This window comes from Rosa chinensis, chromosome 1 (assembly GCF_002994745.2).
Source record: "Rosa chinensis cultivar Old Blush chromosome 1, RchiOBHm-V2, whole genome shotgun sequence".
NCBI lineage: Eukaryota > Viridiplantae > Streptophyta > Magnoliopsida > Rosales > Rosaceae > Rosa > Rosa chinensis.
In genome coordinates, this window is record NC_037088.1 from 21,592,926 (window position 1) to 21,665,014 (window position 72,089).

The window sequence follows — 72,089 nt, forward strand, 5'->3', positions numbered from 1 at the left end:
ATTTAGACCTTGTTGAGCTATCCGGACAAACTTTAGCTCCCCCAAATTAACTCTGCACTTGTTTCTTGCGGCCTTAAATCTATCTAAGAATCTTGGGCTGATTCATGTGCTTCCTGATACATCTTTGCCAAATCGGCAATTATGACTTCTGGTTCAGCTAGCTCGATAGAACTGCTTATGGAAAGCTCTTTCCATGTCGACCCAGTTTTGAATAGAATTAGGAGCCAAGTTAACATACCACGCATGTGCATGGCTGGTCAATGAGTTCTCAAACCACTTCAACTTCAAGTCTTCATCTTTGGAGTGTTTGGCACATCGTGCTGTGAACCGAGAAATATGTGCTATAGTTGATTTGGTAATCATCTCCACTGAAGAGAGGAAAGTCAAGAAATTTGAATCCCCTCAGATAATCTTTGTTTTCAACCCTTTCCGGATACAGTTTGGTGTATCTTGGCTTGGCCGTTCTTCTAGGAGCTGGCCCTACAGTTTCTTCACAGATTCTTCTAATTTCTTCTATTGTCAACCCATTCCTAAGTGGATTTTGTCCTCCTATACCGTTGTTGTTATTCATCAGCTGTTGCACATAATTGTTGACCATACCAAACGGAGGTTGAGCTTGAAACAACTGTCCACCAATTGGAAACTGATACGCTAAAAACAAGCGCGCAATTTAACCCTGCAAAATGTAGTTGTTAGTATAGAATAAGTAGGGATCGTTCAAGCCGGGGATTGAGGGTACACCTGTAATTGTAAAAACAAATAAAGAATTAAAATAAGTATAAAGTATTATTTACAAAAATAAAACAAAGAATAGAAATATATACAAGCAAATATAAAGAAGGGGGTTTAGGATTAATAAATTGAAAATTAAAATAAATAAAATAAAAGAAAGGTAAAAACATATATACAAGGGTGGAACGCAGGGAACAAAGATCAAAACCACAATCATATGCAAGAAATCCAATCACAATTCCTATAGTTGATCTTCTATGTCATGAGAAAGAAGTTGACCATGTGAAACGTTAGAAAGCAAACGATTTCCCATTTTTTACTTTCCTTGAATAATTAATCTAAGTGAAAGCACCTAAATCAATCCTATTGAACATGCAATCATAGTCTAGAAAGCTAGCTACTCAAGAACACATTCAATGCATGAAGAACAAAGAAAGGATGTCAACCAAAGTGCACAACCTAGTTATGAATAAGTTCACCTATTTGCAATCCTCCTTAATTGATCTCGACTTTTGTCCAAAGCCTTCACTACTTAAATTAGCTCCAATTACATGCATATATCCTAAATTGGCCACCAAAGAACATAAACATGCAAAAGTTTTTATAATCCAAAATCAATCAAGCAATCTCACATAAGCAACATTTAAATCAACATATAAAAATCACAACTTTATTTCAAAACATAAAAATGGGCTTAAACTTTGCCATAAACGTTATGTCAACTAGAAATCAAGTTCATACGAAATCAAAACAAAGAAAACCAAAAAGGTTACAAGGAATAAGATAGAATTACACCATGAAGGATGAATGGTGGAAAGCTTGAGACATTGGTCTTGGATCTTGAAAGCAAGGCTCCAAAGCTTCACGACACAAGGTGGATGATGGCGGCTAGGAGGCTTCATGGCTTCTTCTTCTCTTCTTCTCTTTGCTTGAAGACGCAGAGACTTGAAACTAGAGGATGGACAGAAAGCTTGACGTTATGGAGAGAATTTTCTGAATGAAGAGGTGTGTGTTGTTGTGGTGGTGTAGGGGGGTTTATATAGGGGAAGGCAAGGCTTCATGAATTTAATTTCTGAGGAATTTTCTGGTTGCACCACACAGCTCCAACCAATGAATTAATGCCACGTCAGCTCTGCCATGTCACTCAACCAATCAAAAAGCTCCAAAATAAATCCATAATCTTTCCAAATATATTATTGCTAATTTTCCCAAGATTTAATCTGATTTTATTCACCATTTTCGGCCAAATATCTAGGCATGAACCTAGACAATGTATCCGGACGCATTTTGGACCTTTTCTCCCTTAAATCTCTCCATGGCTTTATCCTTAATGTCCTCCCCTTGATTTTCTCTTGATTTTCACATTAAAATTGTAGATTTTATTCTTTAATTTCAGCCAACATATCTTGAGGGAATTTAGGAACGAATCTGGACTTGTTTTGAGCCTTTTCTTCCTTGAAATTCTCCCTAGATATTCTCCACGTAATCTCCTTGATTTTCCGTACAAAAATCAGATTTAATCTCCCAAAATATCTCCCATGTCGTCATGTGGTCTCCTAATGCCTTCAGGTTTCCTAGCCTCATCAAGATTCCTGCGTTGACTGGGATTCCTAGTCGGACCAGGAAATCTCCATTTCTTCATTTCAGCTCATTTCAGCTCCATTTATTCCAAGGTACCTAGAAAATAGAAACTTTTATTAAAATTACTAAAAATAGAAACTTTCTAAAGATGGAAACTTTCCTAAACAAGAAGGATTTATTTAAGGAAATAACTAAGTAAATATGAGGAAATAACAATTAAAACGTCGCATTAAAATGCTCCTATCAGAAACTGAGCCTGTGGCTATGGAATATAAGCATGAGCTTGCTGCCACGGAAGTTGAAGTGCTTGGTTGAGTTGGCCTTGTTGATTTTGTACAAGCAAGGTTTGCAAAGTGTTTTGACCATTCACCATAGCAGCCATTGTTTGGTTCAGTTGTTCAAGAGATGTTTGCAATCCTCCAATTGATCGGTTAGTATTTTCTCCCAAAACATTTGCTAACTGATCTACCAAAGTTCTATTGTTGATTTCTCCCCGGGTGATGATTTCATTCGTTTGGAATTTAACGACCTCATTCAATACTTTATACATATATTCAGCTGACACTCTGGCCGGTTTTAAATAATCAACTTCCACAGTATCTCTTACTCTCCCATCTCGTGCTGCATATACGATAGCGTCGGGAGTGGTTGCGCTATTTGAGGCACTCTGAAAAGCATTAAGTGGTGAGCCTCTAGACGAACTTTCAGTAGATTGTCTAGCTAAGGCTACTTCAGCGGCCACTCGTCTCATGTCTTCTTGCCTTGCAGCGGTAGTACTGCCGCTGCTGCTTATGTAGCCTCCTGCCTTGCGGCTAGTTCGGCTGCTGCAGTCTTTGCTGCTTCTTGAGCTCTACGCTCATCGGCTGATTACTTTGTTGATGAAGAGTCTGAAGTTCCATTCCCACTTAATTCAAGTGACATTCTGATATAAGGAAAATTAAGCTTTGGCCATGATGGACAAAAAGTTGAATTGTGTCCTGATTCTCCACACCGAAGACATTTCTTTCCCCTGTTTACACTGTATGGGTTGTCTTGTTTTTGTTGACTAAATTCTTTCCCTTGCATTCAACCTTACTAAGAAAATAGTAATCTTGCGTCTCATTGGGCATGCCAAAAGATGTTGCCTCTGAAAATTACCTCGGCCTAGATAGCCGAGAGATCAAGGAACAAATGTCCTTCTCAATGAATTGATTGCGGGGCGTGCCAACACGCGACCAGATTGCCAAGTGTGCAATTGGAGATGTAGTGCGCGTGATTCTGACTTATCAAGCAATTGTTAGCCGAGTAAGGAACTTATTCTCGGCCGTTAGTTCACTGCCTTTGGATCAAGGACTTAATGGCTGAAGATCGGGCGAATTGGGTGTGGTAGTGAGAGTATGAGTGAATACAAATTGTCTTGTCACATGGCTTAGGTCAATTGGATCCAAGTAATAACACGTAGCAGTAAAAGTGAACTCGTAATGAATGAAATTCTCAATATTAATAACTACTATGCGACTACGAACAGTAAATAACATGATCAAATAAACAAAGCATAAAGAAAATAGGGAGCAAATAAAAGATAATACCAACGAAACTGAAATCTGGAATGGCTGAAAATTATTAACTATTGTTTGAAAGAAAACAAAGAAAACAATTCAAAATCGATACTAGGCTACAAGGAAAGTAAAGTAACTGAAATTGTAACTAGCAGAGCAAACTAACTAAGGAAATAGGTGGAAATTCTACCTAAGAAAAAGGTAAGACGAAAACAAGAAAAACTTGATGGCTTGAGTTTCTAGAGTTGTGTGTGTGATGTCTTCTGTCAATGCTTCTATTTATATTGGCTGCTTTGTGACTTGAACTGCTCTCTTGACTCTTTGAAGTTAAGTGGAATTCGGCCTCCTCTTGGCTTAATGACTCTATCTTGATTTGGCTCCAATACTTATCGTCGGCTGACTTGATGCTAGACTCCATCTTGATCGGATCTGATGGTCATTGTCAACGGCTGGAACTAATCTTGAAGCAAACTAACTTGGATTGAACTCTCCTTATCTGCTGACGTGAACTTCAAGTCAACTGAAATACTAACTTGATCAAATTTCATCTTTATCACTTATCGACCTTCTCTGTCTATCGGCTATTATCTTCCCAAGTTGCTGAGTCCAAGTTGGAAACTGACTAGAGCGATTTGAACAACTAGCCAATGGGCTTTTTTTAGACAATAAATCTCTTTTTGAACTAATGACTACAAGCCGGCTGATAACCAACGGCCTAACTTTTATCTGTCTCATCTTGGACCAAATGAACTGTCCAATTATTCATTAGCCAACATTTCTGGCTATCGGCCCCCACTTACTTGTTGAGCAGCTCATTGTAATTCGAAAATCAATCAATAACTATATGCACATTAGCTATACCTGAGTAGACATACAAATGTGGGTACAAACAGGAACTAGACCCCCACATATGCAGCAATTATGTTTTTTCGATATCACATTCATAGGAATTGTAGGTGCGATTCCACCCAGATTCATGGCATAAGGCCAAGAGATGTTTTATTTATTCAAACAATCATTTTCTCAATATCCCTCGTAGCCAAGAGATACAACAGATAAACATAATATAACATGCATTCAGTAAAAATCATCATGATATATATGCATGGTTGCAGCAAAACTCGATCAACTGATGCATTGTTAAAAACATGCATTACACATGTCAATATCTAGTTTAGATTGATAGAAGAAATGTAAGTAACTAACTTGTAAAAGCTATGACTTATATACGAACCATAACACTACTGGACATGTGTCTCTCTCTTAAATATATTTAGCAGAGAGATTTTCACCCTTTGAAAGTCAAACAAACATAATAACCGTACACTTCAAAGATGCATCAGTCAAGTTCTCATACACAATCACATTTCATACATTCAAAGAGGCATGACAGACCAAAGATAACTATATGAGAGTCTGTATTACTATAATCTATGCCATAAACATAAAACATATGTATGCTTCTCTCTATCATCTTCCTCAGAACAAGATGTGTTCCCTAATCCTTCTTGTTGTTCTGTATACTTAATGTACATCGAACAACATATCTTTTGCCCCATTTATGTTGTAGTTTCTATTAGACATGAAATTAGAATGATTTAGTGAATCAATTCTAATAATGGTGAAAACGTACATCTTGTTCTGTCAAAAGTGCTTATCCCTTTGAATTGGGGTAGGTTCAATGTTGCATGAAACGTACAACATATGTTCTGTCTCTCTTCAGAGTGTGAAGAGTGATCGTATATGGCTGTTCCATATCAGAAATCCGTCTTTAGATTGTTGGGGAACAATCATATATATGATGTTTAATCATAACAGAACCTTCAATAAGGATTGAAAGTAATGCTTCAATCCTAATATACGAGTGCAGTAATATTTGAATCCTACTATACGAGTGCAGTTTGTAGACAAATGAATGTTACGACAAGAATTGCAAGTAAGAGTGCAATCCTGAAAAAATAAAAGCAGTATAATAAAGGAAATGACTGACTTGATCTTTCGATTGGGGCATGCAAATACACTGGACTAATGACAGATTTCACCCCTGCCCTTGTGCTTGTTGTTCTAGAATACAACAATTGATGATCCAAAATTAAAGCACTATAATTTTAAACTCTAGCAAACCATAAATTATATTTTGTACTCTCTTGACATGAAGAAAACTTGTAGAAGAAATGAGAAATAAATCATTGAGTTGATTCTGTTGATTTTTCTTATCTCTTTTATCTATAATCTGTCTAGCAAAAGATGATCTATCTAACAGAAGATTAACCCCAAGTGAACCAATATGTCTGTTCACTTATCCCCTTGAGAGACATAGTAATTCCTAAATACACCTATTGAAAATAAGACATGTATCCTTTCAATTTGAAAGGTAATGATTAATTATATTTTCATTTATATTTAATTAGATATTATGCTCCGCCACCATCAAAGCAACACAAGCCACCACCAATCCACCACCAAGGATCACCCACACCAAGTAAAGAGGCTTCAGAGATTTGAAACAGACATGCATAGATAACCCAAAGCAGTACTATGGCAAAGAACGGTATGAAAAGATACCTTCCTCGTTATATGTTAGCGTGATGGAAGTAAAAACCAAATCTCTACTACTATAGATAGAGGCGCTCTTTTGATGTTAAAGGGCTTCACCAAATTTTGAAATACCCATAATACGGTTACATAACATAATTATTAAATTAAGCTAATAAAATATAAAAAAGACAAGTGTAAAATTGAAAAAAGTAACCAAACCACAACTATTCTATATCAACAACAATAAAAAGCAACTAATCTTTTTAGTCAACTCATTTTTCATTAACCTCACAATATCACCGCGAGAAACGCGGGCACATTGCTAGTACATCACAGCCATATATATACAGCCTACTCAATTTCTTTTCTACCAGTCTTTCAGAACCCTGAACCTTTCGAGAGTTGGAATACTCATCTCCGTCTCCTGATATCCCCCACTATATTACCACCCACCCCCCCCCCCCCCCCCCCCCCAACACCCCAAAAAAAAAAAAAAAAAAATTATGAAAGCAGCACTGAATGTTCACTTCTATTGGAGGCTTGCCCTATGCAATTGCTGCTTAGGTAACTACAAAATATGGAAAGTTCTTTTTGTTACAGTATCAAGTATCTCTAGTTAGAACCTAGCCTTTTTCCCGAATCAATTTGTTCCTCCCTTCATTTCATACACAATAATACTTGCAATACATAATCAACTCAAACGTCAATTCTCACAATCCGTGATTGAATCACGAGCTGTTCGTCTCCTTCAAAGAAACTGCAGATACGTGTCGATCTGCATCTGTCTTCACAGAGTTTAGCAATTGGAGCCTCTTCTCTTGGTATGCTATTCTCCTATTGGCTTCAAGGATAATGAGGAGAGCAGTAATATCAGCAGGATTCACCCCACCAACTCTGCTTGCCTGACCAATGGTTTGTGGTCTCACCTGAAAGCATGCTATGTTGATTACAACTGGATGAAATAATGATTTTGCAGAATTAACTCAACTGATAAACAAAGTTGGTTAGTCAGACAGAAACAATATCTACTTGATCAAAGACTATGGTAATGCTGTAGGGAAGTAGGAACAACTTGGTAAAAATCCTTATGCCCTTGAAACACAAACACCGCCCACCTGACAAAATTAGGGGCTATTATCTTTCTTCTAAGTAGGGAAGGGAGCTGCTTGAAAACGGGCTGAGAGACTTGAGTTTCCTTCATCCAATTGCAGACCATTAAGGGTTAAGAACATAGATTGCAAACTTGTGTGGTTAATATTAGAGCAGTAATGTTGCCAGCTGATATATGGTCTCACTAAGTGATGGGACTTTTCATCCTAGGCTGATTTTGAGCGTGGAAGGCATAACTGACGGTTGTTCTTTGCAACCAGTAAGCAACAAAGCAAACTTGCAATCAAATCACTCAGATTCTCTTGATTCTGATGTGTTCTGCATGACCCAACTTGCATTTTGCAAACAAATCAGTGACAGACCCAAATTCAAGCCACATTGTCAAATTATGAGTAATAGAATGAAGGCGCACAACCATTTATTGTTTCACGTCCGTGTCACCTTATGGGACGGACAATGCCTGAGGAACTTGAAAGCTAGTATTTGACAAGTAGACAAAAATTGTGATTCTACAATAGCAACAAGACAATCAACCAATTAATAATCAGTCTGGCAAACACAAACTCCTGAAGTGACAGAATAGAAATGTGGTATGAAAGCACACTAGTGCTCTTACATTTAAGTGACAGAATAGAAGTGTGGTATGAAAACACACTAGTGCTCTTACATTTAAACCCTGAAGGCTGAGCACGGTGGGCTGTTTGAGTAGGAAATTCCAAGAAGGTTGGTGCTGGGAGATTGAGATTGCAAATTTTGCAAATTTTCATTTCCAATCTGCTGCAGAACCAAACCCTCACACCACTACCTCACAATCCCATTGAAAGAAGGAAATCTATTTCTAGTGGTACTTTCGTACCCCAGTTTCACTGAGCAGCCCCAAATCCAACTGAAGGATCCTATAAGACTTGTAGACATTAAGGACCTGTCCGGAAACGTTTATCAAAATGATTTTTTTTTAAATATTCTTAAAAACAAAAACGAGAAAACGAGATTATATTTTCCAAATTTGAAAATGAATATAGTAGTTTAGTGCGAAAAAACATACTCTACATTTTCTAAACTAAAAGAAGGAAAAAGTGAAAATGTCAAATTTTTATTCAGTATCTCCGAGTAAAACTTGGAAATATTTTCTATTTTTATTTTCCACGTTTTGGGAAATAGCAAGACAAACACATTCTCACCCTACTTTCATTTTCTAAAATGGAATACAGGCATGCAAATGCTACCAAATGCCAACTAATATATCCCTAAAGAAGTTGCCACAAATGCAAACAGGAGGAGAATTGACAAAATTGATGGAATGCGGCACTTTAAAAAACAAGATGGAGTTTAGAGAGCAAAGGGAGGAAAAGTTGGGAGGCAAAGTGAGACATGGGTGTTTCATTTGGCCTTGTACTCTTCTAACTTTGTCCCTCCTAATTGTTATCGGGCAACACAGCTTATTGATTTCAAGTTGGTGCTTTGAATCCCGACTTTCATGTGTGGGTTATTTTATCAACTATCAGATGTACTTCCTTTGAGGTTCATCCTCTCTACAATTTTGAAGGGCATTCGTCAAAGTTGAATTACAAGTCAAGAGCTAGCAAGACTCGTAGTTTCCCCTTTCAATTTTGAAGATATTTCAGTGTTAATTCATGACTCTTCTAAGGAAACTTAAATTTTGAGGATACTAAGTGTTACAGTCTTGAATCTTCATCTATACTTTTTTGTCTTCTATTTTATATTTTTCTAGCCCTGAATCCTTGATTAATGTACAAATATCGCAAAGCAAAGATCCTTTTCTTATCACTAAAATTCATGCCATCTAAATCTGGCCCATATTCAGATCTAGCACCTATCTTGTTCTGTCCCACATCGATGCATTTTCTTAACCTCAACTAACTTATTTTCTCCAGGGATGACTAAGAGGTTTAATAAGAGTTTAAAATCCTATCTTACAGCATCATGCTTCCAACTATTCATCTAGCAGTCATGGGAGTCTTTAATGAAGAATTTCAAATCAACGGTTAGCAATCATGGGAGAGTCTTTAATGAAGAATTTCAAATCAATGGTTGAATTTGTGTTTTACATTTTTTTATTAAAATATCATTCTTCAATATACAAGTCATCCATCTGTTGGTTTAAAAGTCCTCTTTTAGTCCTCATTTTAAAAGTCCTCATTGGAGGGAGCCCCTAGCAGTCATTACATTTTGGAAGTACAATCCTACTCTCAAAATACCATAACGAAAATCCATTTCAGGCACATACTTCCCGAGTTCTGGAAACTTGTGTACAGAGATCATGCCAAAACCAAAACTAATATACAATACACACCTTTGAGAGTTTTTCGCGTGCTTCAAGGGACAATGTTGTTATCGCATTGTAATCCAAGTCCTCTGGAAGTCGTTTATGTTGTTGATGGACCATCTATGTAGAACATGAGTTGGACAATATGAGATGTACAGCCTTATATCCCCAAAGTTTAGTTGAGATAATTAATAATAAAATATTAATGAAACCAATAAGTTGCAGGATTATACTAATTATGAATTGGATAGGCACCAAAATATATCTTTCACCTGTTGGAGTTGGTTCTGCTGGCGCACAATGAAGCCCTCATACTTGATGTCAATCTCCACGCATTCTTTTTCAACTCTAGACAACATTTCATTCCCATAACCATGCTTGTCAAGAACTTTATATTCTACATGTGGTTTCTTAAGAAGACTCTCCAGAGTTGAAAAGTCTTTCACTGGCTGACTTGAAAGGCTAGTAACATTAGCAGACAGATCTCCCCCTGACAGAAATACAAAAGAATAACTTAAAGTTTCAGTTATGTATCCCAAAAAGCCCAAATTATATTATCATACTTAAGAATACTTCACCCTACTAAAAGGAATGAGCCATAATGACCAGGACTACTTTTTCAGAAGCATTTCTGCAAAGCAATTTTGAGGTCGCAATATTATCTATATCTCCTACATGATGATCATGTCGACAAAATCCTTTGCCATGAGGAGCATTTGCTAGTGACTCAAGGACAAAATCACAGGGTTCTGATAAGAAACAATCAAAGACCTAAAGTTCTGCTCCCTCTGCTCTATGTAGATTGTTTTGTAATTTCCCTTTTGATGAAAAGTTTCAGAAGAGTATAAGCGATATTCAAAAAGTTCAGATTATAGGGTGGGTTATAGACCACAGGATTGTCACAAAAAAGGGGGGAGCTAATGTTATGCGAAAGCACAACTACTTGGATTTCAGATCCCACTTAATTGCACTAGACGTTTATCGGGTTCACTCTAGTTAACAAAACTAAAAGGGAAGAAAAATAGAAATTACTGACACAAGTTGTAAACTGTAAGATTGGTAGAGTAACAAACCCAAGAGAGAAAATCAGCACAAAGTAAAAACTGCAAGGTATACAGTTAGAAATTGACACTAGGCCAAATTGAAACTTTTAGTAAACTAGAGTGGCATACATTTTTTTTCTTCAATAATTTTATTAAATGGAGAAGTCAAAGTACACGTGTATGCGGAGATGTGAGAGGTGTAATTGATCATTAAAAGTTTATCTGCTTCAATATGAAATATAAAATATAAACCTGAAATTCGAACACTTTTTAATCGCTTCTTCTCTTCTGAAATTCGAGCTTGCTTGTCTTGGTAGAGTTTCCAACGTCTATCATCTATTAACCCAATTTCACGGCCCAACGGGGTCAGACGACTATCTGCGTTGTCGGATCGAAGAAGTAGCCGGTGTTCAGAGCGGCTGGAAAAGTAAAGGAAGCAATGATATGAATGTAAGAGTGGTGAAACTCAACAATCAACATATAAATCATATACTTATTTTCTGTTCTGAGAATTTGGTTATGCTGATTAGCACCTTGTTTTTTTTTTTTTTTTTTTTTTCTTGAGAAAGTGCTGATTAGCACCTTGTTCAAACCATCATTTCTACCGCAACGTCAACAATTATATGAAACAATGTTGTAACAAGTTTTTAATTTTTATTAGGCATCGTGATTCACAGAGGAAAAAAAATGTCACCCTATAAGAAGCATGCCCCATTAGCCTCCCTTTCACTCACATAGTTTAGCATTATTTGCACATCCGATTAAACAAATGTCACCAATATACATGTTTGCTTGTGTTTTGCAGAAAACACTCTCACTTTGCAGCCATTTATTTAGTTGTTGTCCCACATAAAAAATTATGGATGAACAGAAAACTGATCTTAAAAACTTTTGGATAACATCATATTGTGTAAGCCCCCTTTAGGATCTTTGTATTTTACTTAAGCAAAATCAGAAAATAGATGAACTGAAAACAGAAACAACACAGCAGATTTTAGAGTGGTTCAGCCAAAACTTTAGCCTACGTCCACTTCGTGATCTCTCTTGAGAGATTCACTAGCACTATGAAGAATTTAGGTGTTTACAAGTACTTATTGCAGATCCCTCAAACCCCTCTGACTAGTTCTTATCTCTCTATCACCTTGACTCTCAGTTTTCTGCACTTTCTGTCTTCTTTTTTAATTCCAGAAAACTGACTGCAGCTCCTATTTATAGGGCATAGAGGCTGCTGATACAATATACAATTAGGATTCCTAATCCTAATAGACTAAACCTTTAATACAAATCCTAATAGAACTTGAAAGACTAACTTTCCTAGAACTTATAGAAAAGCTGCGCGCACCTCTTTCCTTTCTAGACTTGGATTTGAATTCTGAACCCTAATTTTCAGATTGTATCAATGAGCCAAAAACACAACAATCTCCACCTTGGTGAGTTGATACCAAAACGATTGCTGCAACCTTCAGGATGTCTTGTACTTCTTGAAGTAATCCCGAACAAACCTTCAAGAACCTTCACCTTGGCAAGACTCTTCTTGCCTCAACGCACCTCAAGTGAGGAGGTGCTCCACCACAACTCAACATGTTGTGACACTGAGCAAGTTCAAGCAATGCTTGAACTTCTCTACAGCAACGGGCTTGGTAAGACAATCTGCAGCATTGTCATTTGTGTGAACCTTTTCCACAAAGATATTTCCAGATTCTACCCAATCTCTGATCCTGTGATAGCGAACATCAATGTGTTTCGTCCTTGCATGAAACACTTGATTCTTTGCCAAGTGAATGGCACTTTGACTGTCACACTTCACTACCACGCCTTGGTGAATTCCAAATTCACTTGCTAGCCCATTCAACCAAATAGCTTCCTTTGAAGCTTCTGTTAACGCCATATATTCTGCCTCAGTAGTAGATAGAGCTGTGACTGCTTGAAGAGTTGATTTCCAGCTCACAGGTCCTCCTCCACAAGTAAAAACATAACCTGTTGTGGACCTCCTTTTATCTAAGTCTCCTGCATAAACTGCATCCACAAAACCAGCCACGCATGCTACTTCTTGTTTCCTCTCAAACATGATTCCAAGCTGCCTAGTCCCTTTTAAATACCTCAAAATCCACTTCACTGCTTCCCAGTGGGGCTTACCCGGATTTGACATGTACTTAGAGACAACACTCAATGCTTGAGCTAAATCTGGTCTTGTGCAAATCATCGCATACATGAGACACCCTACTGCACTTGCATATGGAACATCCTTCATCGCATCAATCTCTTCTTGACTTGATGGCCTTTGCTTTGCACTTAACTGATAATGTGCAGCTAATGGGATAGAAACAACCTTAGCTCCATCCATGTTGAAGCGTTCAAGTACCCTCAGAATGTACTTTTCTTGTGACAGCCAAATTTTACCAGCTTTTCTATCCCGTTTATTTCAATTCCAAGGATCTTTTGTGCAGCTCCTAGATCCTTCATGTCGAATTCAGCTCCCAATTTCTTCTTAAGCTTTTGAATTTTCAACATATCCTTGCATGCAATTAGCATGTCATCTACATACAAAAGTAGTAGAATAATTTCCCCATCTTCGAATACATGGTAGTAAACGCAGCAGTCATATAGACACCTTGTGTAGCCTATTTTCAGCATGTATGTGTCGAAACGCTTATACCCACTGTCTCGGTGATTGCTTAAGTCCATATAGAGACTTCTTTAACCGACAAACCAGATCCTCTTTTCCTGTTTCGACAAAACCCTCCGGCTGCGACATATAAATGTCTTCTTCGAGGTCCCCATGAAGAAACGCAGTTTTCACATCCATCTGCTCAATCTCCATGTCATACTGAGCTGCTATAGACAACAATAACCGAATTGAAGTGTGTTTGACGACCGGAGAGAAAATCTCGTCATAATCCACTCCCTCTTTCTGCGAATACCCTTTTGCCACCAAACGTGCTTTATACTTTATGGCATCAGCATCATGTATTCCTTCTTTCTTCCTAAACACCCACTTGCAGCCAACAAGTTTTCTTTCTTTGGGTTTAGGAACCAACTCCCACACGGAATTCTTATGCAAAGATTCCATCTCTTCTATCATAGCACCAATCCAACCTGCCCGTTCTTCGCTTTCTATGGCATCTTGATAAGTAGTTGGATCTCCTTGACTTATACTCAGAGCATGACTCGCATCTTCTTCCGGTTCGAACCCAAACCTTTGTATCTTTCTTGGATTCCTCTTAGGTTTGTCAAGTGCTATGCTTCTTTTAAATGACTCAGGTGCTTGTGGGATAGGGGAATTTCGACCCCTCTGTGGGGATTGCTCCACCTGAGCCCTAACTGGTGACTGTTGTTGCTGCTCTGTTTCTTCAATAGCTCCTTGATCATTCCCTACTTGCTCAATTTGCTCCACCTGAACTTGGGAATCTTCATCTGATGGTTTAGCTAATGAAATCTTGATTGCTTCTTCTTCAACAACAGCGATCTTCTCCCTCTTGCTATTAACCTCCTCATTCAATGGCATAGTCTTCTCATCAAAGATTACATCCCTGCTGATCACCTTTTTGTCGTTGACTATATCCCACAACTTATAACCTTTCACCCCTTTTTCAAAGCCGATGAACAAGCACTCATGGGACTTCGGTTTCAGTTTGGTTCTTTCATCGCTGGGAATATGTGCATAAGCACTGCAACCAAACACTCTCAAGTTGGAATAATCAACTGGCTTTCCAGACCATACCTCCTCTGCACACTTGAAGTTAATAGCCCTAGAAGGTGATCGATTAATCAAATAACATGCATGATTAACCGCTTCTGCCCAAAAAGTTTCAGGCAACCCCGCATGAAGTCTCATGCTTCTTTCTCTCTCCATGAGAGTTCTGTTCATCCTTTCTGCAACACCGTTTTGTTGAGGAGTCTTCTTAACAGTAAAGTGTCTTGCAATGCCTGCATCCTTGCACAGCTGTAAGAACTGATTATCTCTATATTCACCTCCATTGTCGCTTCTCAAACACTTGATTTTTCTGCCTGTTTGGTTTTCAACCTCAGCTTTCCACTCCTTGAACTTAGTGAAAACCTGGTCTTTAGTTTTCATAAAGTATACCCAAACCTTCCTTGAAAAATCATCTATGAAAGAGACAAAGTATCTGGCTCCACCCTTTGATTTTGTTGGTGTAGGCCCCCAAACATCTGTGTGAATATAGTCCAATACTCCTTTGGATTTGTTCTCACTGCTGCCCACATTGAACGTCACCTTGGTCTGCTTTCCGAGTGTGCAATACTTGCAAAATTCAAGTTTGCAGCTCATTACACCTTCCAGCTGATCCCTTTTGTGTAATTCCTGCAACCCTCTCTGACTCATGTGCCCTAGGCGTTTATGCCAAAGCTCAGTCTTGTCTTCCTCTGTACAAACTGCAGCTCCACCAACCACCGTAGAACCCGTAAGTTTATACATATTATCTGGTTGCATCACACTCCTCATGTAGACCATTTGTCCCTTTCCTACCTTGAGCTGTCCTTTTTCAGATTTATACCAAAATCCAGCCCTATCCAAAGTGCTCAATGAAATCAGATTTCTGCTCAATTTTGGGACATGTCGGACGTTTCCCAGCGTTCTGACAATTCCATCATGCATCTTGATCTTTACTGTTCCAATTCCCATGATTCTACAAGGTGAATCATCTCCCATCAACACTTCCCCGGTGTTCCTCTCTTCATATGTATCGTACCAATCTCTGTGTGCACACATATGAAATGTGCAGGCTGTATCCAAGGTCCAATATTTAAGCGCGCTGGAGCTCGTTGTTACTGCGAGAAGTTCTCCATCGTCACTATAATTTCCAGCAACGACATTGGCTGACTTGGAGCTTTCTCCTAACATCTGCGCCTTTTTCTCCTTCCATTGTTTGCAATTCCTTTTCCAGTGGTCGAGTGAACCACATTCGAAGCAACCATTCTTCTTTTCTTTGCCTTTCCCCTTGGATTTAGACCTGCCTCTTTCTTCAAATCCACCACCTCTATTCCTGGACCTTCCTCTCTCCTTGCCTCGGACATGAAGTCCCCGTGCTTGAGAACTTTCTTCTTCTTTGTCCATTTTGACATATGATTCCAGGTTCTCACACACTTTAGAAAGTGTGATAGTATCTTTGAATATCATGGTGGTTTTGAAGTGCTTGAATGAAGGTGGAAGCGAATGAAGTAACATGACAGCCGTGTCTTCGTCATCCATCTTTGCTCCAACCTTCTCCAAGTTTGATATGCAATTCTGAAAATTACATATGTGATCGTTAAGATCATCCCCTTCCTCCATCTTGAGGCCAAAGAGCTGTTCCTTCAAGAGCAACTTGCTGCTAATAGTTTTACCCCTGTAGACGCTTTCAAGCTTCTCCCATGCTTCCTTTGCAGTCATATTCTCACCAATATGAAGCAAGACATTATCAGCAAGATGCAGCTCAATGGAGCTCTTTGCTTTCTTATTCTTCTTCGTATAATCTGCTTCAGTCATTGTTGCAGGCTTATCTCCAATTGCCTCATCAACCTCTTGCTGAACCAGAACGTTCTTCATCTTCCTTTGCCAAAGCGTGAAGTTGTCCTTGCCATTAAAGGGCTTAATGGACGGTTTCACATCTCCTGCTTCGACAATGACTTTGCCGTTCACCATCGCAAAACACCTTGAGCCTAAGCTCTGATACCACTTATTGTGTAAGCCCCCTTTAGGATCTTTGTATTTTACTTAAGCAAAATCAGAAAATAGATGAACTGAAAACAGAAACAACACAGCAGATTTTAGAGTGGTTCAGCCAAAACTTTAGCCTACGTCCACTTCGTGATCTCTCTTGAGAGATTCACTAGCACTATGAAGAATTTAGGTGTTTACAAGTACTTATTGCAGATCCCTCAAACCCCTCTGACTAGTTCTTATCTCTCTATCACCTTGACTCTCAGTTTTCTGCACTTTCTGTCTTCTTTTTTAATTCCAGAAAACTGACTGCAGCTCCTATTTATAGGGCATAGAGGCTGCTGATACAATATACAATTAGGATTCCTAATCCTAATAGACTAAACCTTTAATACAAATCCTAATAGAACTTGAAAGACTAACTTTCCTAGAACTTATAGAAAAGCTGCGCGCACCTCTTTCCTTTCTAGACTTGGATTTGAATTCTGAACCCTAATTTTCAGATTGTATCAATGAGCCAAAAACACAACACATCATGAGATCATTACCTTGTTAACATGCGGTAAGGCTCTCGAAGGTCCTTTGTGACCAGATCATCAATTAGTGTGCCTATATAGCTGCTTTCTCTCTCAAAAACAATGAGGGACTTACCATCTGCGTGCCTCGCAGCATTAATACCAGAAACAATGCCCTGCAGCAAAGAACAAATACGAGACACCTGTTAGAAAAGAGAGCTGTAACGATACCAAAATGCACATATTTCATTTTACAGATTAAAAACTATGATACACAAAGTCATGACCTTTACACTGGCAACTAAAGATAGATTGTATATACAATATATCAACTGAATAAAAGGATAATCTAACAACTGAATAAAAGGATAATCTAAATGATTACCTGAGCTGCAGCCTCTTCATAGCCCGTAGTTCCATTTATTTGACCAGAAAAGAAAAGCCCACCAATTTTCTTTGTCATAAGAGAGCGAGAACATTGATGAGCAGGCAAGTAATCATACTCTACAGCATAAGCAGGCCTCAGCATTGAACAGTTTTCAAGTCCAGGTAATGTCCTCAAGAGTGGTAATTGTAGTCTCTCTGGTAAGCCAGTTGAGAAACCCTGTTTGACAAGGAAACAAAAAATAGACGGAAGTGTTTAATGGAAGCACCATTTTGACACATAGATTATAAGTCCAGAATAATTAACATCTGCTTTTAGCTGATCCAACACTATAAGCAGATCTGACTAGAACTTTGGCAAAGTTAGGATGTAATTATTTGTATTTTGTGGGGTCAAAGACCAAGCCATTTTGCACAAAGAGAGCTACTTTCACAGTATAAAATGCTGATATAATAAGAGAAAAGGCTGAGGAGAACTATTCATGTCACTATTCATTTTTTATCTTCTCCTAATTTGAGAAGTATTGAAGGACTGATAAAAAATAACTAAAGAACAAGGGATTAAAGGAGAAATGAGAATGCTAGCATACCTGCACATAAAGCTCAGGCACATTTCGACCCTCTGGTTCAAGAAAAATTTGATGCGATTCTTTATCCTTAAACCGGACAATCTAAAGCCAAAAAATAAGGCCACAATATATAAGGAAATTTCTCGTGATGGAAAACTAGAAATCAGTACATTCTGCTCTTTGGAAAATGACCAAATAGAATAGTATTCAAGATTGCAGAAACAATGCTCAGTGCTAAATCCTTTGTAAAAAAGAAAAAGAAAAAGAATTAAGGTAAAAGATTACTTTGCCAACTATTATTTGCATTACTGATGCATCAACTTTTAAAAACAATATAGCTGCTATTATAGATACTATTTCCTAAATTGATTATTCCATAAGGGTGAATCGAGAAATATTCATATAGAGAGCATAACAAATAGTTGAGAGATACTGCAAACTTTCATATAAAATCATTTACATGACAAATTCACATTTGCAAGAAGAAATATGGCCCTTATTTTTATACATGTCATTAGATGATTGAGATTGTTGAGAATCGGTCAATACGTGAAGTCGAAAACACAAATAAGCACAGCACACCAAGAGAAACAACCATAAAGATACGAGCACAAGAACACAGATTTAAGGTGGTTCAGCAAAACTTTTGCCTACGTCCACCGGGCAGAAAAACAACCTTCCACTACATTTATAATGGATACAACCAGAAAGTATAAGAAAACAAGGACTTTCTCTTCTCTTCCTATCTCTCTCTTCTTTGCCCTCTCTCACTCTCTAACTCCGAGAATGGAATACACTTTGCTCTCTATCTCTGTGATGCAAAACCAAGAGCAGAACCCCTCCTTATATAGCCATAAGGATATCAGCTTTCTTCCCCGATTAGGAAACCTATTCCTATTGGTGGTAGGCAATTATGCCTTCTCCAAGGATTACAGGTAATCCTACATCAATAAGGATTTTCCTTCCTTATTGGAACTCCATTCATCAACAGGAATCCAAAACCTACTGGGTAAACAATTCTCATACTCTAAGACAATTGTCTTTGGAAATAATCATGGCCTGGAAACCCAATAGAGATAAGTAGTCATACCAGTAAAAATCACTAAAAGGTTCAGTCCTGATAGTGGATTATCATCTTTCAAAGTACTACAGGCACTCTGTGCTTGCGAGTTCGTCTTTTATCTTTTATTTTTAATTTTTAAATTGAATATATAATAGGGAAAGTACGATGAGTGGGTAAGGGGGTGAATCTAAGCCCCTTTTTTTTATATCTTTTTAACATAACCATGCTATTCACTTTTTACCCTTAATGTATCATATTTTTCTTCGAATTATTAAGGTGCGGCATTTCTCAGGTTTTTGGATGTTTACTACCCAAGCTTTCACATCATATATATAGATAACATAAAAGTGTCAAAACTATGTAGTTTTACCATACTTGGAGAAGAAATAAGTCACTTGGATGTGCAGTTATAGCTTAAAGAGGCCATTTCACGTATCTTAATAAATGATTAATTCATTGGCAGCATATAGTGCAGCCAAAACAAGGTCTTTCTGAAACTACTTGACTTTCAGCTTACCTTATCTTCAATTGAAGGACAATACCTAGGCCCCTTCGCCTCAACCCATCCTCCATAAGTGGGAGTTTCATGCAAGTTCTCTCTGATTAGTTGGTGAGTGCTCTTTGTGGTACGAGTTAGATAGCAGCACATTTGTTCCCTTTCAACATGGAAATCAAGATCAAAACTAAACCAGCCAACCTGTTAATCAACAATTCAGATTTAAAACAAAATTTTCAAAGCAACAGCCCTGTCAATTTTAAATATTAACCCCAAAATAAAAAGTAAACATATAAAAACATATGTAATTTTGAGGAACAAAGTACAAAAGTGAAATAGCACAGACAATAGCAGCAAATACAAAAAAGAAAAATATACAGAACCCAAATCTTACACTAAAGTGGGCCACCTCACGGATATGCTTTCCATTCTAAAGTAATGCTGAAATAAAAACTAATTCGCAAAAGAGCAAACCAAAAGTTCAACAACACCAGCCCCCAACCTGCAACTTCCCCACCCCAGCAAAATAATTTTCCTTCTTGCTTGCCTTTTCCCAAACCCTTAAACTGCATGCTGAGCTTAAAACACCCTCATAGAATCGCCCAGCTTGCATAAGCTTCCTACAACAGTTTACAGTAATGTGACAGGGTAAGACTACATGATCAACAGTGAAGCTCCCATAAACACCATTGAGGACAATGATTAGAGTACAGCTTTCTTTTCTTTTTTAATTCTTTTTTTTCTTTTGAATTTGATCACAAGTATTGCTCAAACCACCTTAGGAGGAACCCGTTTTAACTACACAAGTATAAGAGATTAGAAATGCTATGCATAAGACTTGCAGGGATAGGTTGCAAAACTTCCCCACTTTCAAAATGTATCCCCTTGAAAGATACAAACAATTTCCAATTTTAATGACAATGTACCAAATTCTTGCAACCTTCACATTATCTTTCCCAACAAACCCTAATCTGCGAAACAAAAATTTCAAAGCATCTACCTCCAACCACTTAACCCCGCAAAATCCAAGTTTTTCCCCCACTGCCCACCACCACCTTACAGCATCCCAATAATGATGAAAAGCATGAGAAATATCTTTTGATGGGATTCTATTTGATCTCCTCAACAGAAGGGTAGTGTCCCAACCACTATCCGCACCTCCATACTTGCTCCCTGTGTCACATAAAATGCTGATTTCCTCTCTTTTTTCTTTAAGACAAAGAATAGCCATTTCTTTACACCTCAAACTACAGACCAATCAGTGCCCAAAAACTTTGTCATCCTCTATCTAGGTCCTAGATTCCTAAAAGACAATGTGAGTTAAATTGCCTCGACAATTAAATAAATAAAAAACCTGAAACATGAACCTGAGTTCCAGACAGAAAACAGTGATAAATGGAACCTGCTACTGCCTATCTTGAACTCAAATCCTTAGTCTTACAATGCTTTATTGATAAAGACCCAAACTTCAAAAACCTCCCAAGGTTTAAAACTACAAGTATTCCCCAAATTTTGCCACTAAATTACCCCGGCAAACACCCTTCTCCCATACATACAGTTACCTTTTAACTGTCCTATCTCAAGTTAGTAACGGAGCACATTGTCCGATGGTATAGCTCTGCTCATAAGTTGAGCAAAAGTACCTATGCCTAACTAAGTTAAAAAAGCCAATTAACAAGTTAAATATTTGAACTTTCCATCCTCTAAGTAGTGCAAGTAGGTGATCCACATATGCAATATAAATCTACCTGGGACAACATTAAAAGGTGAATGCATAGCTATATCACATGAATAGATACCAAAATGACATATTAAGCAGGTGCTTGTATTATGAAGCATGATCACAAGTATTGCAAAATCATAACTGAACCTACATAGGGAATTAAATAGAAGGACCTCTTCGTCACCATGTTGTGGTTCCAATCCAGAATAATCAACAGTGCGGCGGTCAACACGTGCTGGAGTTCCAGTCTTTAATCGGTCAGTTTCGAATCCAAGTCTCTGTAAGTTCTCAGTGAGTCCAAGTGAAGCTGATTCCCCAGCTCTTCCTGCAGGCATAGAAGTTCTACCAACCCAAATTTTACCACTCATAAATGTGCCTGTCGTGAGGATGACAGAAGGAGCATAGAAGTTCATCCCAAAAAATGTTCGTACACCTTCTATGTCGTCATTCTTTCCTAATAAGATATCTGTTACCATTGCCTCCCTAATTGAAAGGTTTGGAGCACTGTAAAAGAACAAACTAGTTAACAGATTGAAAAGAACAGCCGCCCAAACAAAGATAAGAAACATGAGAATAAGTGTGACAATTAAAAACCAATATTAAATTGCTATGCATAGACTAATAAATCAACTAAACAATTAAAACTATGAAATTCAAAAATGATCCCCAACTAAAAATGCTTTTGTGTTGAGAAAAGGATAGCCCAAGAGTTGGACTAATGAAATCAGTCTTCAGTTTTTTGCTCATTTAAAAGCTGATATGCTGATGATAGCACCACTAGAATCTCTTTCATTTCTAGTGTTTAATTTTTGAGATCTTCTAGAGTTATCTTGGGTTGCAATGTTTCTAGAATTTTCTTGAGTCATGTTTACTTTCCTATGTCATTAGCTGTCAGTCATTAATAATCAGACTCGTAGGGTTCCTAGAAGTCTTCTCTAGTCTAATGTAATGTATGGTCTAATGTATGGTATGTTCTAATGTCTTCTCTCGGCCTGTATAACGGTGTCCATGTATTGCTCTAGATCAATGAATGACATTGCTTAAGTTTTGTTTCAAACAGTGTTTCTCTCAAGTGATTCGTGAGAATTCTTGGTGTGATTCCAGAGTTTCTCTTCCTTTTCCTTCAATCCCAGACCTGTAACTACAATACCCTTCATCTCACCCATTATAACCCTAAAATCCACGAGAGAGAGAGAGAGACAGAGACAGAGACAGAGACAGAGAGAGAGAGAGAGCAGCAGAACATAAACCAAAACACGAAGTAATTAATCAACCACAAGTAGAAGATTGGAAATGAATAAGACAGATATAGGTTTCCATGAACTAGATGCTTTATATGAAAAAAAGGGAAAAAAAAAATAAAAATTTAGAAGCTCTACTACTACCAGTAAAATGGACACTAGAAAGAATCAAGCAGAAACATTTAATTGACACTTGCCTCTCTACAATTTCTCTCATTTGCATAGCGTATTCCCGTTTATCAGTTTGTGCACGCAATGCTCGAACAGCAGGGCCCCTTGAGGTATTTAGAATACGCTTTTGTAAATAGCACCTAAGCATAAAAGTTCAAGGTCAGGACAAGTTGCAATAATAGAAATTTCAAGGGAAAATGGGAGAATCTAAAGCCAAAATGGTAAGAACCAAAAAGTGAATTACTAAAGTAAAAAATAGCAACAAGCACAAACCATATGAACATGCAGAAAATTTTTAGTATACAAAATATTAAAGCCATTTCTCTTAAAGGACAAAAAGTTATCCACCGATCATGAAGTCCAAGTATCCCAACCACCTGAGACGAGTTCTCCTGTTTCGAATTTTCATTTTAGCAGTCCATTTCTTCACTTCTTGAAGTTTGTTTTTTCAGTTCTTCAAAATTGGGTTAATCATGATGCAGGTATGATTTTGGTCCAAGTATCCCAATCACCCTAGGCTGCTCAGTTGTTTTTAACTTTCTTTTTAGCAGTCCAATTCTTTACTTTAAAAATTGTAACATACTGTTAGTTTTAAGGGACCCTACACCCAAAAACACTACTAAACCTGCCCATAATAAACCGAACGCTACCCAAATAAACCCCTATCCCTACTTAATCTATAATAAAGAACCTCGTTAGCTTCCACAGGATAAGATGAAAATTACATACTAGAGGATAAGATGTCCACTGATGTATCTAGAGACTGATCTAAAGCTTATGATAGTAACAACACAAGAAATATTAGTATAACACTAGATGCCAAACACACCCTATTGGTGTGGATAACTACGTGGGCAGTTATTTCACAGAATGTGGAGAAAACTGCTCCACTTTTTTGTTCTTTTATTTGTATTTTTTTTGATAAATTTCTTTCCTTTTTCTTTAAATTTGTCAATTGGCCTTTTTGTCCTTCTCGAATATTTCAGTTCAAAGGTATTTTTTAATATTTGAGGGATATTTTGGTAGAAAATTTCTGTTTTGGTTGACAAACTCTCCTCTTAATAATAGTGTATAGATGGTAAAATTCAATAAGCTAAAGCACAACTCTCCAATCATAAAAAATAATAATAAAATAAATTACTCGAGAAAGATCCATCCCTAAACTTTTAAACTACCAACACCAAAAGGGGTGCCCAAACCCGGACACTAGCCCGCAGTAGATCCACCTCCTTTTTTCTTGCCCCCTCAAAAATCGTATTCCTCTTCATCCACCCCAACCAAAAAACTGTTCATCATGGCACATCTCCAAACATCATGCCCTTCTTAACACTAAAAAACTATACCTCTCACACAATAACGCATCACACAACGACTTTAAATTATCCTACCTCACTCAAGTCTCCCTAAACAATCTTTGCTACAGTGCAGTCAAATGGTGAAGCAGCAGATATTTGACAAGCACCAATAACTCAATAAGGTAAAAGGCACCAAGAAGATCGTCTCTTTTGAATAATATTATCCCATACATTCATCCTCCGATAAGCATTATTCCATGCTACCATCCGAACCTAATCATTTGGGGTTTACCCTTAAAGCATACCAAACAATTCTTTCATTAAAAAGAAGCAAGGAAAATAAAGAAAAAAGTACAATGCATGAAATTGGTAAATGATGCCTGGTGACTGTACACCATATTAGGGTTGTATGGGATAACTATCCCAACATTTAACTTTGCATTTCACCAAAATCCATGTCTTCACATTGACAAGAAAATTCCTACAAATTCATAGGCCACATTTTACCAAAACCAAAATCAAAATCAATTTTGTCAAGTTAACAACCCTAATTAGAGGTATGTCAAAACAGTCATGTGCAGTTGGAACTTTCCGACAAATGTAACATCAGAAGAGTTTTCTTCCAAAACAGTTGGCAAACTACTCAAATCACCCAACAGCTACTGATAATCTGTAATTTCTGACGACACTCCCCAGCTCAATGTCTTATGTTTATTTATGCAGTTTCCCTATCGATAATGAAATTTGTTTTCATCTCAAGGATCTAATCAATTTTTCTTTTTTTTTATTAAGAAACAAATTTTATTGATCATCCTTAAAAAATTTCATCTCTAGGATCAACTGAAGCTTCCAATGACAGTTATCTACTCCAAGAAACGACTTCTATACTCACATTTAATGATATCCTGGTTTCCTGACATCCTCCTTTACAAATTTTTCATATGATGTGGATATCCTAAATCGAAACAAGCAAATGTTTAAAGCATTCAATATTATGATTCCAAAACTAACCAAGTTCAGGTTTCATGACATCCTCCTTTACAAATTTTTTATATGATGTGAATATCCTAAATCGAAACAAGCAAATGTTTAAAGCATTCAATATTATGATTACAAAACTAACCAAGTTCAATTATACATTTTTTTTTTAATCCAGTTGATCAATCAAAGTCAAAATTTCTTCGAAACTAAAACACATGAAATAAGGAATGAGGAAAAAGATTACTCCTAAAGCTTCTCAGCGAAGAACTTACACGCAAATATAAAAGCTTTTACTTTACCTATCAGCAATCTTCCCAATTTCCCCACCAAGAGCATCGACTTCATGCACAAGTTGTGATTTTGCTGGTCCGCCTACTGCTGGGTTGCAAGGCTGTTTTAAATATTTTACATCCATAAGCTATATAAATCAACTGCATACGACTCTGCACAAACTAATGTGATCATAAATCTGTGTGCGGTTTTGAGAGGGAGAGAGGGGGAAGAGAGGAGGGCGGGAGAGAGAGAGAATACTGCAAAAAAGAAGCTCAGGTTCCTGCCTCGCAGTTGGTCTGATTTGCAATAAGCCTACCAGATATTATATCCCACTAGCTGAAGTTTCTAAATGTATATGATTAAATTTTAATAATCCTCCTTCTAATGGAATTACAGGAGTTCAAAATTGAAAATGACACATACATAATCATGCGAGTACAATATAATCATGCAAGTGTACGAGGTATCAAGAAAAGCCAAGATTCAAACCTGCCATGCAATTCTATCAATATTCAGTGTGAGGAGAAGAGTTCTTGCCCCTAAACGGGCAGATGCTAGGGCAGCTTCACATCCTGCATGTCCTCCTCCAACCACAATGACATCATATCTTTCAACATCTAGTCCATGATTCCCAGTATTACTCGAGTCTGCAAAGTTGTGAAGAATCCTGTGACTACATTTACGGTAAATGAAACTCTTCCATGACGTTCCACAATTTTTCTAATCACACTAACTAAAGAACATGTATCCCTACCCATATAATAGACTTCCAAACACAGTTTAAACTTATGGTCACAGACGCAAGGACACCCAAAATACGAGCACTAAGTGGATAACTATCCAATTCGGACACCCTTTCCGGTACTGGAGAATGTAGCAAGTAAAACTAGACCAGAAATAAGGTTCCAGAGTGAATAGGAATAGTAACAGCCGTACCTGGAGAAATTGAGGCGGCAACGGTGAATCGCCGGGAGAGGTTGCAGCTGAAGCCAACCCTGCGGCGGAAAGGCAGCTTGGGAACGATACGAGCACAAGGATAGAGAACAGGTTTGAACAACGGAGAAGAGAAAGGCGAGTGGCGAGCGACGCGGGAGAGATGAAGCGTCAGTGCTGGAGTTGCCATTCGATTAGAGAGAGAGCAGCTCGAGCTCTTTTTCCTTTTTTTTGGGGCAAAGCTTGGTTAAGTAGCTCCAAAAAGTGAGAAAAAAAGAAAAAAAAAAAACTCTAAGGAGTTGGGCTAAAGTCAAGACCCGTTTTAAGACCCAGTCCAACAAATTCTCTCCAGTTTAGAACTGTTGGGCCTTGAAATTTCAACATGTTGCAGTTAGGAATGGGCAAAACGGGGCATCCCTGCGCCCCGCCCCCGCTTAGGGAATCCCCCGCCCCCCTATTCACCATCTAGAAAAATTTTCAAATGGTGGATTCTCCGCCCCTCTCCCACAAGGAAATGGCCTCCCAGCGCCTGACCCCGCTTTGAGATCTTTTTGGCATTGGAGAGTGAAATTTGCACTCCAATCCATACTTCTTTTGAACTTTTAGAGCACGTTCAGTGTCAAAACCTGTTTTTTGTATTGCAAATCTTAAAACAGCAGTAGATTGCGTTTGGTGCATAGGATTACTAATTCAATGAAAACTCTATCTTAAATACGAAATCAATTTAGTCTATATTTTCCAAAATGAGATATCAATGTATCCTTTATTCTTTGAAAACAAAATTCTGAATTTGTCAAAACGCGGGATGCTGATTTTGTAAGAAAGAGAAGACCAGGATAATTTTTTTTGTAAAAGAATGAAGCGCGGGATTAGAGTGCCACAAGGCTTCAATTTTTTGCACAAAAAATATATATTCATCGATTCATTCTTCTCTGACAATCCAGATCTCATCATGTTCATCTTAATCAAGAACCATAATTTTCTTCAAAAAACAGAGCTTCTTTTGCACTCTATTGTACTAGGTATGGAGTCTTCCCCTCATTTTGAATTTGCTTTTAGTAATCTGATTAACAAGAGTACTATTTCTCTTTTGGCTTATTAATGGAGATATATAATATTATGAATTAGTCTTTACTATTGTAACGTTCTGAAACTTCCTTGTGTTGTTTTTACATATACTTTATGGTAGAATAGCTTATGTTGCTTCTGCTTACTCATTTAGTTTACGTCATAGATTCTATTGTAAGAAGAAGCTATGTTAGTATTGGGTATATTGATGAATATAGGATAATAGAGAAAAAGGAAATAGAAGAACAACTTTGAGGTACGATTTGAACCGTTTCCTTAAAGTATTATTTTCCCCCACTCAATGAGGTTGCTAAAGGGTTCTCGGCAAATCACTTCTAAGATACAACAAAGTTTGGAATCTGAGATATAGCAAAATCAAAGAATTCTCTTAGAAAATAGTAGAAGAAAATTGTATGGTTATAAGAGAAGAAGGGAAGAACATAGGAGTACGTCAATTGCATAATGTTTAATGATAAAAATTGGTGGCATCAATTGTTGTTTATATAAAGATCAAGAGTTGTCAAAGACACCCTTTCAATATAAACACATTAATTGTCCAATAGCAACTGTTATCGTGCAATTATGTCTCTCTCTAAGAGGTATGTGCCTCTTCCTACAAAAAAGAATTCTAATGGCTACACATGGTTAACGTCACAGTCCACCACAATGCTACAATAACGTCACAGGCAATTATGTCTCTCTCTAAGAGATAATATTACTACAAGTTTATGCTATAATTTTTGCAGAAGTCACAGTCCACCACAATTCTCTTCTTTTCTATTCAACAGTTATACCTTGGAAATTAATATGCTCATTGATAATTCCATCTCCTAACTATTGACCACAACTTATATGCTTTCATAATGGATTTCTGTATCTGTGTGTTTTTATTGGTTTTTCAGTTTCTCCTGGACAACCCATCTCAATTACTGTTGATGTTGGGTGTCACTAAAAAGGTTTTTAGTTCAAGTCTCAACTGTGAACTAGTATTGTGATTGAAGTATGAAAGCTATCATATCACCATTTGGTTAATACATCACATCAACCAATTTTTATTTGGGGAAGTGAGTTTTCTTAACCATCTCCAACAGAGAGGTCAATTGTCATGTGGAAGCCCATCGTTTATTTTTGACAGTCCAAACCCTTCTCCAACCGGTATGTCTTTTCCACATGGATTAGACATAACCCTCTCCTCTGTCAAATTTGACAGCTTCTTCTCTTTCTGTCTTTTTTTATTTATTATTGTTTCTCACTTTCTCAGTGCGTCTCTCTTTCTCCTTTCCCCATCTTTCTTCCTTCATCTCACCAAAACTTCAAACACTTTGCATGTCTTCAACTTTCTTCTCTCTTCTTGAATAATAGGAACATGGATCAAAGTAATTCAGATTCATCTTCAGATGCTGCGAATGAGGAATTTCATAATCTTGCCAATTCATCATCAGACGAAGAATTGATGAATTTGCAGATTATTGCTCTACAAGAGAATGGGAGAAGAAGGTGTTAGGGCTAAGTTCCTAGTCGCATATATAAAGATAGACAACAATTGCAAGGCCACCAAACACTCTACAACGATTATTTTGCTGAAAATCCAATCCATGAAGAAGTTGTATTTCAGAGGAGGTTTCAGATGCATCAACATCTTTTTCTTCAAGTTCTAGCTGCAGTGGAAGCTCATGACTCCTATTTTGTTCAAAAAAGAGATTCAGCAGGCCGTCTTGAGTTATCGCCTCTGCAAAAGGTTACTACTGCTATGAGGATGCTTGCCTATGGAATTAAGGTAGATGTTGTGGATGACTATCTTAGAATTGGTGAAACCACTGCAATTGAAGCTATGAGAAGGTTTGTCCAAGCCGTTATTGATGTATTTGGCGTTGAATACTTAAGAAGATCAACTAACTTCTGATGATACTTCCAGATTGCTATTGATTGATGAGAGTCCACTATGCCAAAAACCTTATAAGACGACGGCGGAAAACTGTTGTGTAATAGGAGAGCCACCGTTGTAGACCGAGCCGCTGTCTGATGAAAATTCAGACAATGGTGGAACACAGTTGTCTGAGAAACACATAAACGATGAGTATGTGTTAAAAGTGTTGTTTGAGCTCGGCAGATACCATGCGCAGCTGCGCTGCAGTTGCGGCGCTGCCTTCAGACAACAGCATTTGTTTAAATCCGTTGTTTGTTAGGCTTTTCAGACAACGGAGTTTTAGTGTTTTCTGTTATGTGAGAGTAAATTAGAGGACTTACTTTTTGGAAAAACCATTGTCTGATATATGAGAAATATGTTGTATGATCATTTAAACATCCATTTTACCTAATAAACAGTAGTGATCAAATGGAAATAAAATTTGGTGCAAACAATCAAATGAACTAATAGTACTCCAACCAATATTTTGAAACATTGGATCCACCAAGATACAATTCGTATTGGTCATTGTTCCACAAAATCATGAATCGGTGACAATTTATTGTTTAACATTGCATCAGGGAAAGAAAACATTAGTGTGCTAGAAATGAATAAATGATTATCAGACTATCCCACTTCGGCCACGATTAATGCTTGCTCTTGCGCGTTGCTCCTCATTTGTTTCAAGAAGCTGCATACAATACTCCTACATCGAAAGCCACACTACCGATAAGCAACATGACAAAATGACTCATACAAGAAGCTGCAGAGAAAGTATTAGGTACTTATCTAGCTGGTAAACCAAACATTAGTTAGCAATTGTTGAACCCTTCAGATAAACAAAAATTACCAATTGCAGTAAGAGGCTTTATTGGGATATCTGAAGCAAATAAATTACCAACTATAAGGGTGAGGCCTTATTGGGATATCTGGCCTTCCATGAATAAAATTTGCAATCTAGCCGCTCCTATGTAGGATGTTTGACGTACTGCACCAGCAATCCAAACACATAAGCAAAGCCAAAATAGAGCACTGACCGACTGAAAGCCAAACTAAATCCTAAAGAACTTCAAGTCTAATAGAACTATAAATTTTTGGGCTTGCTCAAGCCTATCAAGGTATTTCTGCTTCAATTAATAAAATGATTGACTGTCACAGTGCACCATACATATTAATACAAGTTAACAGTTAGAAAGAACAAGTCAAATGCAAGTATGTAACCACCCTACACAGATTTTTCGCGCGCACACAAAAACACATTGAATCACACAACCCTACTTGATTTAGTAAATAAATGTTTAGCACTAAACTGAGAGAGAATGACTTCAAAAGCTCCAATACTAAACACCAAGTTTCAAGGCTTCAACCGACAAACGTGTCATATGACTGAAAATTGAAACAAGATGCAATATCCATTTCTACATTATTTTTCAATATCCCAGAAATCTTTATCATTCAGAAATTGCAATCAAATCTATAAAGGGCAATATTGATCAAGGAACAATCCAAGTAATATGATTTGGTGTTGTAGCAAAGAGCCATGAGTGTTGTCTGTATGTCCACAACAAATCTAAATTAGGTGCAGACAAGAAAATAAAAAATATAAAAAAAATTCACACCGCACAAATTGGGAAATCAAAAAGAGAATCTTCTCACCACACACACATTGAAAGAAATAATAGATCCAATTTTTAAAGACCACAATAAGCCCTGTTATGGAAAATCTGAAGGCAAACAAATCTATGTTGAAGAGTACACAACTGATTTTCTAATTAGATGAACGATTAAAGAACCAAAACAAAAGGATTGGGACTTTAAGTAGAAAGGGATGAGGCACGTTACTACCTAAGAGCCATATCTGAAAGTTCTGAATATAAAAAGAACACATCAAAATATGAGGCAAGTCAAATATTCTTTTGCATCTATACGAAAAAAGGGAACTAGCAAGAACCTAATGTCGTACAGTTCTCCAAAATCCGCTATAACTTGAGAAATATTGAACTTAGGAAGTTGTACGTCTATTAACAAACAATAAGACTAACATGAAAAATAGAAATCAAAGAGTAAAATGAATGAAGTCAACTTTGATTAAACTTGCTCATCCTTCTGAAGTCTAAGACAACTTTTCACTTCCTAATAGAAAACATGAATGCTTCATGATTTTCTAAAAGCTCTACAACCATATCTTAATCACAAAAAATGAACACCAAGTTGTAAACTAGCTACAAGTAAGATAAGAGATAAAACCTAGCATATGCTCACCTACAAGATGACAAAATTATGCTTTAACATAAAACTAATAAACCACTGATTCAAGTTAGTATCTGGACGCAAAGATACTCGATCACCCAACTCCATTGACAAAGAAAATAAAGACACTGCAATAGTTAGCCAATTGTAACAACTATACTACTCTTCAAAATATAATTGAATAATACTGAAAACAGAGTTACAAGATTTCGCAAGTTTATAAAACAAAGCAACCGCAACCAATCACTTAGAAGTAACATACATTAGGAAATCATTCTCTCAACCCTAACAAACAACGCTAGGTAATCAAGAACCTGTGCTGTTGTTTGAATTCAGATTTTTCATGAAGATAGAAGCCTTTCAATTCGATTTAGAGACACAAACAATCATAACTCCATTGAAATTAGAGCGTCAATGTGTTGTTATTTGAATTCAGATTCTCTATGAAGATGAAAGCCGTTCAATTTGATTCAGACACACAAGCGTAATTCCATTAAAATTAGAGCGTCAATGTGTTTCGATACCCTTCACTAACACTGTGCTTCGATTATCCTCAACTAGCTGTTCAAATTGCTTTTCGAACTTGTTTAAAACTCTGTAAATGATTGTTTTGTAATGCATTCATTAACAAAAGGGTAAATTTCGCAAACAGTACACCAAGTAAAGACCACTAATAATTCTTATACACAAAGTTTCAAACCAAACATTTCGGTACACGGAATCTGAAACTCGACCCAGTATCAGTACACGATGTCAATTTTTGACACCAAAATGTCCATTATGCCCTCAGTTTTTTTTTTTAATATAAATTTTTTTTCTGTTATTTTTTTTCTTCATTTTATCTCTTTCTTCTTCCTTCTTCCGGGCTCACTCCCTCACGTCCAACGCCGCCTTCCTCACCTCGCATAACAGAAAAAAAATGACTCGAGTCATTTATAAACGAAGAGGAAAAAAATAACAGAAAAAAAATTATTAAAAAAAAAAGAACTGAGGGCATAATGGATATTTTGGTGTCAAAAATTGACGTCGTGTACTGATAGTGGGTTGAGTTTCAGATTTCGTGTACCGAAATATTTGGTTTGAAACTTTGTGTATAAGAATTATTAGTGGTTTTTACTTAATGTACTATTTGTGAAATTTTCCCTTAACAAAATTCAAAAATAGAAGAAAAATCGCCGCACAAGCTTAGCCATTACGCATGGGTCAGTAACACTACCGCAAGAAAAATAAAAAATAAAAAAACAGGCCGGTTGAGTGAAAGTGTAGCCGGTAATTTGGTATAAAAATTAAGAAGAGTGTATCGTGGGTTACTAATTTTCTGAAGCAAAAAAAAAAAAATAATAATAACAATATCCTTTTATATTAATTTCCTCAATTGGCATTTGGGAACATGTAAAGCTAAAAGACCTGGACCACGTCGCCTTCAGTTCAGAGACCCAGAACCCAGAGAATAGCATAACATACCAAGATTCCAAATCTTGCAGACGAAGCAAACCTTCTCTTACTAATTCTCGCTCTCCTGAAAGTTGGTCACTGATACTCCGATTGCGTTTTGATCTGAGAAGTAAGTTCCTGTTTGATCCTATATCTCTTCTTTCCAGATCAAGATTTTTTGGAACTCCTCGTTTCTGTTTGTTTTGTTATAGAAGGAATCTCTGTATGTTATTTGTTTAGTCTTCGTCAGTTCGGGTTTTGATTTTTTGTTTCGTTGCCGATAAAATTTGAAGGAAATTGTGTAAAGGATGAAAGAAATCTAAAAAATTATGCGTTTGATGTGCTTTTCGTTTTTCGGGTTTCAAGAACATCAAATACTTATCTACGTTTAGTAACAGAGTTATGTATTGACTGAAACATGTTGAGACTTGGTGAATTAAATTGTATTTCCTTCCAATTGGAAGTTATATTATGTTCAACTTCCAATTTGCATTTATGTTCAGACGAAGTGATCATTTAATATCTTTTGATATTAATTTCAAGCTCGTATAATTTCTTTGGTTACTGCTGCATTTAGGTTCCGGTTGTATTTCTTTTGTGGGTCTTCAAGCATTTGAAGCCATAGTTCAAAGATGAGTCATAAAGGATTGATATATAGCTTTGTTGCCAAAGGAGGTGTCGTCTTAGCAGAGCACACCTCTTTCTCTGGAAACTTTAGCACCATTGCTGTTCAATGCTTACAGAAGCTACCTTCCAGTAGCAGCAAGTACACGTACTCGTGTGATGGCTACACATTTAACTTCCTCCTTGACAATGGATTTGGTTAGTATTCTCTTTACTGTTCCAGGACTGGCAATCAAATATGATTTAGATTCCATGTGTCCAGGGCTTGTACTTAAAATGTTTGTTGGGTTTGCAGTTTTTCTTGTTGTTGCGGATGAATCGGTTGGGAGGAGTGTGCCTTTTGTTTTCCTTGAACGAGTAAAAGCTGATTTTATGCAGCGTTATGGTGCAAGTATTAAAAATGAAGGTCCACATCCGCTTGCAGATGAAGATGAAGATGATGACTTATTTGAAGACCGATTTAGCATTGCTTATAATCTGGACAGAGAATTTGGGTGTGTATATGCTTTTTGCAGTTTTAATTCGAATGTCTTTAATATGATATATTATTAACACTATTATCAAATCTATTATATTTTCTTTGGCAGGCCAAAGCTTAAGGAGCACATGCAATACTGCATGGAGCACCCAGAGGAAATAAGTAAACTTTCCAAACTAAAGGCTCAAATCACGGACGTCAAAGGCATTATGATGGACAATATTGAGAAGGTGAAAGATAACATACTCTCAGCTCTAGCACAATTATAATGTGTGTAAGTTATGCATATGTTCAATGACAGTTGCTTCCTTACTTGATACTAGGGGCTATTAACAGTATTCCAGGATCTTCACAGTAGCGTTCTATCATTTGCTTAGTTTCATTATTTCTTTTTATATTAATTTTGGAGGATGGTGATTGAGGGAGCTGAGCTGCTATGCACCTTGCTATTGTGTTTATCTTTCTTTTTATTGACCCTGCATTCACCATGCATAGATGCAAATTGGAAAAGTGAAAAATTTTAGAAATGACATCAACTGTCAAGTGAACAACTTGATCATAACTATGTAAAAAGGCTTTATTTCTTTATTTGATTTCATTGAACTTTCGGGTTCTAATTTTTCTTATCTAGCTTGACATTAAGTTTTGGTAACTTGTCATTGAGAACTTGCAGCATGTTGCTGTGTTGTTTCCTCATGCCTGTGAGCATGCAAAAGTACACAATTTTGTATCACATGCATTATTTCACCACAGGGGTTAACTTTGCGATTTGTGGTCACTTGTCTTTATGAAACTGTTTGTCCCCTGAGCAAGATGTAAGAGTATGGTAATCAGATATTGAGTTCTACTGTAGCTTGTGAATTATCCTGCTGATAAAGTCATGCTAGAATGCATACAACTGAGTGAAAGCATGTTTGAAACCATAGAAGTTATAGTCTGGTGCTTTAGTGCAAGCATTATTTCTCTAGAATGCAGATAAAAAAATTTCATGAACAAAGTTTAATGGGAGGTTGTATCCACTGGTGCTTTTTCAGAATGAAAATAAGTCAACTTTTTCGTTATATCCCATTTGTGTTTGTGTTCTCTAAACTATCCAAGCCATGAAAACTATGTAATTCTGGATACTGTATGATTCACTGAACCTAGGGATCTCTTGGTGACAGGTTTTGGATCGTGGGGAGAAAATTGAACTTCTCGTGGACAAATCTGAAAATCTGCAGTTCCAGGTGCGTGTCATCTTGTCTGGTTGTAAAATTTGAAATGATTTTGAAATTCTAAGGACTTCGTAATTGATGTGCTTTGGGGGATGTTTGTATTGGATACAGGCTGACAGCTTCCAGAGGCAAGGAAGGCAATTGCGACGCAAGATGTGGCTGCAGAGTCTCCAAATGAAGCTAATGATAGGAGGAGGAATCTTTGCTCTGATCGTTATACTATGGCTTATTGCCTGTGGGGGTTTCAAATGTTGAGGTGCCGTGAGCATCAATTTTTCAACAAGCAGATCTCTGTCCACTTGCTGTACAAAATGTTATTATTTTTTAGATGGAAACTAATGCAGAATCCGATACTCTAGAACTGCTCTGTCATGTAATTAACTTCTGTTACCAGCTGGGCCGCTGGTTTTGTTGACTTGGTATTTTTCACTAAATAGTTTTTCTGCGTAAATTGTTACTAACTTTTCTGCTTTTATGTTCTAGTTTATTGAGTAATTATGAGGTGATTTGTTGTTGACAAATTGTGGGCGAAATATATTTAACAGTTAATCTCACTGTGTTTAGCAGTCATTTTCAATGGATACCCTTTCCTTTTAATTTTAACATATAGCTGGTTTTTTGATACCACACATTATAGCTGGTTAATCTAAAATTGTTAAAATCATATACTTTGGTCACTTTAATCGTCAATGTTACCGCTAATTCATAAAATAGCAATAGACTTCTTCGTAAAAAAACCTTCGAATGATTCCTAACAATCTCATTTACAGGGAAATAACAATGAAGATCCTCGTGGGATCCAAATATGCCAATAACAGATACAATCTTCATGATACTAAAGCAAATGATTACAACAGTGCTTCACTGATGCCCAAGTCTGCAAATGAATCTGCCATCATTGTAACCCCAACACAGTTTAACCTTGGTGCAGAGGTCTTCTTCTAGGACAGCATACTAACGGCACCATAAATATAAAATGGCACGAGTTACATCCTGTAAGAACTTAATATTGCCGTCTGCTATCTCACTTAGTAGTATTCAGTTCTCCGCTCTTCTTAGAAGGAGATAACCGATGTTTTGACCACTCTTCTAGAGCCTTGCGGTGTAGAGAATTCATTCTAATGTAAGGACGTCTTTCCCGAATTAATTTCTCAGCAGTTTTCCAATCCTCTGCCATGCCAAGAGCAACTAATAATGCACACATAACAGCCACACTTCTTCCATGACCTAAAATAGAGGAAACACAAAATAATGCCAATTATTAACCATATGAAAGTATAAATGATTCTCAGGAATTCAACCAGGCTAAAAAAAATCAACTATAATTTAGAACTCTGTACATATCCACTGAAGTTGTATTCCAATTTTTAAGATGAAAGTGAAAGATTTATGCTCTCTGTACATGTAGACTAAATACAAATAATTTGCATCTAATAGTACAAAAACATAAAACAAGAAAAAAGAAAATTTTGATGATTTTGACATGGACAGAGAATAGCTATTCTCCTATGAGCATGTTGATCAATGACCCATAACAACTACGATTAAATCAAAATGTCCTGCTACTCACTCATACCTCCCTTTCCCATGGCCCCTAATAAGACCACAGAATGGACTTCTCAACAGCTATGGTGGAATTGTTCCTCCTTGCAATTAAGAACATATACCTCTAACCATCTCTATCTCACTAACTATCTTGGGCCCTCAACTCTCTTGCTCTACTGATTAGCTCTTTCCCATTTTCATGATTTTTATACATCTTGTGACGGTTGGTCTTTCACCTTTCTTCTGTTTCCAATCTCACTAATATTTTCATCAAATCTTTATATGGAAGTCTTCATGTTTTTCTTTTGCTTTTAAATTAACACGATTTTTTTCTTACATTATCAAAAACTTTATTACAGCCATTGGAAATGCTTATTTATTATTTAAGCTGTTAACCCATTTGCTCAAGAAAAAGTCATAGAAGAAAGCTCTCTACATGAAATATTGAGAGCAGATTTGAAAAACTTGTACAGAACACGTCTTGCAGTTATTTTAAATTAATTCATATATCAAATAACTTGAAATAACAAACAAATAATAGAACAAAGCTCTCTACATCAAATATTATTTGGAACGAATTTGAAATAACTTGTCCAGAATACTTTAAATAATTCATATATCAAATAACTTGAAATAACAAACAAGACAACTCAGCCTAAGTATTCTGTCTCGAAAAAGGAAAAGAGAATGTAAACATTGAAATGCAAATGTAAAATTTTCTTAATTCTGTCTTATCAAGTTTATACCCTCATTTCTCTCACACTTGTGGCATCCTCTATCGAATTTATTTATTACTTGTATGTGAAGCCGAGTCAGAAAGAAATAACATAAAACTTATGAACTATTTCTGACACATCATCCCAAAGTAAGAAGTACCAACTGTCAAAGCCAAAGAGCAGGGCTAGTGTTTTATAGGAGAGCAGGATTTCTATCAACTTCCTTTGATCGGATTTGCAGGAAAAGAACATTCAAAACACCAACTTCCAGCACCTTCAATATATAAAGTGGATCATGCCATGGTAAAAGCTAACATGTAAAGTACGAAAGAAGTTCCTAGATGTCAGTGTTGAAAGTTGTATGCAAAACCAACATCTTGGCCAAATGATGTGAGAGACTTTGAATGCATTGTTCTGATAATTAAATAATCTATGAAGTTGATAAAGCAGACAACGGTGATTCCCCATTCCAAGATTGTTCCCAAAACCTTACCCGCTTCACATTAATTTCTATACATTGGGACCACGAGGAGGACACTACTCGCTTGAAAAAAATACTTATCCACCCGGAATGTAAACTACCAATTTTCCCGGTAAAGCTCGATTTTTCCAGGACAAATTTACCAACTCCTGATTTCATTTTTATCTAGCCCTACATACTGCTTCTAGTGTAACCAGCTGATATGTTTCTCTTCCACAACCCGTTCCTATAACTGGTGCTTGGGCGTAGAGATACGGACGGCCTAAAAGTAAGGGTTTCAACTAGACTGGACATCACATAGCTCCATGTTTGTACCTTTGCAGGCAAAGGCAGGACTAAAAATCACCGCCTATTTTAATGATTACACTTGTCTAAAGTGGATTACAGTGTGATAATGTGGTTTGGTAAAACAAAAAAAAAAAAGAGCTAGAACCAAAGCATATGGCACAGAGAAATTAAGTGATATCAGAAGGAATAGCCATGAAGTACATATCATTGGAAAGCAAGTGAAAATTAAAGAAAGAAACAAGCGTATTGTACCGTATGCGCAGTGAACGAAAACGGGCCTGTTTTGCTCCCTCTTTCTGGAAGCCCACTTGACAGCGGATTCAATCTGAGAGGGGTGAGGAGACCTTGTATCCCATGTTGGGACGCAGAGATAACTCTGCTCTGACCAACAACCTCTGGGCAATTCACAAGTGCAGTCGATAATGGCAGGGTTACCGGGAGGCAGCTTATCCGGCGAAGAAGGCCATCCACCAACATATAAACCCTCACAGACATGACTGTAGGGAGGTTCACCACTGCGTAATCTTCGCAGTGCCGAGAAAAGGCGGACGAAATACAAATAAGGGCTGAACATGATGATCGACCAAATGGGGAAACTCCCGTCTGAACTCTTGCCCAACAGCATCGGAAGGTTTATGGAAGGGTGAGAAGCAACTGAAACTAACATTGATACCAAAGACGCATATAAGAATGGTATTGATAACACCCTCCATTCCAAGCTTCTCAGGTATGCAAACAACCACAGCAATACAGCAGCTTTCAGCCCTATCAGAGCTGATAGACCCAATCCCATCCCTTCCCTTCCGAAATATATCCGTCACTCGCAGCAGCCTTACAACCAGATCTCAAACTTCACCAGGGATTATTCTCCAATACCAAATAAGAGTCACCTTTTTAAGGCGAGGGCAGTTTCGCACCTCTTATTTTTTTATTTTTTAATAAATGACAGAAAAAAGATTACAACACAAATGAAAACCACGTACAACTCTTATTTATCTACTCAAAAAAAAAAAAAAAAAAAAAAAAAAACCACGTACAACTTCTTTTCCCAGTGCAAATGGAACGCTGGACACACTAAAAGGGGGAGGCAAGAAAACCACACTTTAGGATTATGATATAAGCTAAAGATGCTAAATGATCAGCTACAAAGTTAGCTTCTCTAAAAATATGTCTAAACATTATACTCTAGAATTTATGGCACGTTTACTTACTTGGAAGGAAAGGGAATGATTACGGGGTAAAAACATTCTTGCGTTTACTAACACATAAAGGAATCGGAATGATTCCGGGTAAAAGAATTCTCGCGTTTACTAATACATGAATGAATCGGAATGGATGTAGGTCTTACCTCCTTATCAGGAATCGATTCCTGAATACTCAGGAATTCGATTAAGAAGGGGGGAGATGGGTTTAGGAATCATTCCTCCGGAATCAATACCGATTCCTTTCTTCTCCCATTCCACTTGTCTTCGATTCATGATTATTTTCCATTCCAAAATGATTCATTGGAGAACACCATTTAATATGACAATCTTTAGACATCTTTTGAATATGCATTTTATGATTAGATTGAGAATAAAGCTGCCCTATATTAAAGGCTCCAAAAGAAGTTGCATATGGAGAAGCAGCATGATGTTGAAAAATTGCTTTATTCTTGGAGTTCCATATAGACCATATGATGTAAAGAGCTTTAGTAAAACTATCAAAATTATTAATATTTCTACTGAGATAATCTAACCAAGAAAATAAAGAGCCATTCCAGTAAAAAGGTTGTGAAACGTCAGAATAATTCCAAACTTGTCTAGCATAATTGCAAAATCTAAAAAGATGTTCAACTGATTCAGAAGAGGACAAACATTAGATATGTTTGGATTATAAGTAGCTAACTTATCCCTAGTTTTAAGTCTGTTCCTAATCAAAAGCCAAGAAAAATATTTATTTAGGAGGAATGATTAACTTCCAAACCTTGTTTAACAGAGAAGATCTTGAATGAGAGATTACTTGATCATATTGAATAGAAGATGCACTTTTAACAGTAAAAATACCGAAAGAAGAAGGACCCCAAATAAACTCATATGTAGTAGGAATTATAGGCAAAGGTATAGGTATAATCTTTTCAACTATGTCTAAAGGTAATAAGGAAGCTAAAGCCTGTTTATATTCCAAGTAGAGTTCTGAATAAAATTAGCTACTTTTAGGGACCAATCTAAATTACTTTTGTCATGTTCAGGAATTTAAGTATAAAGCACCCAATTGAAAGACAAAAAAAGAATAGAATCACCATCACCAACTATCCATCTAATACCCTTAATAAGAATGTCTCTAGCATCTAGTATTCCTTTTCAAGCTAGGGAATGGGAAGAATTTTTTTTTTGTGAGGTTAGAAAATGAGAATTATATAAATATTTTCTAGACACTAACTTAACCCATCTCAGGTTGAGCGAGAATTTTCCATCCTAGTTTTGCCAAAGCAGCTTTATTAAAACATGAAACAGATCTAACTCCTAAACCTCCTTTAGAATTAGGAAGAGTGATCTGCACAAAGTTAGTGCTCAAATTAAAACTCTATCAATGTAGTAAAAGTAAATAGGGTATCGTTTTCAACCGGAGATTAGAAACTTATTAATTCCTGAAAAATAAAACGTTAGACAAAAAAAAACTATATATTATAAACATATTCACATTATTTACGACTTACACATAGAAGGGGATTTAGGATTTTTATTTAATTTAACAACTAATTATATACATGCACTACTACAAGAAGGTCATCAGACGACGGTGGATTTGTGTTGTGTGATGACCAAGCTCACCGTGGTCTAAGTGAGTGTTGTGTGATTGAAACATCAGACAACGGTGATTTCACCGTTGTGTGATAGCACTTTGCTCAACAGAATACTAGTTTCCGTTGTGTGAATTCTGCGCAGGCATGGCATGCTCGGGGATGCCGCGGCACAGTCAGACAACAGAAAAGGAAATTTGCCGTTGTCTTAGATTCATAACACACAACAGATATAACTCATTCTTTGTTGTCTGAGATTCATAACACACACTACTAGAATTTTGTTCATAGACATCGGTTCTGGACCGATGTTAAACTAATTTTCGACCGATGTCTCAGTGGGTGTAGAGAAAAGTATAGACATCAGTATAAGCGCGTTTTTAACCGATGTCCCAGACAACAATCAACCAACATCGATTCTAAAAAAAAAATCGATGTATAATCGTTATAATCATCATATTTTTGTATGTTAGGTATGTCTAATTCTTCATATTTTCACATTTTATGCTTAAAAAAGTATATGTCGAACAATACCTACTTGAACATTTGCATCGATTTCTATTCCAGAAGTGATGTCTAGTACACTTGTAGACATCAGTTCCCATGAGTATTGTTTGTTCGTGGCCATTTTTACATGTAGGTTGGTACATTATTTTCCTAGGAACGATGTCTGTATCTTTATTCTACATCGTGTTTTTATTCAGAAATGATGTTTGTTTTGAGACTGAACATCGTTTTCAATTAAGTAAACCGATGTTCAAAGGTATTATGTACATCGACTATGTTTATTCAAACTGATGTGTTAGTTCATTGAAGACATCGTTTTTTATTTCCAAAACCGATGTTCACCTTTTGACCACACATCGATTTACTCCATGGTAGGTGATTTGTATGTTCATAATAGATTACGGTTGGTGATTAGAAATCGATGTGCAGTAGTTTTGATTACATCGATTTTGAATTACAATTCGATATATTGATAATCATAGGACATCGATTTCATTTTTGATACTGATTTCTGATCTCTCAACAGACTTCGTTTTCCTTGGCATTATTGCTTTATTATGCTTTAATACACTTCACTTCATTTTGACAAGCATGATGTGAAAAGTTTGCATTTAGCTATTGCTGGGAAAAAAATTGCATTTCTCATCATTCAAAATTAGGGGCTTTCCATTAATGTTCATTCCAAATTCATGATTCAACATAATGGGCCAAAATAAACCCCTAAACTTACAAAACAAAGCTTGGAAAAATATGAGCAATAATGTACAAAAGTTCCACACCAAGCTTTGCTTCAAAGCCAAAACTAGCTAGCCTTACTCTAAAAACATCTTGGCAGTCACAGTCCTACATCAAACTCTGTATATAATCAGCCACTTCAATGCGCACCTCGTCAATTTGATTTTGGCTATATGACTTCCGCGTCTTTACCGCCCACTAGTAATATATAAACAACACATAAGGCACAGTGATTGGGTAAACAAGCTAATATTTAATTAATCCAAAATGTTGTTTGAGATATAATATATGCATGTAGGAAATGAAAGTGTCTCATCCTCTATGATTTCTTTCATGTATCGCATAACATAATAGCCACACTCAACTCCACCTGGTTGTTTAGGTACGCCCTATTTATTGAAGGTATTCAATTAGACAAGCATTGACATACTAGAAGCAATGTATTATCCAAGCCAAACACATGTATAAGTCTTATCGGAAGCAATTTCACTTTGGGCAGTTTGTTAACCCTACCAGTTTCAGCATTGAAGGTTTTCATCGCACTGCACAACCATTGTCATTACTCAATTTAAATGCTCAATTTAAAGCTAATGGGTTACAATGCAAAACTACAGAACTCCTACTGTTGAAGGCTTTAGGAAATGGGTACCGTTGCTCAACACAAAGCTAATAGAAAGAAATGTAAATATTGGTGTAGATATAGATGATTGGGTCAGTTTGCATGGGATGATGTTTTGGTTGGTTTGTCATTCAATCTCAGCGCTGAAGTATTTGTGAGGTTGGTTTGTCATTCAATCTGAGTGCTGAAGTATTTTGTGTGATCCAACTACCATACAAAGATAATCTAATATTAGAAAATGCTAATATATAATGTAGTACTTACTTGATCACTGAAGTCTCCCATACTTGATAATGGACTGGTTTTGGCAACGGATCTAAGATGTAGATTTCACCCTCCCATAGGATAGTTAATATCCAATGCTGTCTGCAGTAAACATAAAGCCCACATTATGCAAAATATAATACCAGGCAAGACTATATTCATTTTACTAAGAATATTGCAGCATTACCCCGGATTGTAAGGCATGAAGAATATACGATCAGATTTTCCCTCTTTTAATCGATCTACTAAGTACCGTACGAAGTCCGGTCTTTCACAATTATATGTGGCTGCCGGATCAACAAAAGCAAAGGTGTCCAATGCATCTCTTTCCGTAAGAAGTTCATGCAAGCACCTGTGTCAAAATCAAATAGATCAAATTGCAGGCAAACTGATTTTCAAATGCAGCAAAACACCATAATCCCATATCACATTTCCACACATAACCATTTGCTAGACAAGAATAAATGTGTTCTAATCTTTCCACATATAACCATTACCAAGCAAAACACCATAAAAAAATTCATTTACTCAATGTCGTATAGTTGAAACATGGCTCATATCACCTAAGTTGAATAGTTGAATGGAAAGAAAACAAGAATTATAGCACTTCATGAAGTGATCGATACTTACGCCATATATGCTGCTATAACTCCTTGGCCAATCCACTGCATCTCTAACACCTGAATCACATTCTCACACAATATGTAGAGTTGCTTAGGTACGCCAAACACATTTTCAGACAATATTGTGCTTATTGAGCCCTGTTTCTTTCGTGATAGTTGTTGCATGTTTATACAACAACTTGCACCGTTTTGGCACCCATGGATTAAGCTCAACTTGGTCAAAGAGTGACTTGACATATTGCGGAGTCTTCGTCTTTTTCTGCTAGGAAAAACATATATCCTTAGTACCATAGCACCTTTTTAATATCTACAGCAATAACTTCTGCCACCTTACTAAATTATTTGGTGCTGCAGATTCAGCAAGTTGATCACATACAGCAATACTTTCACTTTCATGTGATACCATTTCATTCAATCAACACACACACATAGCACACTCCAACTTAATAACAAATAATCCGATTTAAGTTAAATGCTTATAGTTTCACAAGACAAATACAACTCTTACCTTAATTATTGTTTGGATAACAAGATCTTTAGGCCAAGCTACGTGACTTCCAATAGCATCCCTAACGAATTCCATCTCACCCTTGATAAGGAAAGGAAGCACTGCATCTGATTTAAGTATACCATCAACTGATACACGAACAGTTCCCTCCTTCAGTGGAACTCCATGCAATGTCTTGCTTATATCCCCCTCTTCGAATACGGTACCGAAAGCCACAATATTATTGATGTTATTCACTGCTAGCTCACATGATCCGGCACCCTAAAAGGAAACACAGTCATAAAGTACCAATGACCAAAAGCTTTGCAATTCATATACAAGTACCCAACGCAATTATTAGAATTCGAATGGGAAATGACAAATATTTTTACCTTTCCTGGAGCAGGTATAATGTTGCAGTCCTCCTCCACCACATTTTCTATGACTTTGCCATCAATAGGATCAAATTTGCCAATTCTTGGTCTATCATGCCAACTCCCTTTATCTGATATAGGGGAAATGACATTCTCCCCTGTGGCAGGAGGAGGCATAGCTGTCTTCCCTGTTATTAGTGCCTCTAGTTGTGCAATCCTCTGATTTAAGATGTCTTCCGTCTTTCTTTGCTGAGCAAGAAGTATTCTCTTTGTCTCATCTAACTCCATATCACGCTCTTTATCACGGGCCAATATATCTGCCTTAGTAATTCGAATCATCTTTTTCTTTGGAAGATTAAAGTAGGTGGATGGGTTGACGAAGCCTCCAACACCTCTCACCCTACCCGAGTGTTCAGGAGTTTCTAGCGCTTGAGACAGAACATCACTACTCCCTGACATTTCCAGCTCCCCCTTACTTTTCTTTTCCAATAGTTCATCCTAATCAAATATGTAAAGATAAGTTAGATAAGGTTCCACATCATAAATTACTCAACAATCTGGACTTACTATTTTTGTTGCCACCAATGACAGTTCTTCATCTATCTTTCCATTTTTTGGTACACGAGCTTTCTTCCACATAATTACACGATCAATTATCTCTCCTTCAGGCAAAGTACGTTTCTGTGCAGTAAATAAATAGTGAGGGAACACAATATATAATAAAAATATGTGTATAATTCAGCCATCAAAAAACAGAGAACAGCAGTTCCTAACCAATTCCTCCTCCAGTCCAATGTATCCCTTTCTTGATAATCTGTGAGGGTATTTTCTCTTCCTCACTCGTGCACTTTGTTCATTATGTAGTTTCTGCATAATAGAATTAAGCACCGTTATTGCATAAAAACTCATACAATGTAGAAGAGTCAACTGACCCAGAAATTATATGCAGTTCCTAGAAATTCGAGCAAGCCCATTACATAATAGGAGCATACCAGCCATTTCTCAGTGCACCGCTGTTTTACAAATTCCTTCCATGGTTCTAGGCCAACAAAGGAGTACTGCTTCGATGGCTTTCTCAATTTTTTCTTCTTGCCCAAGAATGGCAGCACATACTTATTTGTTAATGTGGTCTTGAATTGTCTCCATTTTGTGCCAGCTGATGTCAACACTAGTTTTCTACTTTCAGGGGCTACTTTGAATGTATCCTGTGCAACAAATATAATTGTTGGATTATATAGTTTGCCAAGTAAATAAGGATATGTAAACATCATAAACTAAAATCTGATGAAGTAAACACCTACACTTTGTTCCCACTTAGAATTTAAGACTAAAAAGTAAACAAGAGCAGCATCATAGTAATTTGGAACTAACAACTAGAAGAGATTAGACCTGGACTCAGCAGAGAGCAGATCCAAACAACTAGAATTATTTTTTTTATTCCCAGCTGAAACAACAATATGGAACTAATAATACATATCAGTCCACATCAAATTGCAGCAACGCAAGAAAAGTAGAGTAGTACCTGCACATCGATCCAAAGATTTTCTTTGAAGTCTCCATCCACCTCAGGCCAGCTAACAACGTTGATAGGAACCATTTTCCGCACCAACATGCCTATATACGACTGTAGAGTGTGCCGTGTTCTGCCATTTGGATTTCCTGTTTCACTGTAGGTCACCTTCAATTTCCTCCCAAGTGCTTTCTTCACCACAACCTTGTACAAAGCAACCACAGTTAGCTTTCCTCTGCTTTTTCCTTTAGCTGATTCCGTGCTTGTCATAGTTTCAACTGTAGCAGAATCCTCTCCAACATCAACCATGCCATCAGTCTCAACAGGACTAGTATCATTATCCGCTTTGTTCTTTGATTTTTTGCCTCCTTTTGATTTTCCCTTCTTGGAACCCATTGCGTCAAGTTATCTGGTCACAAAGCACAAACTGAGTGTTAATTAGTAAGGCAAACAACAGATAGTAATAACAGATTTGATGTGTAAACATCAAAAAAAGCAAACTGAAAGAAAACAGATTTTGTGGAGTGGCATTTAAAGACTCATGAAATAAAATTTCACTTATTCATAACAGATTTGCTGCATAGAAGTAATAGTTTACTATTCAACTAAAAATACATATCAAATGCATATATGCCACTCAGAATACAAAACAAACAAAAGCCACTAATGTTCTCTTGGAGTTGTGAACTGATCGACCCAAAATCCCTCAACATTTTCTCTAAGATAAGTGGCTTCAGCCTCATTCTCGTCTTCATCACAAGGTGGTAGTTCTACACAAAACGGTTGATGTTCCAAGGTGGTGTCCCCTAGATCATCATCATAGACACAATCACGATAGTCTCTATTTGGGGTCGTTAGTACAACCGACCAGCAGGAATCAATAGGATCTTCAACAAAGAATACTTGCTTCACTTGACTAGCATAAGCAAATTTATCCTTTTGGTGGCCAATCCGATTGAGATTTACAAGTGTAAAACCGAACTCATCTTGCCTAATTCCTTTTTCGTTTGCTGCCCATTGACACAGAAACAATGGGGCCTTGAAAGCTTGATAGTCAAGCTCCCATATCTCTTCGATAACCCCATAAAAAGTCATCTCACTCTCGACGGGATTTTTATCCTTAGCGCTAGACAATTGCATCGTCTTAGCCAATAAGGAAACCCCACTATTTTGGACCGCTCTTGCATCATCTCGCTGCTTTGTGAAGTGCTTAACTCCATTATAAAGATAGCCTTCATAAGTAAACACTGTGAAACTCGGTTTTCTAGCCAGCCATCTAATTGTTTCTGAAACCTCAGTAGGATTTTCCTTCATTTGAGTTGAAACCTGGTGATATAACAGCCATATAATGTTACTCAAGAGTAGTCCAAGCATTTGATTTTTATATATAAAGCACCTGAACTTGCTTAGGAACTGACCTTGGATTGAAACCAATCGGCAAAAGTACGATTGTGCTCACTTCTTAGCCATTTTTTACTCTTCTTTTTCCCAGCATACAGCTCCTCGACAATCTTTTTATGGGCGCTGCCCACATAAAAAATAAAATCAAGGGATATGAAAATGTTTGACAGAAACTTAATTTAGATTAAAGCTAAGAATAAAAGCTGAGAGTTCTTACTTCTTATATGGATCCACCTCAGCATTATTGGACAGCACATGAAGATGTGCCTGGTCTCTCTCTTTCTCATCTATCGACTTTAGTTTCGCACTAGAAAGTGGGCCAGACAGCTTACTTGAATCCTTAGGAACTCCAATTGGATTACAATGGTGAACAAACTCCGAGCAAAACTCCACAGATTCTTCTCCAACATAACTCTCGGCTATACAACCTTCGGGATGAAAACGGTTGCGAACATACCCCTTTAAAACTTTCATGAACCGTTCAAAAGGGTACATCCATCTATAAAAAACAGGCCCACATAATCGCACTTCTCTAACTAGATGCACAGTGAGATGAACCATTATGTCGAAAAAGGAGGGAGGGAATATCTTCTCTAGCATACACAAGGTCAAAACCAAATCAAATTGTAGCTTATCCAACTTCGACACATTAACCACTTTGGTACATAATGCATTAAAGAAGAAGCACAGCCTCATTATAGATATTCAAACATGCTTAGGAAGCACCGCACGAATAGCCACGGGAAGCAATTGTTGCATTAATGTATGACAATCATGGGATTTCAATCCATACAACTTCAAATCATCCATGGACACTAAATTTTTTATGTTTGATGAATGGCCATAAGGAACTTTCATTCCCAAGAAAGAAGTACACATGCATATCTTTTCTGCTCTCGACAAAGTGTATGGGGCAGCAGGTAGATATGTTCTTTTCTCCCCAATATTCGGACCCAAATCAAGTCTAACACCCATGTCAACCATATCTAAGCGGGCAGCCACACTATCTTTTGTTTTAGAAGGCATGTTCAGTAGTGTACCAATCAGACTCTCACAAACATTTTTCTCAATATGCATTACATCGAGAGCATGGCGAACATGAAGAGATTTCCAATACTCCAAGTAAAAAAATGGATTTTTTCTTCCAACAAGTACCGGCAGAATCTGAAGTCTTCTTCTTCTTTCCCTTACCATACTCACAGTTAATATCTTCTACCATCTTCAACACTTCCTCTCTCCGGATAGCGGTGGAGGAGCAACTTCAAATTCTTGCTCATTATTAAATGCTTTTTTCTGCCTCCGATAAGGATGATGACGTGGCAAGTACTTACGGTGACAGCTATAAGACATTTTCCTACTATGGGGCAAATGTGTGGCTGAAGTTTTGTCACCACAAATTGGACATGCTTTGTAACCTTTAGTGGTGCACCCCAATAAGTTTCCATATGCCGGGAAGTCATTGATTGTCCACAACAAAACAACTTTTAGTGTAAAATATTCCTTCCTATGTGCATCATAGACATCATTAACTCCATCCCATAACCTTTGCAAATCATCAATCAATGGCTCTAAGTAGATATCAATGTCATTTCCCGGCTGCTTCGGACCAGATATTAATAGAGATAACATCATAAACTTCCGCTTCATGCACAACCATGGAGGAAGATTGTAAGTCACCAATATTACGGGCCAACAGCTATACCTACTACTTAGAGAACTATGTGGATTAATACCATCAGCTGACAAAGCCAACCGCAGATTTCTTGATTCACTAGCAAATTAGGGCCATTTATAATCTACCAACTTCCATGCAGGAGAATCGGCGGGATGGCGCATGTGTCCATCCTTAGTTCGCTTGTCCTCATGCCAAGTAAGCATTTCGGCAGTTTCGGCAGATTTGAACAAACGCTTAAATCTAGGAATTATAGGAAAATACCACAACACCTTGGCTGGTTGACCCACTTTAACTGTTTTATCCCTCTTTAGCTTCCAACGAGACAAACCACACTTAGGACAATTTTCTTCATCAGAAAAATATTTCCTATACAATATGCAGTCATTAGGACATGCATGAATTTTCTCATATTGCAGCCCTAAATTGTTGAGAGTCTTCTTTGCCCCATATAGACTTTGAGGGAGTACATTATCTTTAGGAAGCAAAGACCCAACAGTGGAAAGTAACTCAGAAAAGCAAGTATCACTCATACCAAACCTAGCTTTCAAGTTATGAAGTTGCACCAATGAATCTAGCTTAGTGCGTTCACTGTTTTGAAATAAAGGCCTCTCGGCATTCTCAGCAAACTTGTTAAACTCATATGACTCCTCATCACAATCACCCTCATTGAAAGCTGCTTGACACATGTCTATAGTTTCAGACCCAACTTGATGGTTTTGGGGCATGCCAAAACCACCAGATGCACTACCACAGGAGGACAAACTTGGTTCTCCATGCCATATCCAGGTTGTGTAGCTCAAACTAAAGCCATAAGCATACAAATGGCCCCTAATGACTCTAATTGACTTTTTTTTGAAGTTCACACATCCTGAACAAGGGCAAGGAATTCTTTTACGGTTACTAGCATTTTCTTCAGCAAAAATCAAAAAATTCTCAACACCCAATTGATATTTTAAAGTATCCCTATCTTCATTAATCCAAGATTTATCCATTGCTGAAACATCATAAAAAAATAAAAATTAAAAATTAAAAATTAATTTAACCAATCAAAACTGGACAGAACCAAGACTGAAATTAATCACTTTTAACACTTCACAAACAAGTTCAACATCACTTAATCATTCTTGCCATACAGTTCATGCACAAACTAAAGACTCAAAACCATCACTTCATACACAAATCATGAACTGAAAATTAGGTAAACACTTCAATAGTTCATACACAAACCAAACAGCAGAATCAAAGACTTGGATTGCTAACCTGAATAGTCAGATTATTGCAATATTAAATTTGAATAGGACATTACTACAAGGACATCAGATTTTGAAAGAAAAGAAAGGTTTTAAGCATATATGTTCAGTTACTGCACACTAAAATTAGTAAGCCATGGAAAATATATTTTGACGCCCACCCCTTTAATACAATTGACTATCTAGCAGAACAGGGAAGTCACTTTGATTTTGTGTATACGTTTTTGCCATTAAAGAATAAAGGCTAGGCAGTAGCATGTGTGCTAATATGATTCACATGATCTGCTCAATGCCAAGGAAATAAGAGCACTATCAACTATCATGAATAAAAAGCCAATTTAAGAAGCATGAGCTCAGCCCCAAGAAAGATTGAGTATAGCAAGACACCCCTAAACTGACAACAGCCTATAACACAGCATACAACTCAGAATTGAGCTGATGTAGACATAGTATAATTTTCAATCGAAAATTTTGAAATAGAATGGAAACAAGTAGAATCAGATGAAGATAATTAGTGTGGAAACCCTATGGACTATCTATAGAGGCCAATACTAGCAATATAAAGACTTGGAACGTAAAACAGAAACAGAAACAAAATAATACCTTTTTTCAAATGCTTCTATAACATCAGAGACAGATTGGAAATTCTCCAAGGATTCCCATGTATTGGCTATCTCTGGCCAGCCACGCCCGCATAAGCACAACACCAACAGGTTGATTCTTCAAATATTACTCTGGCTCCTTTGTTAACTAATGTTGCTTCCACCTAATCAGCACACTGACTGCTAGTTGACTCTAACGTTCTGCATACAAATTGCAGAAATAAGGTCATTAACTCCATTATCTGCAGCATACATCAAAATCTTACAAATGTAGATATTAGAAATCTGTCCATATTATAGCTCTTCTACATGATATAAATTCAACACTTCTAAGAATATCCATGTCTACAGTTAAGAAGCACCAAACCTAACTATATAACCTACATACTTTCTTCTTGCTTCAGTCTTTATACTTGAGAGGTTTACATCTTAAAATAATTGTGCATCATTACATTCGTCGTTACATAGTAATTGGGAACCTTTCACCAAATAAAAAAAAAAAGACAAAAAAAAAAACAAAAAAGAAGGGGAGACAATAAACCTGTAACCAAACTAACGGAAAAAGCCAGCAGTTTACCAAATCTTTTCCTATCCGGTCAACACCAGATCTCAAAAGAATAACAACATCCACTCCAAATCATAGAATAAAGCAATTAAAACCAAAATTTGATAGCTCACAATTTCAATTGGTACAAAGATTGGAAGGAAGCAAGAGAGAACATACCCAAGCTGGACTTCACGTTATCCACAAATTCACCGTTCTTGAAGCCACCCACAAACTTGCGCTTCTTCAACTCTAAACAAAAACAATCATTCTTCAACAATAGCCCACAAATCCATACAATAATTTTTGCAGTCATACTTAGCTAGAGAAAACTTCCATTTTTTACCATAATCTGATTGAATAATAAAGTAGTTTTGCAGAAAATACAGCCAAAAGCCTATCTAAAAACTGTTTTAAGTGCAATTTAATGGTACCTGACATTCATATAAAACCAATTACCAAACTTTAACCAACAAGCACTAAAAGGATTTGGGGCAAAAAACAAAAGAAAAAAGGTGGACATTGAAAGGATTATAACCATTTCTGACCTAAAAGGGTAAATCAGCTAGAAAGCTAGTGAGGAAACTATGGCTAGAACTTTCATTATTTCTTTCTCCTCAATATGTATATGGTGTGTCTTTTGCATGAAGACATCAACTAAGGGACAAATATCATGAACACCGGAGATTACCATAAACTAGCACATCTTGTTGAAAAGCATAAATCAGAAAGTCTGATATCCACAGGAAATCATTACACCTGACGAACATTAAGTTATCAATTTTGCAGAATGTGACTACTTGGAGATGCTTAAAAAGACCGTAGTCATGAAGCACAAGATACAGATTCTTCAGATTTCCTCAAGCCATTAGGATGAAAAGAATGAAACTGCCTATACAAATGCAAACGCTATATGCAAAACAGAAAAATGAAAACCAAGAATGCACCACGTGCAAAAACAAAATCATTTTTGTTCTGGATGTATAAGTTAAAAGATCAAACCATTATACACTTAACCATGAGCAGCAAAACATTACAAGCACAGACATTTAGCAGCAAAACCTATTTCTCTAAACCTATTAGCATGCAAAAGTCATAATGGCTATTAATGTGAAAAATGAAAAGATGTTAAAAGATTATACATTCAACCTCATGAAGGTTGCTTTTGTTGTAGCCCAATTGAACCGAGGAGCTCTCTAGAACAAGGAAGCATGCAGTCAATAAATGTCACGCCCCTGATTTTTACACAAATAAAAATCGATATATATAACCCCATAATTATATATGCGTGAACGTTCAGTCATCAATACAAATACCTGAAACATCTTTCCCTTAAAACAAGTACATACTGATGCACTGAACCAATCCAAATTAATATACACTCGCTCAACAGAGTTATATATTACATAAGTTTACGAATTAAATTGCCATCACAAAATAAAACGTAAATATTCCTCAGAGTTCACTATAAAGCGGAAGTCATAACAATGGCAAAGCCAGATCAAATTTGCTTCCTACCAGTTCTGCTGCCAACTAGATACCTCAGCTTCAGCCACGATTTCCCTGACCTGCAAGATTAAACCCTACACCGTTTGAATAGTGCACCGGGTTGTCATACAACAAACCCGGTAAGCTTTTGCAAGCCCGTATGAGTAACTCAAAATAACTCACACCAATTTACGGGATAAAAGCCCGCACAACTCACGCCAACACGAGGAAAACCTTTCGACTCGAGAATAAGGAAAACATACCATGCTTCCCAAAACAATACTCTTTCCCAAAAAGGAAAACACAAAAGCCACACCGTGACAAAATCATATAAATCGTTAACATCACAATTCAAATATGATTAATTGATCCAACCTGGATAAAACACACACGCACATCAATCATACCTATCGTTAACCTAACAAATAGCATATGATTCTTAGTCCAACCTGGACAAAATACGTACTCAGGAGTCATAAGTAACCTACTTAGATCCATGAGGTACCATGGCAGACATACTAGCGCTCTAGCTTATCGTAACCACTCGCCCGGCTAACTGCGTGATTCCTTATTTCTTGCCTTGGTCACTATCAGCGACCTGTCACCATCTGTGACATATGATCTTCAGACCCCATCCAATCTCGAAATCAACCATTGGTCACCATCTGCGACCTATCACCATCTGTGACATATGATCTTCAGACCCCATCCAATCTCGAAATCAACCATTGGTCACCATCTGCAACCTATCACCATCTGTGACATATGATCTTCAGACCCCATCTGGTCTCAGATCAACCATTAGTCACCATCTGTGACATATATAATATGATTCACAAGTCCTTCCAGGACATTTAAAAGAAAGAATCCTCGAAACTCTCTTTTAAAGAAACACGTACTCATGAGCATCAGATAGCTCCCCACTAACCCCATGATGTACCAACAACAAATCAGTCCAACCTAGACACACAACACATCAACACAGATTCACCACGAAACCACTAATACATGAATACGTATGTATATATATATATGTACACACATAGTCATTCACTTAGAAATGTCATCAATACATGAATACATATGTATATATATATCCCATAATATATATATGTACACACATAATCATTCACTCAGAAATGCAACCAATACATGAATACATATGTATATATATATACCCCATAATATATATATGTACACACATACTCATTCACTCAGAAATGCCACAATACATCTATGATAACTAGACTCATAACACAGATAAATCATTGGTTACCATCTGCAACTTATCACCGTCTGTGACTCTTGGTTTTCATACCCCGTCTGGTCTTAGAACCAACCGTTGGTCACCATCTGCGACCCATGCTTTTCAGACCCCATTTGGTCTCAAGTCAACGTTAAGTAAGTCACACCTGACCTAAAAACGTTACGACTATCTAATTCCGGCTTTCCCTATCCCTGCTCACCATCTGTGACCCTTGGTACAAAGACCAATACATTTAAAATGAGTCACGCTTGACTCCAAAATGTAACATCAAACTCAATGCTTTTCAAACAATAGAAAACATCTTTTTCCACAATATTGTTTCTATGAAAAGTCTCATTCAACAATAATATGAACCCATCATGCATATTATTCATCACACATCATCCACAAGAATATATATATATTTCACGTAAATATACATATACGTAGTCATTCGCTCAGGAATGCCTACTAATACCAACTATAGTTTGCAGTTAAATAATTAACGCCAAAACAATAATGGTAATTCCGTTCATAATGAACCTTGTGAGATTACTCACCTCGAAACTCCCGCTGCGTCTTCACACCACTAGACTGCTTACAGAACGTCCTCTGTCAAGCACCTAAGGAAGTACAGCCTTGATTCAGTCAATGAAACACAAGGAATAACATTCGAAAACCCTAATTCGAACCAAAATTCCCAAAGTAACGCCAATCGAGGCGAAACCACATCCGAGACCATCCAATGTCTCCGAAATACTTCCACGATCGATATACCAAATTCACAAGTCGATCGGACGCTCGAATCCTCACGGATCGAAACATTAAACGGTCCGAAACCGTAAAAATCACAACATGCTCATACGATCTCCAAAAATTACAAACAATATATCGAAATGCTCGTATCGACGAGTAGATCGAACTCAGGAACAGAAACTATCCCTGAGGTGGCCGGAAACCGCCGGAAAACACCACCACAGTGGCGGCACCGCCGCCGGACCAAAGTCGGAATTTGACAAAACTCCCAACACCAAAGTTCTTCATCTCAACCCCAATTTCAACTTTCATAACTACAACAAAGTCCAAATATGAACCAATCGATCGAATTTTACCTTAGAACAAAACAGCTCGATTGAAACCCTAGAATTTCAATTCCAAAATTCGACCTCCACGAGTGAAATCGTCCCAAGCCGCTTTGGGAGAAGCATCAACGTCCTATGGGCTTCAAAAGCCCTCAAGAAACACCGGCAAAGGTGGCCGGAATCTCCGACTCCGATCAAGGCGATTTGCAGCTCCACCGTGCGACTTCTCGGCCTTGTAGCGTCGTGCACAGGTCTACCCACATAGTGAAACTTCACAGGGTGCTACATGGGAGTGAGGCGAAGAGATAGGAAGAAGAATCTCGTCGATTGGTGGCCGGAGGAGGGAGAACGAGCTCGGTGAAGATGGCTGCTCGGGAAAACTCGGGAGAGAGGAGAGAGAAAAATCCTTCCCAAAATGGAAATCTGATTTTATGAATAATTTTCCGGAAAAATCCCATATATACTAAAATGGAAACTTTTTCCGAAGCTCATAACTTCTTCATACGAACTCCGATTCTTGCGTTCCGCATGTCCACGAACTCGTATCGACGCGCTCTACAACTTTCGTGAAGGAAGTTTTCGGAGAATCTCAACGTATCAAAAGTCAACCTTGAAACCCCCCCTAATTCCACACTTTACGAATAAAAATTCGTCCAAAACACTTCCGCTCCATCCACGAGCCACGAAAACGTCCGATACCCACAATTTAAATTCCGGAAAATCCTCGGAAAGTAACATACGAATTTCTGGGGCATCACATTCTACCCCCCTTAAAGAAATTTCGTCCCGAAATTTAAACGTACTACACCAACAAGTACGGATAAATCATCCACACATCCAATTCTCATTCCTCAACAACCTGTTCTTGTCTCACTGTACAACATATCTAGATCAACAACAGATACAGGTACCCTACCTAGTATCACAGCACTCACCGCTCGGTGGTAACCCAATCATTCCATGGATCTCATCCTTGTACACTATCCAACAAAGACTCTGTGACTGCAGCACTATACACAGATCACAAAAGAGTTCAGAATCCTGTTATCACAACAGTATCTGCATCATATCGTCAATAATGCAAACCTTGCATTACAAGAATTGAAAATGAAACCTTCATTTCAACTCACCTCGAACCTATGCATCACAACTTAATAAGTGCCTACCCAACCTGGGAACACAAAATCAAGCTAAGGTCTGGCCCCGCTTGACCCGCACACACCTCATTACCTGTCATTGTAGTTACAATCAAAGTGGTATAGACCCTCTACTACCACAACAATGAAGGATGCATCACATCACATGCCATACTCAAAAGTCTAACCATAGACAACAGACAAAACTCAACACAACACAACACATGGAAAGAAGTACACAACTATCACAGATTATTCTAGCACACAAGCAGAATTAGATAAGGTACTTTCTTATCCGCACACACATCAGCTTGAGGAAATCATGCAACCATGATTCCTTCTAACATTCCATATCCTTTTCACAGAAAGGACAACATGAGTCACCGCCGTGACCATGCTCTATTTGCTAACTTAACCATCAAGTAGCAAATTAAGTCTCATCTAGACAATAAAAGAAGAATACTCAAGGAATTCTCCTTTAACTACATACTTATGAGTCTCCAGCAACCTCGACCGTTACTCCCATAATCTATAATGGCAGACAGACTGTCGCCCTATTGAAATCGTAACCACTCGTCCGACTATGGACGTGATTACCTATTTCCTGCCTTGATCACCGTCTGCGATTAGTCACCGTCTATGACTCAATATATCACCATCTGTGATCAGTCACCATCTGTGATTCAATATATCACCATCTGTGATCAGTCACCTTCTGTGGCTCAATATATATCACCATCTGTGATCAGTCACCTTCTGTGACTTCAATATATCACCATCTGTGATCAGTCACCATCTGTGACGCAATATCGATCACCATCTGTGATCAGTCACCATCTGTGATTCAATATATCACCATCTGTGATCAGTCACCTTCTGTGGCTCAATATATATCACCATCTGTGATCAGTCACCTTCTGTGACTTCAATATATCACCATCTGTGATCAGTCACCATCTGTGACGCAATATCGATCACCATCTGTGATCAGTCACCATCTGTGACTCAATATATCACCATCTGTGATCAGTCACCATCTGTGATTCAATATATCACCATCTGTGATCAGTCACCTTCTGTGACTCAATATATATCACCATCTGTGATCAGTCACCTTCTGTGACTTCAATATATCACCATCTGTGATCAGTCACCATCTGTGACGCAATATCGATCACCATCTGTGATCAGTCACCATCTGTGACTCAATATCGATTCAGTCACCATCTGTGACTCAATATCGATCACCATCTGTGATCAGCCACCATCTGTGACTCAATATATCACCATCTGTGATCAGTCACCATCTGTGACTCAATATCGATCACCATCTGTGATCAGTCACCATCTGTGACTCAATATATCACCATCTGTGATCAGCCACCATCTGTGACTCAATATATCACCATCTGTGATCAGTCACCTTCTGTGACTTCAATATATCACCATCTGTGATCAGTCACCATCTGTGACGCAATATCGATCACCATCTGTGATCAGTCACCATCTGTGACTCAATATCGATCACCATCTGTGATCAGCCACCTCAACCTAGACACGATATACACATAGCTCACACCTACGGCCATCAATTCCATAATCTTCCATATCGTGCCTACATAAGTCAACTGGTGACTACAGCCTCATGTTTAGATTCTCAACTAGCGTTCCATTACACAAATTAAGCCAACAATCAATCAAATCAAGAAGAAAACAAGGCGATCACAATTTAAAACAAGCAAAACAATTCATAGTAACCCCTGCATATAATTTAGTTCAGGAGGTCACATTAAGTCAAACAACATGACTACAACAATCTAACAACTAAGCTCGTATGAAAGGATACAGTTTTCTCCTAAAATAATCCTTATCACCCCCCAGAGTTCAATCCAGAGGTTCCCATTCCTCAATGACTGCAACTCAAAGAACCAACACCTAGGTTCACAACTTCACCAACAGAGCAAACCAATGCTCTGACAATTCTATACTCTAACTCACAACTAGCACTCCTACATACCCAGTGATTATATCAATACTGAAGAGCATAAGATGGGGATCCGCTGCAGACGGGCCATCACTCGGGTAGTACTGATTATCACCAAATATGTACCTTACGCTCTGATACCAAACTGTCACGCCCCTGATTTTTACACAAATAAAAATCGATATATATAACCCCATAATTATATATGCGTGAACGTTCAGTCATCAATACAAATACCTGAAACATCTTTCCCTTAAAACAAGTACATACTGATGCACTGAACCAATCCAAATTAATATACACTCGCTCAACAGAGTTATATATTACATAAGTTTACGAATTAAATTGCCATCACAAAATAAAACGTAAATATTCCTCAGAGTTCACTATAAAGCGGAAGTCATAACAATGGCAAAGCCAGATCAAATTTGCTTCCTACCAGTTCTGCTGCCAACTAGATACCTCAGCTTCAGCCACGATTTCCCTTACCTGCAAGATTAAACCCTACACCGTTTGAATAGTGCACCGGGTTGTCACACAACAAACCCGGTAAGCTTTTGCAAGCCCGTATGAGTAACTCAAAATAACTCACACCAATTTACGGGATAAAAGCCCGCACAACTCACGCCAACACGAGGAAAACCTTTCGACTCGAGAATAAGGAAAACATACCATGCTTCCCAAAACAATACTCTTTCCCAAAAAGGAAAACACAAAAGCCACACCGTGACAAAATCATATAAATCGTTAACATCACAATTCAAATATGATTAATTGATCCAACCTGGATAAAACACACACGCACATCAATCATACCTATCGTTAACCTAACAAATAGCATATGATTCTTAGTCCAACCTGGACAAAATACGTACTCAGGAGTCATAAGTAACCTACTTAGATCCATGAGGTACCATGGCAGACATACTAGCGCTCTAGCTTATCGTAACCACTCGCCCGGCTAACTGCGTGATTCCTTATTTCTTGCCTTGGTCACTATCAGCGACCTGTCACCATCTGTGACATATGATCTTCAGACCCCATCCAATCTCGAAATCAACCATTGGTCACCATCTGCGACCTATCACCATCTGTGACATATGATCTTCAGACCCCATCCAATCTCGAAATCAACCATTGGTCACCATCTGCGACCTATCACCATCTGTGACATATGATCTTCAGACCCCATCTGGTCTCAGATCAACCATTAGTCACCATCTGTGACATATATAATATGATTCACAAGTCCTTCCAGGACATTTAAAAGAAAGAATCCTCGAAACTCTCTTTTAAAGAAACACGTACTCATGAGCATCAGATAGCTCCCCACTAACCCCATGATGTACCAACAACAAATCAGTCCAACCTAGACACACAACACATCAACACAGATTCACCACGAAACCACTAATACATGAATACGTATGTATATATATATATGTACACACATAGTCATTCACTTAGAAATGTCATCAATACATGAATACATATGTATATATATATCCCATAATATATATATGTACACACATAATCATTCACTCAGAAATGCAACCAATACATGAATACATATGTATATATATATACCCCATAATATATATATGTACACACATACTCATTCACTCAGAAATGCCACAATACATCTATGGTAACTAGACTCATAACACAGATAAATCATTGGTTACCATCTGCAACTTATCACCGTCTGTGACTCTTGGTTTTCATACCCCGTCTGGTCTTAGAACCAACCGTTGGTCACCATCTGCGACCCATGCTTTTCAGACCCCATTTGGTCTCAAGTCAACGTTAAGTAAGTCACACCTGACCTAAAAACGTTACGACTATCTAATTCCGGCTTTCCCTATCCCTGCTCACCATCTGTGACCCTTGGTACAAAGACCAATACATTTAAAATGAGTCACGCTTGACTCCAAAATGTAACATCAAACTCAATGCTTTTCAAACAATAGAAAACATCTTTTTCCACAATATTGTTTCTATGAAAAGTCTCATTCAACAATAATATGAACCCATCATGCATATTATTCATCACACATCATCCACAAGAATATATATATATTTCACGTAAATATACATATACGTAGTCATTCGCTCAGGAATGCCTACTAATACCAACTATAGTTTGCAGTTAAATAATTAACGCCAAAACAATAATGGTAATTCCGTTCATAATGAACCTTGTGAGATTACTCACCTTGAAACTCCCGCTGCGTCTTCACACCACTAGACTGCTTACAGAACGTCCTCTGTCAAGCACCTAAGGAAGTACAGCCTTGATTCAGTCAATGAAACACAAGGAATAACATTCGAAAACCCTAATTCGAACCAAAATTCCCAAAGTAACGCCAATCGAGGCGAAACCACATCCGAGACCATCCAATGTCTCCGAAATACTTCCACGATCGATATACCAAATTCACAAGTCGATCGGACGCTCGAATCCTCACGGATCGAAACATTAAACGGTCCGAAACCGTAAAAATCACAACATGCTCATACGATCTCCAAAAATTACAAACAATATATCGAAATGCTCGTATCGACGAGTAGATCGAACTCAGGAACAGAAACTATCCCTGAGGTGGCCGGAAACCGCCGGAAAACACCACCACAGTGGCGGCACCGCCGCCGGACCAAAGTCGGAATTTGACAAAACTCCCAACACCAAAGTTCTTCATCTCAACCCCAATTTCAACTTTCATAACTACAACAAAGTCCAAATATGAACCAATCGATCGAATTTTACCTTAGAACAAAACAGCTCGATTGAAACCCTAGAATTTCAATTCCAAAATTCGACCTCCACGAGTGAAATCGTCCCAAGCCGCTTTGGGAGAAGCATCAACGTCCTATGGGCTTCAAAAGCCCTCAAGAAACACCGGCAAAGGTGGCCGGAATCTCCGACTCCGATCAAGGCGATTTGCAGCTCCACCGTGCGACTTCTCGGCCTTGTAGCGTCGTGCACAGGTCTACCCACATAGTGAAACTTCACAGGGTGCTACATGGGAGTGAGGCGAAGAGATAGGAAGAAGAATCTCGTCGATTGGTGGCCGGAGGAGGGAGAACGAGCTCGGTGAAGATGGCTGCTCGGGAAAACTCGGGAGAGAGGAGAGAGAAAAATCCTTCCCAAAATGGAAATCTGATTTTATGAATAATTTTCCGGAAAAATCCCATATATACTAAAATGGAAACTTTTTCCGAAGCTCATAACTTCTTCATACGAACTCCGATTCTTGCGTTCCGCATGTCCACGAACTCGTATCGACGCGCTCTACAACTTTCGTGAAGGAAGTTTTCGGAGAATCTCAACGTATCAAAAGTCAACCTTGAAACCCCCCCTAATTCCACACTTTACGAATAAAAATTCGTCCAAAACACTTCCGCTCCATCCACGAGCCACGAAAACGTCCGATACCCACAATTTAAATTCCGGAAAATCCTCGGAAAGTAACATACGAATTTCTGGGGCATCACATTCTACCCCCCTTAAAGAAATTTCGTCCCGAAATTTAAACGTACTACACCAACAAGTACGGATAAATCATCCACACATCCAATTCTCATTCCTCAACAACCTGTTCTTGTCTCACTGTACAACATATCTAGATCAACAACAGATACAGGTACCCTACCTAGTATCACAGCACTCACCGCTCGGTGGTAACCCAATCATTCCATGGATCTCATCCTTGTACACTATCCAACAAAGACTCTGTGACTGCAGCACTATACACAGATCACAAAAGAGTTCAGAATCCTGTTATCACAACAGTATCTGCATCATATCGTCAATAATGCAAACCTTGCATTACAAGAATTGAAAATGAAACCTTCATTTCAACTCACCTCGAACCTATGCATCACAACTTAATAAGTGCCTACCCAACCTGGGAACACAAAATCAAGCTAAGGTCTGGCCCCGCTTGACCCGCACACACCTCATTACCTGTCATTGTAGTTACAATCAAAGTGGTATAGACCCTCTACTACCACAACAATGAAGGATGCATCACATCACATGCCATACTCAAAAGTCTAACCATAGACAACAGACAAAACTCAACACAACACAACACATGGAAAGAAGTACACAACTATCACAGATTATTCTAGCACACAAGCAGAATTAGATAAGGTACTTTCTTATCCGCACACACATCAGCTTGAGGAAATCATGCAACCATGATTCCTTCTAACATTCCATATCCTTTTCACAGAAAGGACAACATGAGTCACCGCCGTGACCATGCTCTATTTGCTAACTTAACCATCAAGTAGCAAATTAAGTCTCATCTAGACAATAAAAGAAGAATACTCAAGGAATTCTCCTTTAACTACATACTTATGAGTCTCCAGCAACCTCGACCGTTACTCCCATAATCTATAATGGCAGACAGACTGTCGCCCTATTGAAATCGTAACCACTCGTCCGACTATGGACGTGATTACCTATTTCCTGCCTTGATCACCGTCTGCGATTAGTCACCGTCTATGACTCAATATATCACCATCTGTGATCAGTCACCATCTGTGATTCAATATATCACCATCTGTGATCAGTCACCTTCTGTGGCTCAATATATATCACCATCTGTGATCAGTCACCTTCTGTGACTTCAATATATCACCATCTGTGATCAGTCACCATCTGTGACGCAATATCGATCACCATCTGTGATCAGTCACCATCTGTGATTCAATATATCACCATCTGTGATCAGTCACCTTCTGTGGCTCAATATATATCACCATCTGTGATCAGTCACCTTCTGTGACTTCAATATATCACCATCTGTGATCAGTCACCATCTGTGACGCAATATCGATCACCATCTGTGATCAGTCACCATCTGTGACTCAATATATCACCATCTGTGATCAGTCACCATCTGTGATTCAATATATCACCATCTGTGATCAGTCACCTTCTGTGACTCAATATATATCACCATCTGTGATCAGTCACCTTCTGTGACTTCAATATATCACCATCTGTGATCAGTCACCATCTGTGACGCAATATCGATCACCATCTGTGATCAGTCACCATCTGTGACTCAATATCGATTCAGTCACCATCTGTGACTCAATATCGATCACCATCTGTGATCAGCCACCATCTGTGACTCAATATATCACCATCTGTGATCAGTCACCATCTGTGACTCAATATCGATCACCATCTGTGATCAGTCACCATCTGTGACTCAATATATCACCATCTGTGATCAGCCACCATCTGTGACTCAATATATCACCATCTGTGATCAGTCACCTTCTGTGACTTCAATATATCACCATCTGTGATCAGTCACCATCTGTGACGCAATATCGATCACCATCTGTGATCAGTCACCATCTGTGACTCAATATCGATCACCATCTGTGATCAGCCACCTCAACCTAGACACGATATACACATAGCTCACACCTACGGCCATCAATTCCATAATCTTCCATATCGTGCCTACATAAGTCAACTGGTGACTACAGCCTCATGTTTAGATTCTCAACTAGCGTTCCATTACACAAATTAAGCCAACAATCAATCAAATCAAGAAGAAAACAAGGCGATCACAATTTAAAACAAGCAAAACAATTCATAGTAACCCCTGCATATAATTTAGTTCAGGAGGTCACATTAAGTCAAACAACATGACTACAACAATCTAACAACTAAGCTCGTATGAAAGGATACAGTTTTCTCCTAAAATAATCCTTATCACCCCCCAGAGTTCAATCCAGAGGTTCCCATTCCTCAATGACTGCAACTCAAAGAACCAACACCTAGGTTCACAACTTCACCAACAGAGCAAACCAATGCTCTGACAATTCTATACTCTAACTCACAACTAGCACTCCTACATACCCAGTGATTATATCAATACTGAAGAGCATAAGATGGGGATCCGCTGCAGACGGGCCATCACTCGGGTAGTACTGATTATCACCAAATATGTACCTTACGCTCTGATACCAAACTGTCACGCCCCTGATTTTTACACAAATAAAAATCGATATATATAACCCCATAATTATATATGCGTGAACGTTCAGTCATCAATACAAATACCTGAAACATCTTTCCCTTAAAACAAGTACATACTGATGCACTGAACCAATCCAAATTAATATACACTCGCTCAACAGAGTTATATATTACATAAGTTTACGAATTAAATTGCCATCACAAAATAAAACGTAAATATTCCTCAGAGTTCACTATAAAGCGGAAGTCATAACAATGGCAAAGCCAGATCAAATTTGCTTCCTACCAGTTCTGCTGCCAACTAGATACCTCAGCTTCAGCCACGATTTCCCTTACCTGCAAGATTAAACCCTACACCGTTTGAATAGTGCACCGGGTTGTCACACAACAAACCCGGTAAGCTTTTGCAAGCCCGTATGAGTAACTCAAAATAACTCACACCAATTTACGGGATAAAAGCCCGCACAACTCACGCCAACACGAGGAAAACCTTTCGACTCGAGAATAAGGAAAACATACCATGCTTCCCAAAACAATACTCTTTCCCAAAAAGGAAAACACAAAAGCCACACCGTGACAAAATCATATAAATCGTTAACATCACAATTCAAATATGATTAATTGATCCAACCTGGATAAAACACACACGCACATCAATCATACCTATCGTTAACCTAACAAATAGCATATGATTCTTAGTCCAACCTGGACAAAATACGTACTCAGGAGTCATAAGTAACCTACTTAGATCCATGAGGTACCATGGCAGACATACTAGCGCTCTAGCTTATCGTAACCACTCGCCCGGCTAACTGCGTGATTCCTTATTTCTTGCCTTGGTCACTATCAGCGACCTGTCACCATCTGTGACATATGATCTTCAGACCCCATCCAATCTCGAAATCAACCATTGGTCACCATCTGCGACCTATCACCATCTGTGACATATGATCTTCAGACCCCATCCAATCTCGAAATCAACCATTGGTCACCATCTGCGACCTATCACCATCTGTGACATATGATCTTCAGACCCCATCTGGTCTCAGATCAACCATTAGTCACCATCTGTGACATATATAATATGATTCACAAGTCCTTCCAGGACATTTAAAAGAAAGAATCCTCGAAACTCTCTTTTAAAGAAACACGTACTCATGAGCATCAGATAGCTCCCCACTAACCCCATGATGTACCAACAACAAATCAGTCCAACCTAGACACACAACACATCAACACAGATTCACCACGAAACCACTAATACATGAATACGTATGTATATATATATATATGTACACACATAGTCATTCACTTAGAAATGTCATCAATACATGAATACATATGTATATATATATCCCATAATATATATATATGTACACACATAATCATTCACTCAGAAATGCAACCAATACATGAATACATATGTATATATATATACCCCATAATATATATATGTACACACATACTCATTCACTCAGAAATGCCACAATACATCTATGGTAACTAGACTCATAAAACAGATAAATCATTGGTTACCATCTGCAACTTATCACCGTCTGTGACTCTTGGTTTTCATACCCCGTCTGGTCTTAGAACCAACCGTTGGTCACCATCTGCGACCCATGCTTTTCAGACCCCATTTGGTCTCAAGTCAACGTTAAGTAAGTCACACCTGACCTAAAAACGTTACGACTATCTAATTCCGGCTTTCCCTATCCCTGCTCACCATCTGTGACCCTTGGTACAAAGACCAATACATTTAAAATGAGTCACGCTTGACTCCAAAATGTAACATCAAACTCAATGCTTTTCAAACAATAGAAAACATCCTTTTCCACAATATTGTTTCTATGAAAAGTCTCATTCAACAATAATATGAACCCATCATGCATATTATTCATCACACATCATCCACAAGAATATATATATATTTCACGTAAATATACATATACGTAGTCATTCGCTCAGGAATGCCTACTAATACCAACTATAGTTTGCAGTTAAATAATTAACGCCAAAACAATAATGGTAATTCCGTTCATAATGAACCTTGTGAGATTACTCACCTCGAAACTCCCGCTGCGTCTTCACACCACTAGACTGCTTACAGAACGTCCTCTGTCAAGCACCTAAGGAAGTACAGCCTTGATTCAGTCAATGAAACACAAGGAATAACATTCGAAAACCCTAATTCGAACCAAAATTCCCAAAGTAACGCCAATCGAGGCGAAACCACATCCGAGACCATCCAATGTCTCCGAAATACTTCCACGATCGATATACCAAATTCACAAGTCGATCGGACGCTCGAATCCTCACGGATCGAAACATTAAACGGTCCGAAACCGTAAAAATCACAACATGCTCATACGATCTCCAAAAATTACAAACAATATATCGAAATGCTCGTATCGACGAGTAGATCGAACTCAGGAACAGAAACTATCCCTGAGGTGGCCGGAAACCGCCGGAAAACACCACCACAGTGGCGGCACCGCCGCCGGACCAAAGTCGGAATTTGACAAAACTCCCAACACCAAAGTTCTTCATCTCAACCCCAATTTCAACTTTCATAACTACAACAAAGTCCAAATATGAACCAATCGATCGAATTTTACCTTAGAACAAAACAGCTCGATTGAAACCCTAGAATTTCAATTCCAAAATTCGACCTCCACGAGTGAAATCGTCCCAAGCCGCTTTGGGAGAAGCATCAACGTCCTATGGGCTTCAAAAGCCCTCAAGAAACACCGGCAAAGGTGGCCGGAATCTCCGACTCCGATCAAGGCGATTTGCAGCTCCACCGTGCGACTTCTCGGCCTTGTAGCGTCGTGCACAGGTCTACCCACATAGTGAAACTTCACAGGGTGCTACATGGGAGTGAGGCGAAGAGATAGGAAGAAGAATCTCGTCGATTGGTGGCCGGAGGAGGGAGAACGAGCTCGGTGAAGATGGCTGCTCGGGAAAACTCGGGAGAGAGGAGAGAGAAAAATCCTTCCCAAAATGGAAATCTGATTTTATGAATAATTTTCTGGAAAAATCCCATATATACTAAAATGGAAACTTTTTCCGAAGCTCATAACTTCTTCATACGAACTCCGATTCTTGCGTTCCGCATGTCCACGAACTCGTATCGACGCGCTCTACAACTTTCGTGAAGGAAGTTTTCGGAGAATCTCAACGTATCAAAAGTCAACCTTGAAACCCCCCCCTAATTCCACACTTTACGAATAAAAATTCGTCCAAAACACTTCCGCTCCATCCACGAGCCACGAAAACGTCCGATACCCACAATTTAAATTCCGGAAAATCCTCGGAAAGTAACATACGAATTTCTGGGGCATCACAATAAACCTTGTAAATTATGCTACTCTGCACCCCAACGATGGGAAGTCTGTCAAACGTTGTAAATTATCAAACAATCAGAATTGCAACAAAACAAAACAAAAAAAGTACAAACACAACAAATCTCCCACAAGCCTGATACCATCAACAAGTAAAACGATTGAAATTGACTCTATCATTTACATATATAGAACTAGAACAATACGTACTAAGATTACTTCGTCTCCGACCGTCGACTCCTAGAATCCTTCGACAGGCAAATCCTTCGAATCCCACAACGGAGTCGTTCTCAGAAGTGAGTCGCGCCGACTGGCCGCCGCTCTCTTGCTTCGATTCCAGAGGCTAAGACGGAACGACACTGTTTAGAAATGCTTCGACGAATAAGCTGAGGACGGACTGGACGGAGTCGATGCCGGACCGGACGGAGTTGATGCCGAAGAAGCTGAGGACGTAGATGAAGGAAGGAAGGAGATGGAGGTCGGGTTTGGGAGGAGATCCAGTTTGGGGTGAGTTCAGAATGAAGGCGAGTTCGAGTGAGATGGAGGCCGCGCGAGAGCTTAGGGTTTTCTGTCTAACTTTTGGGATCGGGCTTTAAATTTTTTTTCTAAGTGTGGAAGTTTTTAGATTTAGTACCCGCTTCTTCAATTCACTTAAAACACTTAGCGCGTTTTGCAAAAATAGGTTCCCGCAAATTTTTAAACAAAACTTTTAACAACGGTCATTTTAAGACCCAATGTTAATGATATACATTTAAATCGGTATTTTCGTAAAACGATGTTAGATTACGTTTTTACATCGTGTGCAAGTCTGACCGATTTAAAACATGAGATGTCTATGAACAGATTTCTAGTAGTGACACGACGGATATAACTCATTTTTTGTTGTCTGAAACTATGAACAGATTTCTAGTAGTGACATGACGGATATAACTCATTCTTTGTTGTCTGAGACTAATAACAGACAACGGATATAATTTAATATTTGTTTGTCTGAGGTAAGTAACACACAACTAAAGTAAAATTATCTCCCTTGTCTGTTGATTACTCAGACAACAGTGATCATTTTATTTCTGTTGTGTGAGATTGTTTTCTTTTGTTGTTGGTTGTTAGTTCACACAACAACTATATTTGGTTATCCGTTGTGTGAATATTGTAATCAAATTGGGTACCAACCAGTGACTGTTGTAGGAGAAGCCTCAATTTTGAACTCTTTTATCATCATACAACACATGGTTTTGTCTTGTGTTGTATGACTTAACCTTGGACAACTTGGATTGCCTTAACAAATTGTATGAGGTTCTCTCAGACAACATATTCTTTTTATCAACTGTTGTGTGAACATTATAAACCAGTTGTGTGATTATTTGAGGTTGTGTTGTCTGAGCTTGCTTCTCACAACTTCTTGTGAACTGTTGTTTGTTCATCCATTACCTAGCTAGCTTGGAACAATTTTCCAGAAACAATGCAGCATATATTTTACCACAAAAATAGTACATATATTACCAAATGAACAGTACATATAAAGCCACATTGATCCATATAATTAGTGTAACTATATAGTTACATTTGTCAAGTACAACCAAACATCTAACTAGATAATTAAACTACTAGACAAACAAAAAAAGCATTCCTAGTCTAGCTAGACCGATGCATGAATGAATCAAAAGCTGATAATTGTTTCATGTGATATCTATCAGCACAAGCAAAATTTCATCATGCTTTCCAAAAACATCAGCTAGTGATGGCTCCTACACGTATCTATTAACCACAAACCTAGCCCACTCATTCCTTATCTCATCGATATCCACTTGGGTATAAACAAGGCTGCTTCTTCTCTCCCACTGAAAAGAATTCAAGTAACCCATGTCAAAATTACCATAAAAAGCTCATTGGAACACAAATAGAATAAACAAGCTTTATGGTACCTTGTTAACAAATGAAAAGTCTTTATCCTCAATGATGTCCCTCATGTATCGCATGACAAAATAGCCGCACTCCTTGTTGTTTAGTTGAGGAGGAATACCCTAAAAGCAGTGAATCCAACATAGCGAAAACAAAAGAATCCAAAATTAATCATCATGGAACCTAATACAAATTTGCTTCCAGAATCCTCTATAGGAAAAACATACATACCGACAAATTTTTCCATATAGGTGAACTTCGGCCTTTCCTACCCTTGTGTGCATTATACATAGATATTGCACTAAAACATAATAGATGCATAAACTATCAGGTTTCAAGAAATAGCCATTGTACTCAACATTGCATTATTCAAACTTGTATGACTATAACTTACCTATCAACAATGGAAACCCATTCTCCGGTGGGTAAACCGCCTCTTCATGGGATCCATAAAATAAACAATTTCTTGTTCAGGATCCACAACAGTCAGCACCCAATGTTTACTATATAACAATATAATATGATTTTAATTATCAGTCCACATGTATCACTACAAGCAAGTTATTACATATATAACAGTTGCTAGCATTCAGTTATCAAATTACTTACTCTGAGTTATATGGCAGCATGAAAATCTGTCCAGGTTTTGCAGATACCAGCCTCTCATTTATATGTTGGGACCTTTCTTGACCTTTCCCACACCCAATTGCACCAATCATCGCAGGGTCAACAAAAGCAACCATATCCAACATTTTATATTGACTCAAGACATCATAGAGGTACCTAATTACAAGCATATACACCAATTTGAATTCAGCAACAGATTATTCACATTGATACACCAATGAGATAACACGTGGTACTTACTAGAAATAAATCAAAAATTTTTTTTTTTTTACCTCTGGTATATCACTATGCTGTTCCCAGTTAATTCGTTCATGGTTGCAATTCTGTGCACATCTTGCCGTAGTATAAATGTTTTCCGTGCATGGCCAAACACTTCATCCTCAATTTGAATGGTGATAGCCTTCTTATCTTTGAATCCGACCTCATCCCACATGCACAACATGCTCAATGAATTTGGTAAGGAAGCTGCCAATGATTGTAGGCTAAACTCATCCTCAAAGAGTTCGTCTTCCTGTACCACTTTCTTTTTTCTCTTCCTCTCAGGTTTCTACACATACAAGGTTGATGATTTTATTTTCTAATCTTATAGGCTGCAATCTTAAGCAAATAGGAATATGGACAAATCAAGATCTGGATATATTACAATTATTATGAGAACTTACCTTCACAGGTGACATTATGACAAGCTCTTTCGGCCATGGTACCCAACTCCCCATGGCCTGCCTAACAGTTCGTATTTCATCACCCACAGGAAATGGAACTAAGGCGTTCTCCTCAATTGCAACAGAGACTGAAACACGCAAATTATTATCCCCTAGTGGATAACCATGACAAACTTGGGAGGGGTCATTGTGTTCCATCACAGTGCCAAGACCTACAATATGATCAACTGAACCTAATGCGAACTTGGCACTAGTCTCAGCTCCTTGTACCTGAAACACACAAAAAAGCTGAAATTTTATCTTCAAGTACAGATTTCTATATACTCTGTGTGTGTGTGTGTGTGTGTGTGTATAGTCCACAATCAATAAAAACTATACTACATTGCAATAATATAGATATTTGTTTTAAGTAACTACCACTTTCTCTCCAGCTAATTGTCCCTCAACTCCATGGTCAGCCACTTGTTTCTTTTCATGCTCACTCAACTTGCTTAGCTCATCCTTTTTATTGGAGTTGAAAACAAATTTTCCATCACACTCCTTCCTCTTTGAAACTTTGTTTTTACATTCCATTGCTTTCTCCTCAATTACAACAAAAGCTTTCTGAATTGCTTTCCCATCCACAACATTCACTACCTCGTCTTGCACTTGAGCATATCGATCTTCATCACATGTTGGACCTGCAGTTTGTGAACAACTGCCTTGCCCAGATCCGTGCAGAATGTATTTCTCTAGCACTGCTGGAGAATTAGCTACTTTCCCAACCTCCCTTGCGTCTACCTTTGCTTCCAGCTGTGCAAGCTTATGAACCCAAAATGCCCTCTCCTCTTTAATTTCCTGTTGCTTGGCCTCTTCAATGATCTTATCTTTTTCTTCTTCTAGTATTTTTTGCACACTGATTCGAATAGTCTCTTGGATGCTCTCCCTTCTACGTTTAGGGGTGTGAAAATAATATTAGGGATTCACATAAACTCCCACCCCTCGCACTCTACTACCATGCTCAGGAGTGCCCAAAGCCAAGGTTAACACATCATTACTTCCACTAGTGCTTAATTCTCCACTAGAAACCTTCTCCTTCAAGTCCCTCTGGTCACATTTA

At 37.9% G+C, this 72,089-nt stretch overlaps 3 protein-coding genes and 1 long non-coding RNA gene across 5 annotated transcripts; 1 reads left to right on the forward strand and 3 right to left on the reverse strand.

The window, feature by feature from the left end:
• Positions 1 to 6,893: 6,893 nt before the first annotated feature.
• LOC112196543 (tRNA uridine 5-carboxymethylaminomethyl modification enzyme MnmG) lies at positions 6,894 to 26,374 on the reverse strand. Its single transcript, XM_024336912.2, has 13 exons — positions 26,136 to 26,374; positions 25,689 to 25,846; positions 25,226 to 25,317; positions 22,677 to 22,790; positions 21,412 to 21,742; positions 19,537 to 19,716; positions 17,978 to 18,058; positions 17,389 to 17,607; positions 17,037 to 17,179; positions 11,082 to 11,248; positions 10,059 to 10,276; positions 9,814 to 9,906; positions 6,894 to 7,315 (listed from the first exon to the last, which is right to left on the reverse strand). Exons 1-13 carry the CDS (start codon positions 26,320 to 26,322, stop codon positions 7,118 to 7,120), a joined length of 2,181 nt encoding a protein of 726 aa, XP_024192680.1. The 5' UTR covers positions 26,323 to 26,374; the 3' UTR covers positions 6,894 to 7,117.
• Positions 26,375 to 32,733: 6,359 nt separating this feature from the next.
• Positions 32,734 to 35,610, forward strand: LOC112193258 (vesicle-associated membrane protein 727). 2 transcript variants are annotated; one of them, XM_024333334.2, is made up of 6 exons: positions 32,734 to 32,920; positions 33,368 to 33,612; positions 33,710 to 33,908; positions 34,002 to 34,122; positions 35,056 to 35,118; positions 35,218 to 35,610. In XM_024333334.2, the coding sequence occupies exons 2-6, from the start codon at positions 33,423 to 33,425 to the stop codon at positions 35,359 to 35,361; spliced, it is 717 nt and encodes a 238-aa protein (XP_024189102.1). In that variant the 5' UTR covers positions 32,734 to 32,920; positions 33,368 to 33,422; the 3' UTR covers positions 35,362 to 35,610. The 2 variants fall into 2 exon arrangements, with proteins under 2 accessions (XP_024189102.1, XP_040368810.1); XM_040512876.1 differs by having other exon boundaries at positions 32,752 to 32,881; positions 35,218 to 35,361.
• Positions 35,611 to 35,808: 198 nt separating this feature from the next.
• LOC112193247 (uncharacterized protein YnbD) lies at positions 35,809 to 39,020 on the reverse strand. Its single transcript, XM_040512912.1, has 2 exons — positions 38,389 to 39,020; positions 35,809 to 36,333 (listed from the first exon to the last, which is right to left on the reverse strand). Exons 1-2 carry the CDS (start codon positions 38,927 to 38,929, stop codon positions 36,131 to 36,133), a joined length of 744 nt encoding a protein of 247 aa, XP_040368846.1. The 5' UTR covers positions 38,930 to 39,020; the 3' UTR covers positions 35,809 to 36,130.
• Positions 39,021 to 69,788: 30,768 nt separating this feature from the next.
• Positions 69,789 to 70,360, reverse strand: LOC121052213. The gene is made up of 4 exons (XR_005808469.1): positions 70,311 to 70,360; positions 70,096 to 70,204; positions 69,933 to 70,002; positions 69,789 to 69,823 (listed from the first exon to the last, which is right to left on the reverse strand). It is a non-coding gene; the product is annotated as an uncharacterized LOC121052213 (long non-coding RNA).
• Positions 70,361 to 72,089: the final 1,729 nt, after the last annotated feature.

Coding starts and splice junctions, on each gene's coding strand:
- LOC112193258 (XM_024333334.2), top strand. CDS start 33,423: ATGAGTCATAAAGGATTGATATATAGCTTTGTTGCCAAAGGAGGTGTC. Junction 33,909..34,001: donor AATCTGGACAGAGAATTTGG/GTGTGTATATGC, acceptor TTTCTTTGGCAG/GCCAAAGCTTAAGGAGCACA. Junction 34,123..35,055: donor TGATGGACAATATTGAGAAG/GTGAAAGATAAC, acceptor TCTTGGTGACAG/GTTTTGGATCGTGGGGAGAA.
- LOC112193247 (XM_040512912.1), bottom strand. CDS start 38,929: ATGGGATTGGGTCTATCAGCTCTGATAGGGCTGAAAGCTGCTGTATTG. Junction 36,334..38,388: donor TTTCGTTCACTGCGCATACG/GTACAATACGCT, acceptor CCTCTATTTTAG/GTCATGGAAGAAGTGTGGCT.
- LOC112196543 (XM_024336912.2), bottom strand. CDS start 26,322: ATGGCAACTCCAGCACTGACGCTTCATCTCTCCCGCGTCGCTCGCCAC. Junction 21,743..22,676: donor ATGAGAGAAATTGTAGAGAG/GCAAGTGTCAAT, acceptor GTTCTTTTACAG/TGCTCCAAACCTTTCAATTA. Junction 17,608..17,977: donor TGCCTGAGCTTTATGTGCAG/GTATGCTAGCAT, acceptor CTTGTCAAACAG/GGTTTCTCAACTGGCTTACC.